The sequence below is a fragment of the Rhinopithecus roxellana genome, chromosome 9, assembly GCF_007565055.1.
Source record: "Rhinopithecus roxellana isolate Shanxi Qingling chromosome 9, ASM756505v1, whole genome shotgun sequence".
Classification (NCBI taxonomy): Eukaryota; Metazoa; Chordata; class Mammalia; order Primates; family Cercopithecidae; genus Rhinopithecus; species Rhinopithecus roxellana.
Window position 1 is genome coordinate 53,369,593 of NC_044557.1, and position 72,089 is coordinate 53,441,681.

General features: G+C 36.8%; 1 protein-coding gene across 1 annotated transcript; it reads right to left on the minus strand.

The window, feature by feature from the left end:
- Nucleotides 1-6,441: 6,441 nt before the first annotated feature.
- LOC115899603 (beta-defensin 108B) lies at nucleotides 6,442-60,166 on the minus strand. Its single transcript, XM_030937496.1, has 2 exons — nucleotides 60,099-60,166; nucleotides 6,442-6,604 (listed from the first exon to the last, which is right to left on the minus strand). Exons 1-2 carry the CDS (start codon nucleotides 60,164-60,166, stop codon nucleotides 6,442-6,444), a joined length of 231 nt encoding a protein of 76 aa, XP_030793356.1.
- Between the last annotated feature and the right edge of the window lie 11,923 nt (nucleotides 60,167-72,089).

Sequence of the window (72,089 nt, forward strand, 5' to 3'; positions counted from 1 at the left end):
CCCAAAGTGCTGGGATTACGGCTTGAGCCACCGCGCCCGGCCAAAGATACAAAATTCTTAACAAAATACTTTAAAATGGAATCTAGCAATATATTAAGAGGATTATACACCACAACCAAGTGCAATTATATTTAAGAATGACTGTTGGGGATGGCTCATGCCTGTAATCCCGCACTTTGGGAGGCTAAGGCAGGCAGTTCCCTGAGGCCAGGAGTTAAGACCAGCCTGGCCAACATGGCAATTCCTCTCCAGAAAATATGCTTTGTTCACATTTTCTTATTCTTTCTCTTTGTCTTTGGGGATGGGTTAATTGAAGACCTTGTCTGCAAGCTCTGAGTTTCTTTCTTCTACTTGTCCAATTCTATCTGCTGAGACTTTCCAGAGCATTTCCCATTTCAAAGTGTGTCCAAAGCTTCCTGAATTTGGATGTTTCTTTAAGCTAGCTATTTGTTGAATATTTTTCCCTTCTCTTCTGTATTATTTTTTAGATTTCCTGGCGTTTGAGTTTGCCTTTCTCTGGTCCCTCCTGATTAGCTTAATAACTAACCTCCTGAATTCTTTTTCAGATAAATCAGGGATTTCTTTTGGGTTGGATCCATTCCTGGTGAACTAGTGTGAGTTTTGGGGGTGCTGATGTGACTTGTTTTGTCATATTACCTGGGTTGGTTTTTGGTTCCTTCTTATTTGGGTAGTCTCTGTCAGAGGGAAGGTCTGGGCTAAAGGTTGTTGTCCAGATTTTTGTCCCAAGGGGTATTCCTTGATGTAGTACTCTCCCCTTTTCCTGTGGGTGTGGGCTTTGTGTGAATGAATGAAGTGATTGTTGTCTCTCTTCTGGGTCTAGTATACCTGGCTCCAGGCTGGTACTGGGGGGGTTCCTCACAGAGCCTGTGATGTGAACCATCTATGGGTCTCTCAGCCGGGATATCAGCACCACCTGTTCCAGTGGAGGTGCAATGGACTCCATGGGAGTCCTTAGCTTGGTGGTTTAATGCTCTATTTTTGTGCTGGTGGGCCTCCTGCTGGGAGTGGCGCTTTCCAGAAAGCATCAGCTGTAGTAGTGTGGAGAGGGACCAGTGGTGGGCAGGGCTCTAGAACTCCCAAGATTATATATTCTTGTCTTCCGCTACCAGGTGGATAGGAAGGCCATCAGGTGGGGGCGGGGCTAGGCGTGTCTGAGCTCAGCTCTCCTTGGGTGGGTCTGCTTTGGCTGCTGTGGGGGATGGAGGTGTGATTCCCAGGTCACTGGAGTTGTGTACCTAGGAGGATATGGCTGCCTGCTGAGTCATGCAGGGTTCAGGGAAGTGGGGGAAAGCCGGCAGTCTCAGGTCTCCCAGCTTCCACACACACTGAAAGGCTTGTCTCATCCCACCGTGACCCCTGCAATGCCCGGAGTCTGTTTCCAGGGAGGCAATCTGGCTTGACAACTTACCTGGGGCTTTCTGCCTCCCAACTGACAAAGAAATGGGCTTTAGTTCTTACACCGCTCTGTGAAGTCTGCAAGCCAGATTCCCGCTCTCCCCTGAGCTCTGGCCAGGAGGTTCTCACCCCGTTCAACTTTTACAAAGTTCAGCTAGAGAAGTCCTTCTCCCTGTGAAGTTTTATCCCCTGCCCTCTGGCCACTCTCCTGTGGAGGACTGTGGTGCCAGGCGGGAATGGGCTGCCTGGGGATCCAGCAACCTCCCAGTGCCTTTCTGCTACTTCCTCTACTCCTGTATGTCACTCAGCTCGGCTCTCTAACTTGACTCAGCTCCAGTAAGGTCAGGAACTTCTCCACAAACAGACCTTCAGCTTCTCCAGTGGGGTGTGGTTCAGGAGATAGGGTCTCCCTTTCCCATTTCCGCGGTTGGGGGACTTAAGATTTGGGGTGTCTCCCGGTCCTGCAAGAGCAATCTGCTTCCTCAGAGGGTCTGTAGGTCCTGCCAGGATTGTGGTCTGTTCTTGCAGTCCATCTGGGGCTAAAATTACAAGCAAGCCTCAATGCTGCTCTGTCCGGAGCTGCAATCAGTTCTGCCTCCTGTTGTCATAATCCCTCATGACCCTTGCTTTTTTTCCATACGATGTTGACAGCATGTATGTCTTCTTTGAGAAGTGTCGTTGTCCTTTGTCTACTTTTTAAAAATTTTTTGTAAATTGGTTTAAGTTCCTTGAGATGCTGTATATTGGATCTTTGTCAATTGCATAGTTTGCAAAAATTGTCTCCCCTTTGCAGGTTGTCTTTTACTTGTTAATAGTTTCTTTGTTGCAGAAGCTCTTTAGTTTAATTACATCCCATTGTCAATTTTGCTTTTGTCACATTGTTTGGTGTCATTGCTATAAATCCTTGCCCTTGCTTATGTCCTGAATGTATGCAGGCTGTCTTCCAGGGTTTTTATAGTTTTAAGTTTCACATTTAAGTCTTTAATCCATTTGAGTTAATTTTTGTATATGAAGACCAATCTTTATGTTTAGAAATTCTTTCATCTTCTTGATCTAGTCTGTTGTTGAGGTCTCAATTTTTATTTATTTTATTTATTGAATTCTTCAATTTCAGCTGTTAAATTCCTTTTCATTCATTTTATGGAATGTTGCTGGAGAATTATTGTTTCCTTTTAGAGATGCTATGCTTCCTGTCTTTAATGTTTCTTATGTCTTACATGATATTTGAATATCTGGTAAAACAGTTGCTTCTTCTATTTATAGATGGCTTTGTAGTGAAAGACTGACTCCTGCAGCTGTATCATTACTGTTGAATCAGTAAGACACTTTGCCTTAGTGGGTTGGTTCAGTAGTTTAGATTTCTATGATTCTTCAGCTATAATCAGCATCACCGATGTCTGTGAGCTCCTCGGTCTTAGCCTTTGTGCTAATGGAGGCTGTGGTGAGATTTGCTGGGAAAAGACATGCCAGGCAGGCTGGTCTTTGGGCACCAGTTGCCTTGGTTTTGAACTTGGGTGATGTATGTGGGCCAGTGGTTGAGTTTCAGGCAGGCCATCCTGGGCTTCAGGTGGCTTTCTTTTTTTTTTTTTTAGAGGAGTTTTGCTCTGTTGCCCAGGCTGGAGTGCAATGGCGTGATCTTGGCTCACTGCAACCTCCCCTCCCGGGTTCAAGCAATTTCCTGCCTCGCCTGAGTAGCTGGGAACAGGCATGCCTCCATGCCTGGCTAATTTTATTTTGTATTTTTTTTTAGTAGAGATGGGGTTCTCATGTTGGTCAGGTTGGTCTCAACTCCTGACTTCAGGTGATCTGCCTGCCTCAGCTTCCCAAAGTGCTAGGATTATAGGCTGAGTCAGGTGGCTTTCTCAGGGCCAGCAGTGAAGTGGTGGGCTAGTGACAGGCATGCCCTCAAGACCCTGGGTGACATGTGTAGCCTCAGCAATTGCAGTAGTCATAGCAGGTCAACTCTTGTGACCCCAGATGGCATGTGCAGACACCAACAGTTGTGGCAACGATGGACAGAGTAGTCCCAGGCTTTCACTGGTGCAACTATTGGGTGCTGGTGGCAACGGTGATGGCAAGCTGGAAGTCCTATCTAGGCTCTCAGGAGACACACAGGTACTTGATGGTGATAGGCATGGTGGATTAACCCAGGGTCTCAGACCATGTGCACAGGCACCACCAGGCTGGGTGGGCTCATACTAGGTCACAAGAAGGCATGCACAGGTGCCAATGACAGAGAGTGTGGGTTGCTCCCCAGGCCCCGGACACGAGCTTGGATAGTGGTAGTGAAGCAATGGGTGGGATGGGCCTGTGCCTGGCCATGGAATAGTGTCCAGGCAAGGGGTCCCCAGGTCCCTGAGGATGCCTGCAGGTAAGCAGTGGCCCTGCTCCTGGGGGTCAGGATTGCTGTCAGTGTCAGTGGCCCTGGGAAGGTGACTCTGCACTTGTGAAGAGTGCCTGCTTCAGCTCCCTTTGTTCTGGTGGCAGCCTCCCTAGTGAATTGCACCGCCAGTTCCCTGGAGTATAGGACATGTGTGGCTAGAGTGATGGGGACCAGGCTACACTGGTGAGGTCAGCTGGTGTTGTGACTCTGCAGGCCTCTGGATGGACATGAGGGAATGTTACTGGGGTCCAGAGATGTGGGAATGCAGGGGCTGTTGGGCCCCAGGGCATGAATAGTTTGTTGGGGGCTGGGCTCTCAAAAAGCCACAGCTGTGTTGGGGGCAGGTGCAAAACGATCCAGTGCAACTCCTTCTCTGGGACAGTGCCATCACGTGCACTCCAGGCAGCTCCCTAAGGTAGTCTCAGGGCTGCGAGGGCCGAGAGACTCTCCCATGGCTAGGATTGCAGGTGTCCATGGTGGGAATATGGACCACTGGGGCTCTCTTTCTTACCTTTTCACCAACCACACTGGAGAGTTGTCCTGGCTTTAAGCTGATTCTGGCTGGGCTGCTGCTTCACTTTCCTTTCCTTCCATACCTCAGAGATTCTTGTCACTGTGCTGCTGAATTCTAGGCCCTCTTTACTGCCCCATTCAAGGTATGTTTATCTACTTGCTGTTTCGGTCTTTCTTTGTGGAGGACATAGTGTTGGTGCCTCTAGTCAGCCATCTTGAAGGCCACTCCTAGCAATGAGAGGATAATATCTCTTGATGGCTTTAATATATGTGTCCAAACGCTTTTTCTAGGAAGCACTTACTCCGAGAAATCAATGTTTTATTGTGCAAAAATATATGAAAGGGTCAGTTGGTGATGTCATTCTAGAGTGCACTGAGGAAAAATGGCAGTTCCACAGGGTTGAGTTGGTTGGAATATATATCGGTCTCTGAGATTTTGAACTCAATGTTTTGAACTTTTGAGATTTCAAGTAGCCATGTGTCATAACTTAACATTCTTTCTTGGTCAAATCAGGCATAGTGAAAAATAAAATCAGCTTATAACTTCTAAATATTTGATTCTATACTCTTTCAGTGACCAAGGGGAGGCCCTGCCCTACTTACACAAAAAAGAAAACTCTATGAATGAGAACTCTCCACACAAAGCAACTAAAATTGTGTCTAGATGGAGCAAAATGGTGACAGGTGGGAAAAGCACTCAGTGGCTGTGGTAGGCGGAATACTGTCCCATCTGTCTCCTGCCAAAGCTATCCACATTCTAACTCCTGGGTCCTGTGAATGTGTCACCTTGTAAGGCAAAGGGGAATTGAGGTTTCATGTGAAATTAAGGCGTGTAATCCATGACTTTAAAATAGGGAGATTATCTTAGATTATCCAGGTGGGCCCAATGTGATCATGGTCCTAAAACATGGAAGAGTGAGGAGAAGATGAATTCAGAATGATGGAATGTGAGGACTCAACGCTCCGTTGCTGGCTTTGAAAATGGATGAAGGAAGCTATGGTGCACAGGAGTAACTGCATTGTTGGGGTAAAGGTGCGGAAGAAAACTGCAGCGCTTCCAGAAGAAAGCTCAGCCTGCTGACACCTTGATATTGGCCCATTGAGATCCAACTGAAACCTGCAACCTATAGAACTGTCAGATAATACATCCGTGTTGCTTTAAGCCACTAAGCTTGTTGTAATTGTGATAGCAGCCATAGGAAGCCAATGCAGTGTTTTAAAGATGGAAGAAAATGTGAATGAATATGCCCAGTGAAAGTTGGGAACTAAAGGAATTCCCTGAATCTCGGCCAGGCATACATGTACAAACCCAGGGAATTGGCCTTTGAAAGGTGCGAAGAAATGTTTAATCTGTCCACTCTTTTTGTAATTTAGATTTCTGATGAAGTCTGGTTGATGTGGGAATACGTGATTGTGCAAGTTTCCCATGTCTGCACCTTATCTGGGAGAGACAAACCCCTGCAAGGTTGCATGAATAGGATAGTCATTTTCCAGAAAAAAGGGAAGTAGTTTCCCATACGCAGGATGAAGGTTGCAGTGCTAGACAAAGACAATGGGTATGGTGAAAATTCGACCTGCTGTAGGTCATTTTCCACAAGAGCTCATCCAGATCGATGAAGATATGGAAACCAAACAGTATCAAGTCATAACGTAATATAACTTATTCTTTCTCTTTTTTTTTTTTTTTTTTTGAGAACGAGTCTTTCTCTGTCGCCCAGGCTGGAGTGCAGTGTTGTGACTTTGGCTCATGCAGCCTGCTCGTGGGTTCAAGCGATTGTCCTGCTTCAGCCTCCTGAGTAGCTGGGATTACAGGAGCCAGCCACGATGCCTGGCTAAATTTTTGTATTTTTAGAAGAGACAGGGTTTCACCATGTTGGCCAGAATGGTCTTGATCTCCTGACCTCATGATCCGCCCACCTTGGCCTCCCAAAGTGCTGGGATTGCAGGTGTGAGTCACCTTGCCCAGTCGGTAATATAAACTTTTAAAAGAGGTTTTGTGCTTGTTGGTTTTGCTTTATTCTTTATTGAGGATTCAATAAAAATCCCTGTTAGAAAAAGGGAGAGAGGGAAAGGGAGACAGGGAGAGGGAGAGAGAAAAAGAACACAAAACATCCAGAAAACAACAGGCTTCAGTCCTTTTTGGGTGTAGTGCTCTCAATTCTTGGTTGATGCCCCAGAGGCAGGCAGCAGGGTCGGCTATTTAAACATCTCCCAACATGGATTTCTGTTTTGAGGCAAAAGTCCCGACAGGAGCCATTTGGACGTTCACAGATCTCCTTGAATTTGCCCCGGCTGCACGCAGAAGAGCGTTATTGTAACCATTCATCAGTCTTTCTTACTTTGATTGAATTACATGGACGTAGGGGCAGTGCTGAGGATAATCTTGTGTGGATTTTGTGTGTGTGTGTGTGTGTGTGTGTTTGTTATTTGTTTCTTAAACACTTAAAAATCTGCTGTCATACAAAAATTTGGATTTTTGGGTGTTCTGAAAATTGAGAATATTGGGTGCACCTACATGACAAAAGACGGAGGTGAATAGCCCGCTCCCCTTTACAAGTTCTAGAGCATGCACGTTTCAGTTTATTATTCCTTATTATCTCCTAACACTGAGGGAGATATCAGCCTTTTAAAAAATATAATGTCTTATACTATGGATTTCCCAGGGAAAGAGAGAAAATCTCTTTGGTTGCTCTCTTTTTTTATTCTACACACACACAACACACCACTATAGATAGGTTACAACAGGTGGATCTTTCAAAAGTAGAAATGAAATATAGACCTAAAAGATCATATACTTTAAGGAAATTGTTAGAGAGGATATTTTTTCTGTGAAAGGGAACAATATTCCTAGTGTTTAACACACAAATATATATGTGCCAGTACTTTTTACACCCTGTGACTTCATCATTCTATCTTGGCACTGGTCTTTGAGGTTGTAATTTTTCTCTAGAAACCATTGCATATATTAGGGGTGAAACATTCAAGGTCTTCTTAAAGCTCAAAAACTAATTTGTTGAAAACATTTAATAGTATTTCTTATGTCCTAAGATATCACTCCCTGGGATGGGCCACCACACTGAGATGTTTAGTTTGAAAAGTGTTTTTAATTCTGAGCAGTCTTGTATGTAACACAGAGCACCTTTTCATGACAACTTCTTGACAATAAGAGAGGTATAAAAACCAGCACTTTTTTTTTCTATTCTGGAACACAAAAGCCAATTCTAGAATAGCTTTCAATCAGTACAGGATTTTAATTACATTCAGTAGATGTCTATTGAGTTGAACTGAAATCCAAATGCATTAGATTCAATTTAACTTTTCAGTGGTCACAAAGCCATTAGTGGATTGATGTGAAGACCAAATACATGCAACATCGTATTTCTATCTATAAGGTGATTGCAAAATAATTAAAGGTTATGCTTTTTTAAAGACAATGATAATTCTAGTTGAGCACTTGGTAGAAACAAGTGAAATCTGAGTTTTTTCATCCCTGAACTTTCTATCTTTTCCTTTTATCTGTAACTAGTCAACTACTATGTATGTAGAGCCCATTGGCCTGGCATAATGGCCCTTTGCAGCTGGAAGAGTCATAAGAGATTAGTATAGTGTAGAGATGAACCAGGACCTGTCTTGTGATATGTGATAAATCACTCTTGAACATCCCCCTGTGCATGTACTTCCAGAATCTGTTCAAGTCTTGGCTTAATATGATTCAGTAAATGATTGTGGAATAATTGGTTAAAATACAGCTATGTTTATCTTGTAACAGTTTGTGTGGAAATTGTTTGCTACTCTAGTTCACAGGTCTTTGAATCATGTGTACTATTTTACTATAATGGACTCTATTGAGCGTTTTATTCAAACATTTTTCAAAAAACTTTACAGAACTACCATTTGACCATAATCTCATTACTGGGTATATACCCAAAGAGATGGGCGGATCCTGGCGAACACGGTGAAACCCCGTCTCTACTAAAAAAATACAAAAAACTAGCTGGGCGAGGTGGTGGCCGCCTGTAGTCCCAGCTACACGGGAGCCTGAGGCAGGAGAATGGCGTAAACCCGCAAGGCGGAGCTTGCAGTGAGCCGAGATCGCGCCACTGCACTCCAGCCTGGGCGACAGAGAGAGACTCCGTCTCAAAAAAAAAAAAAAATTTTTTTTGAAAGTTTACATAAAATACAAAAAAATGGTTAAAGGGAGAGAAAAACATAACAAGGAAGATGTATAACTAAGATAATAAATCACAAAGATAATTGGAAAGAAATAATTAACATTTTATAAAATGACTCTATGAAGAATTATTATCTTTTAAATATTGCTGATGGATATTTTTAAAGAATCTCTTTCTAGACAAAGAGATATATGTTTTTCTTTTTTCTTATTCTTTGTTTAATTTTTGTTCAGGTTTTTAATTCCCACTCTCTCTCTCTCTCTCTCTCTCTCTCATTCTTTTTCTACCAGTCAACAGTTCTCATTGTTAGATTTTTTTTTTTTAGTTTACTTATTTTCACAGGTAAAAGAAGGAACTCTACCAGTATAATATAAATGTTCTCTCACAGTCAGAAGATACTAATGCCTTAAAAGAAGTATGCTTTATTTTAAACTAACAACTGTGGTATCAGTTAATTTAATGTAATAATTACCAATGTGTCTGACTTGTTTTCATTCACATTAGAGGCTTGTTGGAAAAGCAATGAATTGATCACTAATTGGAAATGGTTAGAGTCAACGATTATTTTTTAATAATATTTATTGACTGTATATAATGGGTCTGAATTGGTGCTAAGCAATGAGAATAACACAAAGCAAAGAAGACATCACCCCTCCTTTCAAGAGAATCAACATCTACTGGCAGAGTTTTACTTGTAAGTGTATTATTATCATACCACGTGGAAACGTAAGTAGCAATCAAATTCTTAGGTTTAAAAAAAAATCCCTAGGTTATTCTACCCATAAGCATTTAAACAACTCGCTTCACATCTTTAAAACAAAACAAAATGAAACAAAAACACACCTTGGATCCTACATAACGTTCCAACTACCTTTTATATATATTTCCCGCTTTCCTTATCCAAAGTTCCTGAATATTGTCTAGACTTGCTGCCACCATTATCTCACCTCCCTCTCAGTCCTAAACCCAAATTCTATCCATCCAGCTTCACTCAAGTGACCCATATGTGGTAAATCCCATGGACCTCATTTCAGCACTCATCCTGCTACCCTTCAACAACATTTGACATTCCTGTACATGATTGCAGACTTGAAGCACTATTTCCTCTCTTTCCTCTGGCTTTGCTCTGTAGTGTATTTCATTCACTGTCTCTTTTGCGAATGCCTTCTCCTCTACCAATTGTTAAATGTGAGTGTTGCTCAGAACTGTGCCCTACACTCCACTTTCTTCATGGGTGCTCCATCCCCTATGGCATTAATTGCATCAACACTCTAACCACTTTCAAATTGGTATCAATAGCTGGACGTCAGTTCTTGTAATTGGATCTATTTATACAATTTATTTATAAACACTTTTACTTTTATGCCAAAATTCCTTCAACATAACATATCCATAACTGCAGGCATACAACCTTTCCCCCAAGCAACCATTACTCCTTCCCAATTCTCTTTAGAAAATTGCACAATAATCACCCAGTTGCTATGACAGAAACCTGAGACTCACCCTTCACAGCTCTTCCTAGCTTCAGCACCACTCATATCAAGTCCTTTACTAACTTATCTCTGAAATGAATTAATTTCCCTGTGTCTCCACTGCCATCACCTTAGTTCAAACATCCATAGTCTCTTTCCTGGATTTAATTAATAACTCCCAGCATGTCTCCATACTTCCAACTTTTCAACATATTCCTCTTGCTGCAAGCATAGTAATCATTCTTGAAGCAGTTCCACCTGTACCACTTTTGTGCTTATAGCATTTTGGTGAACCTTCTGTGGCTATAAAGATACTAAGAGAAGCTGGGTTTAGTGGTATTTCTGAAGTATGATAAATAGGATTTTATATATGGAGTGCGAAAAAGAGGGAACTCTAAGACATTTTTCAAGTTAGCTTGAGATATTGAGATAATATCATTTTAAAAGACCACATTTGCGGGGCAAAGACGAAGAGAAGATGGGTTCAATGTCATACCTGCTGAGGTTAGAGCACACAAGAGATACTGCAGATTAGTAACCATGGGAAAGATGGAAACTAGAGGTAGATAGATGTCATAGACATGACTCAAATTCCCAGGAAATATTTGTAGAACAAAGAAATAAGGACCAAGAATGGAATCCTGAGGAATATTAACATTTAAGAAGTAGGGGTGACAGAAGATGAAAAGTAAAGAAGACTGAGAACAACAGATAAAAGGGAAAACCAAAAACGATATTTGAACCCTGGAATTAGGTAAAAATGTGCATTGCTTTTATTATACACTGAGCTCAGTTCTAAATGTCTTTTCAAAAAAAAAAAGAACAATGGCAACAAAATAAAAATAAAATGCCTAGTAGTGTTAAAAATAAAAAAAATTTATTTTTATTAAAAAAAATTTTATTTTATTAAAAATAAAAAAATTTTATTTCTATTAAAAATAAAAAAATTTATTTCTATTAAAAATAAAAAAATTTATTTCTATTAAAAATAAAAAAATTTATTTCTATTAAAAATAAAAAAATTTATTTCTATTAAAAATAAAAAAATTTATTTCTATTAAAAATAAAAAAATTTATTTCTATTAAAAATAAAAAAATTTATTTCTATTAAAAATAAAAAAATTTATTTTTATTAAAAATAAAAAAATTTATTTTTATTAAAAATAAAAAAAAATTATTTTTATTAAAAATAAAAAAATTTATTTTTATTAAAAACAAAAAAAATTTATTTTTATTAAAAACAAAAAAAAATTTATTTTTATTAAAAACAAAAAAAATTTATTTTTATTAAAAATAAAAAAAATTTATTTTTATTAAAAATAAAAATGCCTAGATCCTTGAACACCAAAGGTTTGAACTCTGTGGGTCCACTTACATGCAGATTTTCTTCCGCCTCTGCTACCCCTGAGACAGCCAGATCAAGCCTCCTCTGCTTCCTCCTCAGCCTACTCAACACAAAGATAATGACAATGAAGACCTTTATGATTATTCACTTTCACTAAATGAATATGTTCTGTTCCTTGTAACTTTCTTAATAACATTTTTTTCTACCTTGCTTTATTGTATGAATACAGTATATAATACATATATCATACAAAATTGTGTGTTAACTGTTTATGGTATTGGTAAAGCTTCCAGTCAACAGTAGGAAATTGGTAGTTAAGCTTTGAGTGTCAAAATGTATAAATGGATTTGCAACTGCTCGAGGTGTCAGTGCCCCTATTCTCCATGTTATTCAAAAGTCAACTATAATTTGGTGACCAATTTTTATAAAGTGATCTTTGTGTTTTTATATCTTAAGTAAACAGAGTTAAGTAAATCTTGCTTCTTATTGTATTATACATTACTATTGATCCATGTAAGGCCTTTTCTTATTTTGTTTATTTCCTTCTTAGCCATACCCACCATTTCAATAGGTGACCATTCTGTTGTGTTTAGTGAATCTTTTTTTATGTGTTCTTGTAAAATGCGCTCTGATTAGTGGACATATATATTATTAATTAAATAAGTAATACTGTGTGATGTATTTCATTATGTTCCTTTCTTTTTCACAGGTATCTTTTTAATATCCATTCGTTGTTGTATGTATTTCTAATTCATTGTTTCTAATTGTTACATGGTAAGTTACCATGATGTACAATCATCACACTTTATCCATTGTTTTAGTTAGTCCAGGTCACTATAACAAAGTACCATAGACTAGATGACTTAAACAAAAAACACTGATTTCTCCCAGGTCTGGAAGCTGGAAGTAAAAGATTAGGGGGATGGCATGGTTAGGTTCTGGTGAAGCTCTCTTTTTTGTTGCAGACCTCCAATTTCTCCTTGTGTTTTTATATGGTGGAAGGTTAGCCAGAAAGCTCTCTGAAGTCCGTTTTATGAAGTCATTAGTACCCTCCTGACCTAATTATCTCACAAAAGCCCCACCTTCTAATACCACCGTTTTGTTGGTTAAGATTTTAAGACATAAATTTTGGAGGGACACAAACATTCAGGCCATATCACCTATCTATTCTCTCCATGATAGACACCCAGGTTGCTTCCAACTCTGACCAACAACAATATTGCAATAATGTTTCCATTCACAGATGTCCCTTTATGATCTTATGTAAGAATTTCTTTGGCTTATACATTCAGTGGCAGAACTGATAGGTCAAAGTGTATGCATATGCTTAATTTCAGTGAAGATTGCCACATTGCTCTCTGAATGGCTGGCTCAGTCTACACTCCCTCCACAAGACATATGGGTTCTTGTATCCTCAAATATCAATCAAGAGTTGACACATCTATCTTTTTAAATTATGGCGAGGCTAATCAGTGAAGTGATATTTTAACTTGCATTTCTGATTGATAATTATTTTGAGCATCTCCAGGTATTTGATTTAGTTTCATTTTATATAAATTGCCTATTTTAAATCATTTATCCATTTTTTTGCTAATTTAGTTTTTTCTTATTTGTTGTGTTTGTCAGTTTTGAACTTCAGATATATTCTCCCATTGCATATCTGTCGGATAGATCTGTCCATGATATCTGTATTAGGTTCCTACAGCTGTTATAACAAAGTACCACAAACTGGGTGGACTATGAACAACAGAAATATATTCTTTGTAGCTTTGAAGGTTACAAAATCAAGTTCTGGCAGATAATATTTATTGGTATTAATATTATTTGCATCAGTAACATTATTATTATTAGATTATAGCAAACCCAGGATGCACTCTCAAATCAAAAGGCTAGGCTTCTCAACTGTTCAGGACAAAAACCTACAGGGAGCATACCTTAAGAGTTTCACCAAAGGTCAAGAAACAGCTCTGTTTTTCTGGTTCAGCAACATTTCGGATTTTTTGTTTGTTTGTTTGTTTTCAGTGCATCTGAAGGCTAATTCACAATAATCAAAAGTCATAAAAGACTGATAAACTTGAGTAGAAAGTTATTTCTCAACACTTGTGATAACAATCAAGTGGACCAAATTATCCTTTTCATCTGATCAGAACCTTTCATCTCCTATCAGAAAATGTATGTGGAATGACAATTACTTTAAGTGGGTTATTTGGTAGACCCTGATTCAGAGAAAACAGACTTATCTGGGAATTTTCTACTGTATGGACCTATTAAGCTCGGATAGCCTAATGTACCCATCTCCACCATGGGATAAGATTTACAAGGAAGCCACTGGACTCACCATGCTGTCTGTTTAGGACCCATACCCTTGCATATAACAGGGACAAAGAGAAATATTTGTATACTTCAAGATTCAGATTTTCTTACGCTCCATGTAAGAACAATGCTCTATTTAACACAGCCTTATATAATCATATAGCACAGGTGATTTTGGTACTTCCCTCTTCATTGTGTCCCGGTCCTGAGAATAAATCCTGGATAGCATCAGCTTATTCTAGTCTCCTAAGCAATACACTTAAACATTATTCTTTTGTACAGAGATCATATCTTTATCATTTTTCTATTTTTATCAGACACTGATTTTTCTTTTTTTTTTTTTTTCTTTTTTCTTTTCTTTTCTTTCTTTTTTTTTTTTTTTGAGAGGGAGTCTCGCTCTGTCGCCCAGGCTGGAGTGCAGTAGCGGGATCTCGGCTCACTGCAAGCTCCGCCTCCCGGGTTTACGCCATTCTCCTGCCTCAGCCTCCCGAGTAGCTGGGACTACAGGCGCCCGCCATCTCGCCCGGCTAGTTTTTTGTGTTTTTTTTTAGTAGAGACGGGTTTCACCGTGTTAGCCAGGATGGTCTCGATCTCCTGACCTCGTGATCCACCCGTCTCGGCCTCCCAAAGTGCTGGGATTACAGGCTTGAGCCACTGCGCCCGGCCCAGACACTGATTTTTATCTCCAAATTTACAGGGCCCCTATGATGGCCCTACATGCTATCTGCGATGTTCTTTATTCCAGGTCACTTTTTCTGTTTTAGTAGCCATCATCCTTGTAGATACTGAGGAAAACACCAGCTTTCAAAATCACACACCCACACAATGTCATTGACTATGTGGAAGTCAGCATGCCTTGGGAGTTAGCCAATGTCTCAGGCAGAGCTGAACTCAAGGAGGAAAACTTCCACAATGGTAAGCCGCAGTTCTATAAGACTCTAATTTCTTCTATATCCCCCTTCAAGCTATGCCCACTCCCACCACCATGGCATTCTCATGACAAGAAGGCCCAAGAAAAAGGTTTCTTATATTATCTTATTCTAGAACATTTTCCTCCATTTTCAAATTAAAAGCTCTAATGCATTCAGCATTGACTTATGAAGACCCTGCTAGCTAAATGCTATATATCAGTGAGGAAAGGTCTCTATGAGAAGAGTTTTTAAAATTCGTCTAAAGCACTGATTCTCAATCTCCAGTTCATAGACCATTGCATTAGAGTTTACAGCATACTTGTTAACGCCAAAGTTATTTATTTATTTGGCAAAGAGATAATTCCTGTTTTGTGCAATAAGCCTGGCTAAACAGCAAGGACACAGCTGTGCAGATGGGAGGTTGAGAGGGCTGACTTGGGACACACTTCATTGTTAATGAGTCAGTCATCCAAGAACTCGACATTTTTTTATTTTGGTCTGGAAGATCAAGTAAATCAGGATTTCTATGTTTGGAAACAACTGTTATAAGGCAATTAGTTTGGAAACTATAAGAACAAAAGAAATCAGAGAAGAACAATTACAGAAATTCTAGTCATCCATAGCTATTGTGCCTTGAGAAATAATGAAAGACACTGGCCAGAGAAGAGGGCACTGGACAGGGACAAAACAAAAAAACCCTCCTTTTTCCATCTCAATTCACTCCAATTTTATTTAAATAATAGCTCTCTTTACTCTTATTATTAAGCCTCTGTTGCATGAGGCCTCTGAAACTTTAACTTACTAATATTCCTCAACATAAAGTGTTACATCTAAAATTGGAAATCCCCCAAAATAAGCACACATTTGTTTCTTACCAACTTTGATAAGTGAGGTATATTCTAGTAGAATTCTAAAACAGGTTGATTATTTTCATGACTTAAAAATAAAGACAACTGTTTACTTTGCATGTAGGCATTTTCCCATGCAGGCAGTGTATTTTATCACAGAGGGTAAGCATATGAGAGGTAAAATATTGGAAAAAAAGTTGCTCCGAAATGTTTGGAGGAAAAAAGTAAGCTAGCAACAGAGAAAACATTTTTTTTCTTTATGAGGAAATATCAAGGAGTGAAACAAGCAAGCAAACAAAAGAAGAAAAAGGGAAAATAAAACACAACTGCACACCCAGAGGAGCAAGAGACAGATAATCTATGTAGCCATAAATAAACACCTTGTCAGAGAATCTATACCAATCCAAAGAGGCCAATTTGGGAAGTGGCAGCAATGTAGGGAAGGCTCAATCAAACCAGTTATTGAAAAGAAAAAAGCAACCTATAAAAGAGATAGGAGGTATGCACTGACTCTTCTGTGAGAATGATTACACATTGAATCTACTGGTTTTCATGTTTCCAGGGAGTTTTGATTTTTAGGGCTTGAGATGTAGTGAAACAAGGAAGTACCTTTCCCTCTCCCTTTAGAGCTCTAATTCCCCTTCAGAGCGACCAGAAATCATCTCAGACTACCTCTTCCAGTTCACCCGGCTGTCTTCATTTTCGGGCTAATCCTATATTTTTTCTTTCCTGGCCTATTCTGCTCCATTCTCTCCTAATGGGAGCTGTGCTGGTCAGACTGGAAAGAAAAGGCAGAAGGAAAGAAGTCCTGGGATGAGAAGCAGAGAGGACTCTTATCACCCTCCAGGGAGGCACCCGCTATCTCCCTGTCACAAATGGTCACCGTTTGTTCACTGGTCTCTGTGTTAGTTAATTTTATGTGTCAACTTCACTGGGCTAAGGGATGCTCAGATAACTGGAAAAACATTATTTCTGGGTGTGTCTGTGAGGATGTTTCCAGAAGATATCATCATTTGAATAGACAGACTAAGTAAAGAAGACCCATCCCCACCAATGTAAATTAGCATCTTGCAATCCATTGAGGGCCAGGTGAGAGGGAGAAGTCCAAGTAAGGGCAAATTCTCTCTCTCTCTTCTTGAGCTGGGACAGTCATCTTCTCCTGCCCATAAGCATTTGGTTTCTGACTGAGAGTTACACGTTGGCTCCTTCAGTTCTCAGGCTAACAGACATGAAATGAATCACACCACTGGCTTTCCTTGTTCTCAAGGAATGCTTGCAAACAGTGTATTATGGGATTTCTCAGTCTCCATATTCACATGAGCCAAATTTTTTTTTTTTTTTTTTTTTTTTTTTTTTTTTTTTTGAGATGAAATCTCGCTATGTCCCCAGACTGGCGTGCAGTGGCGTGATCTCGGCTCACTGCAGCCTCTGCCTCCTGGGTTCTAGCAATTCTCCTGCCTCAGCCTCCCAACTAGCTAGGATTACAGGCATGCACCTCCATGCCCACCAAATTTTTGTGTTTTTAGTAGAGACAGGGTTTCACCATGTTGGCCAGGCTGGTCTCGAACTCTTGACCTCAGTTGATCTGCCTGCCTCAGCCTCCCAAAGTGCTAGGATTACAGGCATGAGCCACTGCGCCCAGCCAAGGCAACTCTTGTAATAAATCTTCTTTTATATGTCTATACATTGTCTATTGGTTCTGTGTCTCTGGAGAACCTTGACTAATACAGTCCATATCACTTCTAAAAGCAGGGACCATTCTGTGTAGTTGTGCACTTTATCCTAAGTCTTGAATAGGTAAATTTCAAATATTTTTATATTAAGAATTTTAAGAAAAGGTACTTTTAAAATCCTACCCAATAGCCAAGCACCTCAAAGGTTTTATGTTATTTGACACTGGGAGAGCTTCCCAGATTCAGTGGGAAGAGTACCAAGTAAAGGAAAATCTTTCCCTACAATCTATCCAGTACCTCAGAGTCTAAGAGCTGGGTAAGCACTACATCAACAAGTGCTATATTAAAATCCTGGGTGGCATAAAATACCTGTCACATAGGATCAAGACCCTGAAAACTTTACAAAAAGTAGAACAAGAAGATGTTAACATGAAACAATTAATGAACCAGGCAGGATAATATATTCAATACATAACGGTTCAATTTAAGGGCTAAATTATGTGAAATAAATAATTAGTGAATATATACAAATATGACAAATTAAGAACAATATACATAGAAAGTAAGTTCAAACTAAGTTAAAAAGAAAGGTAGAAGCTATTAGATATTATTTAAATTCAGAAGATAATTATGGTGTTAAGAAAGGTTTAAGATAAAAATTCTGAGTATTGTTATTAATACCAGAAGGTTAAATAGAGCTAAAGACAATTTCTAATCAGGTAAATTTCATTCATATTTCTTACAGAATATTAACCTTCCTAAGGTATTTTTATAAATCTGAATATATAAGAATATTTAAATTAGTAAGAGATAAGGTGTTAATCGTAGTTTAGTCTTCTCTTTAAAATCTAACAAATTTTCCCTGTTTTTAAAATACTCTAATTTTGCTCAAAAATTTATTATCTAAACTAAAATATTTATTCACTCCTGAATAAAAATGTAATTCAAATTAAAATATATTTTTATTTTTGTTATCAGAATAGAAGGCAGATATAAGGGAAAAATTTGTAATTACCCATAATACTCAGACACAGCCACTATTAACAATTTGGAATATATTCTCTAGTTTCTATATGATACTCTTTTTATTTAAAAGGAATCATAACTATATATGTTATTTTTGCCTGTTTTCTTTATCAATTTATCATGAATATCGAAAAATATATACTTAAGATCCATACAATTTTAAGAGCTTTATGTTAAAATTTATTCACATACATTTTTCCTTCAAATGTAATTCCTTACTTATAGGATTTCTTAAGTGGTTCCACTTTTTCCTCTTCATTTTCACTCCATATTGCATAAAATATGTGAAGCTAGATATTTTTTAACAGTTATAAAACCAAGCTCGGTCAGAATTCTCACACACTGGAGTCAAGTCTGGTGCAGAGAAGCAATACCAACCTCAAGTACCAAATCAGAGAATGGCCTGAGATGACAGGTCACTAAATCTGAGTTCAGCTCTGGCTCTGCCACTGTGCACCTATGTCCACTTAGGCAAGACACTGTCCACTTCAAGATCTATGGATGAGACATTGAATGACCTCTGAAGCTCAATCCAGCTAGAGCTCAGATACAAGATAGTCTAGAAGTTAGAATACATGTTGAGTTTAAACATACAGTGCTGGTGGCTGGTCTCCTCAAATTTCATTGGCCTTGGTTTGAAGACTGCTTCCATTCTACAGGTTGCTGGAAGGGTTGAATCCATAATGAAATCTATGCAAAAAACGGCTAAATAAAATTTTGGCCGGTGTTCTAGCATCTGCTCTTTCAGAGGAAAGAAAAAAAAAATGCCTCTGCTGGAGAGTCTATTTTGGCTTTTACAACAATGTCAATCAAAACCTCTATATTCCCCTATTTTCATATGAATGACTTTTCCTTTCTAAATACGTGTTTGTCACATCTTAAATATACTAGAAGTTATTTTTAAATATAAACAAACACTGATGATATCTGCCCATGTTTTCCATTTTTAATATATAAATACAGACTACTCAGAAATGACATATGAATAATAATCAAAAAGTAAACTCCAAAAAACAATTATAAGGTTTTGCTTTCATAGTCTGAGATCTAATTAAACAGATATTTATACTTATAAAACATGTTATAATGTATTAGTAGATGCTAACAAATAAAAATTATCTTATTATACATTTAATTATAAATTTATGGTCTCATATAACTGACCATCAACACTGACAAACAGAACTTAGGTGATGGTGGAAATATTTAATATCTGTGGCATCCAAATATAGCTACTATTGAGCACTTGAAATGTAAGTAATGCAAATGAAGGACTGGTTTTTAAAAGTTACTTAATTTTAATTCATTTATATTTCAATAGCCACATGTGGCTAGTGGCTATCATATTTGACAGCAAGATATAGACCAAGCTTGTCTAACCGTGGCCCTCAGGCTGCATACAGCCCAGAACAGCTTTGAATGCGGTCCAACACAAATTCGTAAACTTTCTTAAAACATTATAAGAGGAATGTGTGTATGTGTGTGTGTGTGTTTTAGCTCATCAGTTAGTATTAGTGTTAGTGTATTTTATATTTGGCCCAACACAATTCTTCTTCCAATTGTGATCCAGGGAAGCCAAAAGATTGGATACCCTGAAATGGATCATATATGGAACAATTTAATTAAGTTCTATCTTTCCATAGGAAAATATTTATAGGATATCTGATGAACGTTATGATATTTTTACTTCCGTAAGAATATAAAATGATTGAGTTAACTTTACATGTATCTGAAAAAAAATCCTAGAAAAAGTTATTAAAGTATTAATTAGGTTTAGCTCCAGACAAAATAGTTCTCCATAAATTACACTTTAAAAATATATGAACTTCTACTTTTGCTTTAAATAACAAAACCATGACCTGCCAAAAAAAATCTTAGCAACTTAAAGTGTACTCATTCTTTTCAGCCTCGGAGCATTTAAATTCAACTTTTCTTTTTTTTCGAAGTATTTGTATCTAAATATCAACATAAATTATGATAAGTGATCAGGCAAGGTACTGAGGGTTTAAATTTCTGTTATTCATAATATGGTTATAATTAAAATAAATAGAATTAAGTATACTACTTGGGTTAAAACAATAATCAAGAAAAAATTAGAATTTAAACTTTTTTAAAAGTTAAAATTCCCATGATTTTAAAGCTATTATAAACAGTAGCTTTCATAGATCCTTTAAAATTTTAGTTAATTAAAACATTTATTGACTTTCACTTGCCAAATTTTAAAATTACATAAAAATATGCCAGAGCTAATACACTTAAGGATGCATGCAATGTACCTCACAACACAGAACAAGCTGGAAAACTGTCAAAATCTTCAAGAAAATAAACCACAAAAATTTACATGCTTTTAACAGTTAATTAATTGGAGGAAAACTGACAGTTTTTGCCCCAGAACCAAAAGCCAGCATTCCAAAGGAAATGAAAGGTGGTCTTAGCGGGTGAGAGATGGGAAATGAGGGTGAAAGCACACTACAGAAGCTGGGAAGAGAGTCGAGTGTTTTTTCTCTGGTTTTAGGGCCAGATGAAGATCTTTCTAGGTTTTAAAAGACTTAAGTGTCCCTACTTACCCATACATGTAATTCAAAATAAAACAACATGGTAAAACACAAACTTTATAGGCCCATTGAAATTGTAATTATTGATTATAAAATCCTGGAGAAGTTAACAAAGTTTCGATTTTTCTCGAAAAATTTTTTGTTTGTTTGTTTATTTGTTTTGTGCTCTTGAAAACAGGCAGATTGGGGTGGATGGTTCCAACAACTAACACCTGATGACTTACCTAGTACCAGATAAAGATAGAGACCAGCTCCTTTACAAGAATGACTGATTACACCCCTGATAAAGTGATCTAAGGAAGCCTGGTACCAATCATAAAATACTGTGGTGATGTTAAAGGGAAGTTTCTAGTTTCAAAATTTGGCACAGAGAACAACCCATTCTCACCAACCTTGTGAGCAAGCTTAGACAGAAGGCCTAATAAATGTGAACTGAATGCCAAGCTCCAACCCCAGATGTTTCCATCTGCTTAAGACCCAAGGAATCTTACTTTTATCTAGAGAGTAGACGAAGAGAGTCTCATCTCCCACTAAGACAAGGAAGAGGAGGGGAACTCAAAAGAGAATACCCTCGACTTAGGAATATAAAGGAAGATGATATTTCTTACATACAGAGTTTGGAGCAACCTGCTTCCTATTTTGACACGAGGCTTGCCCAGTATCCTATAAGAATATCATCACATTAGTCACAGAGCAAGTCTTTCAAGAAAGATGTTGAGTACACTTGGGACAGGACTATAGATAAGTTGTATGGATGTTGTACCTGCTTGGTAATAAATGTCTACATATGCAGCTGAAATTGGTGTTAGATTTTCTTTCATTGCGACTGACCATCTAGAGTAAGGCTTCAGGGTGGAAATACTTATACACTACTGTGGTCTGTAAACACCAAGATGCTGGAATATTCACCAAAAAGTAGCCAGGCATGGTGGCACATGCCTATAGTCCCAGTTGCTGAGGACGCTGAGGTGGGGGGATTGCTTGAGGCCAGAAGTTGGAGGCTAGAGTTGTAGCCTCCAACAGCTGGAGGCTGTAGTTGGCTATAATCACACCTGTGATTAGCCACTGCACTATGGCCTGAGCAACACAGCAGGACCCCATCTCTAAAACAACAAGATTCTGACATTCTCCGAATGAAGAAATTGACTAGAGTGACTCACATTTTTATCTATAATTTTGATCTTTATTAGTATAATAGTTGCACTTACCTATATTTTAAACGGAAATAGAAAAGACCTTTTTTTTTGGTAGAAGGAAGAGCATGGAAGACAATAAAGGAGTACAGATTTGTTACATTGTCTCTCTCTAAATTTTTATTGTGTGAAGGAGAAAGAACACCCTAAATCTATTTAAAAACACATCTATGGCTACTATTACAGAAAACATAAGACAGGGGAACAATTAAAATCCAATGCAGTAGAAGGAGACTACTGTCCCCACTGAGACATTATCAGCTGAGCTTAACTATATTAAGAGAAAGGACAGAAAAAAAAAAAGTGCTTTCATGTTTAGTATTTAAGTATTTATCAAATACAGTACGAGAAAACAAGAAGTGAAGATAATCATGTTAAATAAAAAGTCCCAAAGATATATAGTTGGAAAATAGTAATTCTTCTTTTTGACCCCTCATCTGTCAACTCATTGCCAGGAGAGTTTAGCAAAGTTGATACCCTAAGAGAGAGTCACCTACTGAGAATATATAAATTAATAATGATAGCAAATAGAAAGAAAACACAGGGGAGGAAGAATTTACATCTTGTACAAATTACAAAACATAAGGAGAAGTATGTTCCCAAGAGAAGACAAAGGTTAGATTTGCTTGACTAAACAGAATTTATACTATAGAAGCAGATACTGTTATATTACCAAAAATAAAATAAAATTAGAATGCTAAAAGCGATTTCTCATGATACAAGTCTTGAGTGATATTTAAAGCATTTTAGAGATCTGGTTAAATGAGGGGAAGCCATGTAACTTTGTTGTGTACTTGCAGCCTGGCAAATAGTATGTGCATAGCTAACACATCCACTCTAATGACACAGAAATAAAATCATTCTGGAAACAAAAGACAGATTGGCTATGAGTTTAATCAATTGAATGAGTGCATCACGAGACATAAAACTCCATTAGAGCTACTATGGGCACCACTTACTGAAAGGACTTGGCTAATCAATACGTTAGATAATACAGATATAAGACAATAATCTCTGGACATCCTAAAACTGGTAGAAGAATGTTCATAGAAAACTAGCTTTACATTAGTCATTCTACAACTGGATCCACTTTAGCAATTAGCAGTAAGCTAACTAGAGAAGAGTTGTGGAGAATTACAAGCAAGTGAAAGGTCACAAAAGATAAAACATAATGGTGAGTAAAATGAAGCACTTTTAAGATATTACCGGGAAACCAATCTAAATTTCAACATTAAGCCACAATGGAGAGTAAGACTTGGAAATAGAGCTCCCCAAGCAAAATAAATAAAACTAAAGACGGCATGAAATATTTCAATTTAAGAATGCTGTAGTCTTCTTAACACACAGAGTTGATAGAGTATTCTGAAATGCACATCCCAGATAAAATCTCTTGTGACATACAGGAACTTGAGTAATCATTTAATCAAATAAGTTTAATATCTAAAGCATGTTCTTATCAAATAAATAACTTCAAATTTTTCAAATGGCCAAATTTCAGTTCTAGTCATGACAGAAGAATGGGCATTGGATCACCATCTCACTTTAAACAATTAGAAATATGTGAACCAATCATTTTTAAAAATTGGACACCAGACATCCAAAGTCTGTGATTTTTTTAGAGAAAGGACATAGATGAAATGAGCTCCAAAGTGCAACATAGAAAAGTATCCTGGAAAAAAAGCAATAGTCTTGCTGGGTAAGGAAAACAAATATCAGAGTCAATGGCTGCTGAGGCATCAGAAACTTTTAGGGTATGAAACCACAGAAAAGCAAGCTATACAGAGAAAGATCTCCAGACATCTGCAGAGATATCTCTAAGATTTTGGTACAATATTAATTTGCATCTATACAGGGCAAGACTTCATGAGGCATGGTACAGAAGAGTTACTGGGGACTTGTACTTAATGGAGGCCCCAGAGATTACACAGTGCTGAGAGATATTAATGTTCTGATTATCCTGAATAAGTGGCTTCACTGAACTCCACAAGCATTCAGTTACAAGTCTAGAAAGGCCACACATTAAAAGTAGTATTACTTTGGCCTCAACAGGATAAAACTTATCAGCCCGTAAATTAACCAGCTTCTAGAACAAAACTCAATATTCTTTCATAAAGACCATGAAATATAGGCTCTCAACAATGTAACATCACAATATTCAGCATGTAATCAAAATTAGTAGACATGCAAAGAAGCAGAAAAATGTAGTACATATCAAGAAAAATAAAGTATGTAAAAACACAACCAATGATGACAAAAGTGTTGTAATTAACAAATAAGGTATAATAAATGCATTCGAATACTTAAAAATATAGGCATAAAAAATAAGTAATAGAAAACCCAAGCAGAAAAATAAAAATTTACAAACAAAAAAATTGAAATTCTATATCTAAAAATTCCTGAAGTTAAAATAAAAGACTAGATTTTTCTCAATAGCAGGATGGACACGATGAAAGAAAAGACAGAGTAATAGAGTCTATCTATACAGAAGCATAGAAAAGAAAAAAAGAAAATATTGAGAAGTAAAGCAAAATTCCAGAGGTGCAGAAAAAAATATTTGGTAAATTAAATATTGAAAATTTTCCAAATTTGATATAAGCTATAAATGCACAAATCCAAGAAGCTCAACAAACCCCAAGCAAGATAAACACAAAGAAAACAACACCAAGACCTATTATAATCAAATTGCTGAAACCCAGTGATGAAAAGTAAATCTTAAAAGTAGCAAGGGGTGGGAGGTGGAGATCAGATTATATAGAGGGGAAAAATAAGAATATCTGTTTACATCTTATCTGAAACAATGTGCAACAATATCAGTGGAATGACAAATTTGAAGTGCTAAAAGAAAATAAATGTCAACCTAGATGTCTTTATCCACTAAAAATATTTTTCATAAATGAAGGTAGGATAATGACATTTTTCAGACAAACAAAACAGTGAATTTGTTGCCACTATATTTGTAGTTGAAGAAATGGTAATGGAAGTTCCTCAGGTAGAAGGAAAATAACATCAGATGAAAAATCAGATACACACAATAGAATTAAGAGTACTAGAAATTCTAAGTACGTGGGCATACATAGATGTCTTTTTCATTTTAAAATTTTAAATAAAATTTGGCTAATCAATTACTAATTTAAAAAACTAATAATAAGGTATTTTGAGAGTTATAACAGATGTAGAAAATGTATAGTAACAATAGCACAGTGAATAATCGAAGTGAAATGGAAATTGTGGTAGGCAGAATTACAAAAAGGATCCAAAGATTTCCTGCCCTAATCCCCAAACAAGATTGTAAAAATGATAAGCTATCATATCCATGATTATCTTTGTTACCTGGCAAAAGATATTTTGTAGGTGTAGTTAAGTTTACTAAATTCATTGACCTTCAAATAGCAAGATTATCTGGATATGTTTAATATAATTACATGAGCCCCATAAAAGCAGAATTTTCTCAGTCTTTCTCAGTAGAGGAAACCAAAGACATTTGAAGCATGAAAAACATAGATGCTCCTTGACTCACAACAGGCTAACCTCCCTCTAAACCCATCCTAAGTTGAAAACACTGTAAGTTTAGAATGCATTTTAGATTTACAGTATTTTCAATTTAGGATGGGTTTATGTGGATGTAATCCCATGTAAATCAAGGAATGTACTGAATGAGTATCACTTTCACACCACTCTAGGGTTGAAAAATTTTAAGTCGAGCCATCATATGTCATGAACCGTCTGTATTAGGTGAAGTATTGGGGCTATAAAATGGGGGTCAGGGGTGACGAGTAATGTAGGAGGCCTCTCGACACTGAGTGCAACCACCACCAGGGCTACTGGGACACAGAACTGAATTCTGCCAACAACCTGAATGAACTTGGAAGCAATTCTTTGCCAAACCTTCTAGATAAAAGCTCACCCTCCAACATCTTGATTTCAGCTATATGATAACCTGAGTATAGGACCCAGTTGTCACAGTTTTCATAACTCTAAGCTAGTGAATGGGTGTTCTTTAAAACTATTATGTTCATTGTAATTTCTTAAGCAGAATTAGAAAACTAACATAGAAGTATACTTTGTAAGCTTCTTTCATTATACATTAAATAAGATTATTTAAAGGTAACTTCATACTATTTATGATTAAGTTAAATGTGCACATTGGAAACCCTACAGCAATCACACCAGAAAAAGAGCTATATAGCCAGCAATCCAAGTTGACATAAAATGGAATATTAAATACCCTCGATGAATCCCAAAAATGTTTTGAGTCTTCTCAGAAGGGAGTAGGTGCTTTGCATGAACTGTTTTAGGACCAAAAAAACAGTGCCTGGTATGTAACGGGCTGTCTCTGGACTTTCAGGAAATAAATGAGTGAATGAATGCATAAATGAAAAGTCAACTCCATATGTTAAGCAATATAAATCAATTAGTGGTTCTAGAACTAAAAATACCTAGATAAAGAAACATTTTAGACCATAAGCAGAATAATCAGAAGGGAAAAAATACTTAAACAGAGCAACCAGCAGATTTGGGGTTTTATTATTTATACCCAACCTGGTTGTAATACAGATTTAAGACACTAGAGAACAGCTAAAACTCTGCTTTAATAATCTATGTGTGTAATAACTGTGAAAATAAAGAAGGAAAATGGAGTATATTATAAGCAAATGTAGAAGGACCCATTATAAATAAAAGAAAGCACATACAAACTTCCTGCTTTTTTAAGCAGAATATATGGGTTCTGTGCCTAGCACTATGCAAACTATTTTTGTCACCGTGTTACACACAGTAAGAAGAATGCCCACATATTTGCAAAAGTTGCAAATCTAATTCTAATATGCAAGGTCAAACAGCAGCCCAGAAATAGAAACTGAGATTTGCAGAAAATGCTTATATCTTCAACTAATGCATAGTTCACGAGATGAGGCAACCTGATTTAGCAGAATCAGCTGGAGTTTTACAAACTCCACATTGCTCCTAGTTGACCACATTTAAGACAACCTTTCTGCCTATCATAATCTCTAATAAATGGTAGCATGAAGGATAAGGGCGAAGGAGCAAATGTATCTTAAGTGTCTGTTTTGAATAGGAGAGGACATTACCGCAGACCTTACTGAAGTGCATGCAGCAGGTATATTTTGTTCCCTTCAGGAGAATTTCTCGCACAGCAGTATGTTCACAAGAATGTAGATTAATATGCTTGGAGTTTTGGCAGTGCTGTGGTTTATTCTGGATGTTACTGACTGAGATGTTCAGTGATGCTGTATCCCAAATCTCAAACTTGCACATAATTGTGAAAACTGTTGTGACTGTTCATATATTCACATACTTCAGATAAGAATAAAAAATGTCTCATTGACATTATTAAAATTTGGAGTCTTCCTTTTCTACCATTTCATATAACACTGCCTTCACATAGACCAACGGGAAAATGGAAGGTATATTTTACTCTCTGGATTTACAGAGGCTTGGTCTCCCTCTGACTCAGTAACTCTGGATCACTAATTAACAGCCAGGTGCTGGGTGTTTTACTAAAAAAACAAAGTGGCTTCATTAAGTGCAAGTTTTGAACAAAATACAATAGATGTGCATCCTCTTTTAAATTAGTTCTTCTGAAGCACCTCCTTCTCTGAGGATATCCCACTGGGAAATGAGCACAATCCTTACCCAGATTGTACATAATTCACACTAATTAAACATGTCATTTATGGGCTTGAACCTATTACATCAAGTTATAAATTATGTAGTTTAAAAGCTGCATTAACTTTTTCTAGTAACTAGAAACAAAGGAGATGCTACTTAGCAGTTGTTTAATCCAACAAACACAAGCTGAAATTTGTGGTCACATTAAACATTTAGCTAGTGGCTTGGTTTTTAAGAGGCCACTTACCCAAAATAAAAAAGAAAAATGAATTTATAGATAATATCACCAAGTTTTGCTTGGCTTGAAACATAAGAATCATACAGTAACTAATATATGCAGTAATGTAATCATCAACTATGTGCCCAGTATTGCAATACTGGGGATACAAAGATGAAAAAGATATGATTCCTTCTCCCTATCACTTCCAGCCTAAAAAGGGAAAAAAATAACATTAGATATCAGTAAGCTCAGCAATTATGCTAGGTGCTCTGATGGAGAGCAGTGAGCAATGGTCATAAGGAATATAACACATGAGGTAGGACCTAAAATATAATTATGCCTTTTGCAGGCAAAGGAAACTCAATGAACAAAGGCAGAATTGTGTGCAACAGGGAGACTGGTCTGGAGAAGCATAGAAGGACTGGGTGAGCAAGGAGAGAAAGATGAAAGAGGAACTGATCTTTGATGAGGTGGAATCAGTAGATAGACAAGGGTGAGAATACAGAGGGCCTCAATAAGGATTTGTGACCTTCTCCTGTGGGCAAATGGGAAATATTGAAGAGTTTTAAACAGTTGAGCTTACACGATCCGAATTATGTATTAGAGAGTATTCTTACGACAATGTGGAGGAGGGACAGGGAAATGACAGACTACACGTCAAGAAGATTTAAGTTAAATTAAAAGACCAACTAAGAAACTTATTGTAATCATCAGGTGAGAGGGACAAGGGCCTGAGCAAATGTAATAGCAGTGAGAATAAAAAACAGAGAGAAAAGGTTTTAAATTATGTTCAGTGAATAACTTCTAAGAATTGTTTTAAAACAAATGATTAATTAACACATCTTTGTATTTTATATGTATTAATATTACATACTGTATTCTTAAATAAGGTAAAGAAAAGAAAATCTTATGAAAATCACGAGGAAGACAATATATATTTATCATGTATTCAATGGAAGTGGATTATCATAAATGTCTTCATCCTCATTTTCATATTGAATAGGCTGAGGAGGAGGAGGAAGAGAAGGGGTTGGTCTTGCTGTCTCAGGGGTAGCTGAGGTGGAAGTGGTGTCACACAGTTCAAACCTGTGTTATTCAAGAGTCACCTGTAATTTTCTGTTGCCAAGGCTGTAGTATAGTGGCGCGATCTCAGCTAACTCTAACCTCTGCCTCCTGGGCTCAAGCTATCCTCCCACCTCAGCCTTCCAAGTAGTTGGGACTACAGGCGTGCAACACCATGCCAGGCTAATTTTCGCATTTTTAGTAGAGACAGGGTTTTGCCAAGTTGGCTAGGTTTATCTCGAACTCCTGACCTCAAGTGATCCACCTGCCTTAGCCTCCCAAAATGCTGGGATTACAGGCGTTCAGCCACTGTGCCCTGCCAACCTGTAATTAAAAAGAAAAGAAATCAAGAACAATAAGAAAAAATATTTTAAAATTTAAGCACACTAGAAAAAGGCAGATTTTTAAAGAAAGCCAAAATAATATATTAAAAATTGTATTTAAATCTGAATCGCCGAATGACACAAAGAAAATATGTACAAATGAAGATTTATCTGTTATAGAACAGAGCACAAAACTCAAAAGTTATATGGAAAATATGGTTGCAGTATGGAAGCAAATCTTTTAAAAAGAGAGAGTAGGGAGCTTTTGCTGATTTCATGAAATGGCCCCAAAATCCAAGGTTACAGGATGGAAAGTAGATTAATCAAAATGGATTATTACGGAAAAACAATGGCAAGTGTGTTAAATAATGACTTTTCAAAAGATGCTTCACCTTGGAAACTTACTACCCTTTTGAAATCTCTTTCTGACTCACTGGTTATAGTTTTTCACAAAGTCTAAAAGAAAGGGTAGATGAGTAATGCTATGAGTCAGAGGTTATTAACAGTCATTTTTAAGAAAGGTGACTTTAAAATCTTGGTGACCTGTAACATTTTATAATACCTGCTATTCTGAATCATTCTAAGAAAGTTACTAAGGTTTACAGAAAACTTGGCCATTTTATATCCAGTGTGCACTCTTAAAAAGCAATAGCTGGCAAAAGGTTTAGTTGTCTTAGGAGCAGTGGCAAAGCACTAAAATTTTTAAAGCTACTCAGGTTTTATTTTGCTAAGTTTAGGTCATAAAATTAATTTTCTCAGTAAAACACTTGCTTCTTAAAAGTGCTGCAGATATTTGGCACATGCTAGCAGCCAAAATAAACTGTAATCTCTTTCTCTAAGATTTAGGCCAGGTGCTTTGCTTTACATAAACTCAAAATTTTGCCACACAATAGCTTTTGGCAATTACAATAAACATATGCAGGCAAATGGGGTACCAATCTAGCTTAACAGCAAATCATTTTTTGCTAATAGTAGATACTGTTTATACAACTTGGGAGAGAGTTCAGTTATTAGGATTTTGTATCTTCAACATATTCCTGTCAAAAAATCGTAGTAAACAATGGATGTTTAAAAGTTTGTAATAACAGTCTAACACAATGTGCTAACCCTGGGGCTATCCATATAGGTTTTAGCTGGTTTCGATGATAAGTCTCTGCCTTATAGTGGAATCTGGTCAATAAAAGCCCATTTGTCTAGTACTAAATTGCTCTGTTTGCTACATATTTAATGACAGTTCCTGAAAAAAAATATAATCATTTCCAAACTTCATCCTTTGTTTTATGTAAGGATAGAACCTTACAGGGTGATTTGCAGTTGGCATTCTCATACACATTCACACACAACGGAGCCCACAAATACACCTATATGCAGAATAGAGCTATTTGTAAAAGAGGCTGCTGATTTGATATATGGTAGAGAGAAGTTGCCCAAGATCAAAGAAAAACTGTGTCAGGCATTCCAATATCAATTTAAATCTTAAAATGATAAAGTTAATTCCAAAATAAAGTTTATTAAATTGCAAAAAAAAGCCAATAAGGCCATTTCACCATATTTTTAATTCCATGAAAAGGCTTTTAGAAATAATTATTTGTTTTATTACACATCTGTTAACCCAATGAAAATAGAATTTTAGAAATTTTTGTGAGATTGCTTTAGAATTATTTTTGAAACAAATATGGGAAAATTAATTTTATCACATTTCCACTCTGAATCTAGCTTTCTTATGCCCCTGCACAAATTCTAACTAACATTGTATACATGGGACCTATAAAAATGAACTGATTTCTTGACATGAGCTTTTTCATATGTGTAGGTTTATATAACAGATATAGGTTCTATCTGACTATATATCTATTATCTGTTTAATGCTCATACATCACGATAAGAGGAGAAAAATAATCTTTTCCAGAGTAAAGACCATCTGTACTACCCATCAAAAAGCAGTAAGGCTTTGTAAATTGAGAGGAAAGTCTACTTGTTTGACTTAGTAACTTTGTCAGGGTTACAATTGTGAGTAGATAAATAAGTAGCAATTAACCTGACATACCTAGAGGAGGCACAAGGCTTTTCCCAAAACATAGAAGCCAGTGTCTGACATTCATTCATCTTAATATAATTCCTTAAGATCAGGAAGGCTCTTCATTCAGGTTTTCAAGAGAATCTATCACAATTAAAATGTGTTTTACAGGAAAAGGACTGATAGTTATTGCCAGTTTACTATGAATACTACTGTATGTGCTTTACATTAGTTAATTCAATTTTTATACATGTACATCTTTGCCTTAATTATTAGCTACCTTGTGCATGAGGATCAACAGAAAAGCCTTTAATGAACTGATTCCCAGAGAGTATTCACAATTCGGCAGACAAAACCTAAGAAGAACAAAAAGCTCTCCTGAACCCCAGCACTTAGAACACTTATAATTGCCACCATAGACAGAGGAGAATGATGGTGTCTTTTGGACAGACATGCCATTTATTTATTTATCAGTTTACTACTCTATTTTATGACAAAATACTTTGCTATGTGCTGTGAAGGATACACAAGCGTGTAAAAGATCCAGTCAGTGTAATAGCATATGAATGAAGATATTTGAAAGGTACAAAACACGATAATGCCTTTCCATAAGCAGTAAGCTTTCACTTGGCAAGATTACTTGTGGGAGGAACAGTGTACAAATATTATTCTGAAATAAGCAAATTAATGAAAAAAATGTATTTCTCTAAGCTTTCAAATATATAGTATCTTTAATTAGTCTAAGTGGTTCCTAGTAAGTATTCTCCTCTAATAAGCCTTAGAAATTAATGTTAACATATCAAGGCACCAACTTAGATCATCTGGCAATTATTCACATTGTATATAAAAAATATATTTCGCAAATTCTAAAAATAGTACCTTCTCTTTCATTAGGTAGTTTTTTCTAAAGGCTATTTGCTTTGTTGATTTGTTTGGCGATGCTTTCGTAAAAATGTTCAGATGAACTTTCATCCTGCAAAAATATAAGACCTCTGATCCCAAATCCAAATTAATACAAGCAATAACCAATCCAGATATGAAATTTTGTTCTGCATTCTATATAATTTCTCATTTAGAAGATACTGTCCATTAAATTATTAAGTATACTGGACATAAAGCCCCATATGAAAGTTTTATTTTAGAATTTTCAGTTAGGGAAATCTCCCCTAAAGAACTGATATGTGTCCTCTTTTCCAGTAATGAGAGTAATTTCTCCTTTTTCTCTGATATCCAGGAACCTCAGAGTCAAACCTGAAGTACAACTACAAAAATATGATGCTAAGCTCATGGTTACAGTATCAGTAGCTTTCATTTTTCCACCAGCTTTATTTTCCATATTAATCTCATGTTATTTGTGTGGAGAGAAGGAAGCATAAAAATATTTGGTAAATTAAAATATATGGAATAATACACTATACATCCACCAAAGTCATACATAATGGGCTACTACTTTGAAATAAATTATTAATATATGTTTACTTGTAAAGCCACATCAAGTGGACATAAACACCTTGTTTTCTTTATATATAAGATCATTTAAGCAGAACTTGAAAATTTTAAAGTGAGTTTTACTTGGTCTTAATTTCACTGTTAATTCTTTATCAAATATTTTAGACTTTAGAAAATGTATTCTACTAATAGTTCAGAAAGCCAACATCATTGTTATAAATCACTTGACCAGCTGATCACATATTAGGAAAAAAAAATGTAGAGAAAAGAATAACTCCATGAACAAACAAAAAACTGAATCACTTACGCCAAAATGAGAAAGCTGACCAATGTACCTTTGGGAAGTAACTGGAAAACCTAGTCATAAGCTCCTATTTCTTGAATGAAAAAGTCTAGTGATTATACCTAATAAGGGCTTTTTTAAGGAAAAAGTAATAAATGTGAAAGTAAACTGAATAGTGTCCATATTAATGTAGGAGATTTTTTATTTTGTGCGTTTGTTTCATTCTTATGAATTACAACAATAAAATAATAGCATAAGTAATAATAAATTCAAACAGAATGAGTTAGCTATTTTAGTAATATTATACTTGCTTTTTATGGAAAATGTCATGCAGGTTTGCAATTTTTGCTACTATTAACAAAATAGTGAAGAGTGTATAGATTGGCGGAAACTAAATGGTTGGCTGAAACTAAACATAGCTTACGTGTATAGTTATTTTGTTGTTGTTGTTGTTTTCCTTCTTCACAATATGCCTTCTGGAAAGAAGACATGAGAGAAGGAATGGAGAATGTAATCTGAAGAAACAGAGCCTCCTTGTCTTTCCTGTCATTTCCACTTTGCTGTAATAATCATTTGAGGATTTGGGCTTTTTCCTTGGGGCTCCAAATTTAGGAATGCAGAGCTCTCTTATTGCTTGTCATCTCAGGCAAAGTCACTTCCACAAGCTCTGCCATTTACCTACTATCCCTTTAAGAATGTTGAAGACAAGACCTCTAAGAAAACAAGGGGACAGGCTGGGTGGTGGCTCATGCTTGTAATACCAGCACTTTGGGAGGCTGAGGCAGGCGGATCACAAGGTCAAGAGATTGAGACCATCCTAGCCAACATGGTGAAACCCCGTATCTCCTAAAAATACAAAAATTAACTGGGCATGGTGGTGTGTACCTGTAGTCCCAGCTACTGAGGCAGGAGAATCACTTAAACTCAGCAGGCTAAGGCAGCAGAATCACTTGAACCTGGGAGGCAGAAGTTGCAGTGAGCCAAGATCGCGCCATTGCACTCCGACCTGGCGACAGAGTGAGACTCCATCTCAAAAAAGAAGAAATCAAGAGGCCCCTGAGCAGATGTTCTCCTTATCTTGCTTCATCCTCAAGTCCAGGCTGTCTTCTGAGCTTTCCTGCTTGTCCTTTCGTCTTGCCATCAGATTCTGACCTTCTAGGTGATAATAATGAGTCTACCACTTCTTTGCTTGGGTTTCTACTTCAGGTCTCCAGTCTGCCTCCTGGTGAGTGAGTGAGGGCCACTTGTTACCCTGTATCACTTCTCAATAAGCATCAGTAGCAATAATGGCTAATATTTGTGGAGCATAAGTGCTCTACGTGTATATTCATCCAACAAAGTTTTTTGTTTACTACATACCAAGCTTACTATTATATTCGCTAAGAACAAAAATAACAAATAAAAAAGCTTCAATCCAGACAAAAGTCTTTGTTCCCATTCAGCCTACCAGAAATAAGACATGAATATAAACAAAGAATAAATGAATACAAACACATACAGATGCTGTGAAAAAAAGAAGCCATTTTTTATTAAGAGAGTATATCAAAGGATTTCACCTCACTAAAGGAGTAAGAGAAGGCTTACCCAAGAAAGTGATGTTCAAGCTGAGATATAAAAGATAAAAAGAATTAATTAGGCACAGTGGACAAACATTCCAGACAGAGAAAACAGTCTATGCAGGGAGACTATCACATCAGAGAAGCAGGGAAGTGGTAAGGACAGGGTTGCACAGACCACCTGAAAATGCAGAAGTGAACATGGCAGGAGTGCAGAAAGAGGCAACCACCAGCTGAGACAGGGCCTTGTAGGTCATATTAAAGATTAGGTCTTTTTCCTCAGAGGAGTTGAAGTCATTGAAAGTTTTTTTTTTTTTTTTTTTTTTTAAGGGAATTTTTTAAATACTATTATACTTTAAGTTCTGGGGTACATGTGCAGAACATGCAGGTTTGTTACATGTTACACATGCCATGGTGGTTTCCTGCATCCATCAACCCGTCATCTACATTAGGTATTTCCCTTGATGCTTGAAAGTTTTTAAGAAAGATACAATTATATTTGAACTTTGCAGAGATAACCCTCATAAGGTTAGGACTGCAGGATAGGGCTACAGTGGAATTGGACAGAATGGATACCCAGAGACCAGTCAGAAAAATATTGTGATAGTCCAGGCAAGAAATAAGGGTATCTTAACAGTAGCTCATTTAGAATTCATGCACCAGATATACTATATCCCATGAAATACTTACAATAATCCTATGTATTAGAGATTGTAAATATCTTTACAATGTGGAAAATGAACTTTGGAGCTGCTGAGTGACTTGACAAGGTCACAAAGATAACAAGCAATGGGAAAGAAATCCAAGCCAGGCAGTCTAGCTCATATCGCATGTTCTATAACGCTGCCCAGAAAGCGATGGCAGCAGAGTTGAAAGAAGTATACAGATTCAAAAGATATCTGGAAGTTGAAATCCCAGGGTGTAATGATGAATTGATTATCGAGAATGAGGAGGTAATATCAATTAGAGTGAGGAGATATTAAGGATAATGTCCAAAGGTCTGACATATCCAGGTGGATGGATGATGGTGCCTTTCACCAAAATAGGAAAGTGAAAAGAGACCAGCTTTTTTTTTTTTTTTTTTTTTTTTTGAGAGGGAAAGGGAAGGTGGGTGTGGCCAGGACACTGAGTACAATACCACACATGTTGAATTTGAGTAACCTCTGAGACACCCAAATAGAAATATTAAGTAGGCAGATAGATATATGTGTCTAGAGAGGGTAAGAAAGGTCTTGTTTGGAGATGTAAATCTGAAAGCCTACAGCATATGAAAGATAATTAAAGTTATAGACATAGCTGTACTTACTAGGATGCATTATCTTTTCCAGTTAAACTAACATTTTGGGCCCATTCTTCCCCAAACTTGTGATGAAAACTGAAGCAGATCCCATAGCTTTTCTATCAGTCATGAGTAATCAAAAGTCGCTTATAATCTTAAACAGTCAAATCCAGTGTAATGACCAAAACTCCAAACTCCTCAGCTCTGGCCTGCCAGGGTAAAGAGGGATATGGTTGGTTTCTTTTCTCTTCCCCACCCCACTTCCTTTTCTATCCACTCACTGGCTGTTATAGTTGATTCCTCCTGGTGAGAACCCAGAGGATTAGTAAAGAAAGAGCACACAGTTGAAGTAGCTGATAGAGTTGAAATGTGGGATCAGTACCCTCTTGTGGCGACCCATATGTCTTGCTGATTACTCACGACCTCTACTTGGATGTCTAAAGACATTTCTGACTTAGTGTGGCTTAGATCAAACATGATTTCCTCTCACCTGCTAAAAATGCTCCTCCCACATAAACAAATGGCAACTCCATTCTGTTGTTTGGACCAAATACCTTAAAGCCCTCTTTCTCTCATAACCCATTTTCAAACCATTAACATATCCTGTCACTGTCTTTAAAATATAAGTGATTCTCATTATTAACAGTACTTATGTTCTATAAAGTCACTGTAAATACTGAATTAGCTAATACAGAATCATTGCCCCCAGGGGAAATACAGGGTTATGTTCTGACATGCATTTGCTCACAAAATTTTCATCAACTGATCCATACATACCTTGTTTTATGTGTGTTTCTGTTTAAAGACACAGTGATCTATTTTATAGATTCGTTAGCAAAGAACTCATGGCCAGCAGCACTATACCTCACGTCTGAACAAGGCTGATCTGGCCTTAGTATTTTCTCGGTAAGGCACATCACAGCCTTCTTGTTCTTAGGAACACTATATAATACTTCAGGACTACATTTGGGACCATTTTAAACAGCAATTATCACCAACACAAGGCACGAAAATGAAAAAAAAAAAATGGCACTAAATATTCCATGAAAAGGAAACTTGCTTACAATATGGGACCTGAAATGAGAAGGCAGAGCGTCATCTTACTAGAACTCATCAGGGAACATGCACAGCAGGCAGATTTTTCACTACTTTGTGCATATGCTGGTCTGCGAGTGACTGTAAGAGAACTTGTGTATTGATTTTGGGGTTGCAAACAAACTTTAGCAAGGAGGCTGGTTTGCAAATACACAATCTGCTAATAAGGACAGACAGTATATCCAGAATCTGACCACTTCTCATCACCATCACCACTACTACCCCTGTCCAAACCATGATCATCTCTTCACTTGCACTGGTCTGCTTACCAGCCTCCCAGCATCTGATCTTTCCTCGAAGGGTCTAAAATTCCCCTGCGTTTTTAAACTCAAACCAAGATCACGTCACTACTCTACTCAAAGCCCTCCAGTGACTTTCAATCTCTTCTGAAATGAAAGCCAAAGTCCTGGCCATTGCTACACAAGGTCCCCTGTGATCTTAGTGGCTCCATTTTCTGTCACTCTCTGCCCTCCCTCACTCCATTCTAGACAAACACACTCCTACCTGGCAGCCTTTGAACTTGTGTTTTCTACTTGTAAGGTTGTTCATATGGCTCGCACTATAGTGAATTCCTATAATTTGTCAACAAAAAGAGTCAAACTCTATAAAATATTTGGAGAGATTTATTCTGAGCCAAGTATGAGTCATCATGACCTGAGGCAGAGTCTCAAGAGGTTCTAAGAACATGTGCCCAAGATGGTCAGGCTGCAGCTTGGTTTTATACATTTTAGGGAGACATAGGCATCAATTACTACACGTAAGGCATACATCAGTTTGGTCCAGAAAGGTGGAACAACTCTAAATGGGTTGGGGAAGAGACTTGCCAGGTCATAAGTGGATTCAAAGATTTTCTGACTGGCAATTGGTTTAAAGAGATAAGTTATTATTTAAAGACCCGGAATCAATAGAAGGTAGTGTCTAGGTTAGAGGAAAGCGTTGTGGAGAACAAGCTTCTTACGTAGATGAAGCCTCCAGGTGGCAGGCTTCAGAGAGAACAGGCCTTAAATGTTTCTTATCAGACTTACAAAGGTGTCAGTTTCTCAGTTAATTGTCTCCTGGATCAGGGAAAAGACTGGGAAAGGGATGCTCTACAGAATGTACATTTTCCCCATAATAGACAGTTTTGCCAAGACACTTCAAAATATGTCAAAGAAATATATTTTGAGGTAAAATACTTTCTTTGACTTCTTCAAGGGTCTGTAATCCATTGTGTTTGTATCTTATTGCTAAAAATAATCTGTTTTAATGTTAATGCTGGTGAGTTGTGCCTAAATACTAAAGGGAGCAGGGTATAATGAGGCATGTCCAATACCTTCTTCCCATCATGGCCTGAACTAGTTTTTCAGGTTAACTTTGAAATGCCCTTGACTTAGAATAGGGGTCCATTCAGTTGGGTAGGGACTAGAATTTTATTCTTGGTTTACAAATTTTATGTTGCTTCGATATGCATTTTGAGTGTTTCACTTTCTCATACCAGAAGCAGGACTCATTTGTTCTTGACACAGTTTCCAGTTACACACCCCCTCCCAGTTCCTCTATGTGGACAGTCCAGATATCACCTTTTACCACTGCCTTTTGGTGACCAACTCTCCAACCTCCCTATAGGTCAGCTAGATACTCCTACTTGACTCGCCACTCTTGTTCCCCACACTCTATAGGCACTGTATAGAAGTGCTGCAATAACCACCTCTAAGTCACTGCCTGACCCCTTGGAATTCATGCCTGTCGCCTTTAAACCCACCAAACAGAAGCTCCCTGCAGGAAGCGTGCTTGGGTAACACCCTGGACCCCAGTAAAGACTTTGGTCCCACAGGTCCTCTCTTGCTCCCAACTCACTGGTTGAGCGGGCTTGTATGGACAACTTCCTCACTCCCTCACTTTCCCTTGGCCCTGTGAAGCCTACTGCCTTCTTCTCTTTGGGGGCTGCAAATGATCAAAATGCTTCTGCCATTTCATAGGTTTTGTTGTGCTGCTTCCTCTGTGTTTCACCTGACTGATACACCCAAATCTAACTTCTTTTTTTTTTTTTTTTTTTTTTTTTTTTTTTGAGGCGGAGTCTGGCTCTGTCGCCCGGACTGGAGTGCAGTGGCCAGATCTCAGCTCACTGCAAGCTCCGCCTCCCGGGTTTACGCCATTCTCCTGCCTCAGCCTCCCGAGTAGCTGGGACTACAGGCGCCCGCCACCTCGCCCGGCTAGTTTTAGTATTTTTAGTAGAGACGGGGTTTCACCGTGTTAGCCAGGATGGTCTCGATCTCCTGACCTCGTGATCCGCCCGTCTCGGCCTCCCAAAGTGCTGGGATTACAGGCTTGAGCCACCGCGCCCTGCCCCAAATCTAACTTCTTTTCTGTTCAGGGCTAGAACTTATAGCCACTCTCAAATGAGACCTTGAGACCAAATTGGAAGGAAATGATACCTACAAAACAGCCCCTCAGTTTCTTCAGATCTTCATTTGAGTTTCTCCTTACAGACTGAAGCCTTCTGTGACAACGTTCATATGTAACAGCACCCATTACCCTCTATTCCCTTATCCTGCTTTAGTTTTCTTGAGGGCACTTGTCGCCATTCAACATCATGTATATTTTCATTGTTGTTCTCCCCATTTTTTTCACTGTTCTATTCCCAGCACCTAGCACATCTAACATAATGTAAGTGCTCCATAAATATTTATCAGATGAGTGAAGAGTCCCTGGCTTTCTCACATGGAGCACTTTCATGGGTGATCTGTCCCGGGCCTGGGACTGAAACTCTGTGATGCTGCTCATTCTTCACTCCCAAACCCACTTTTCTCTTCACCCCAGCACAGCCATCCCTCTAGCCCTTGAGGCATTCCTGTTAGAGTCCAAGACTGACTCTCTTACAGATGGGCTTCACATCTAGTCCCCAGAAAACACATTTTAATTCTGCTAATAGAGAAAACGTTAGTACCTGAATATGCCAAGCTCTTCTCTAGGCCACCACATTAGCTGTTTCCTTTGCGTGAGAATCTCCCAGCCTCTACCCATTACCCCAATTTATCACTCATTCCTCAGATTAAATACCACCTCCTTCAGTGGCCTCTGACTCATTGGCCTAGATTAGGGCCCCCTAATGCATTGTTTCTCAACTTTAATCACCTGGAGGCTTTGGTAGGCGTGTTCCCTGCGCTCCATTTCCGGACTCTGATTGAATCCATCTGATGGAGTTAGTAAATGTGTGCTTTAAAAAGCTCACAGGTGACTCTGACTCTGATAATGCTTGTCTAAGGCCCATGCATTGTGAAGCTCTAGATTCTCTGCCTGACACATCCAGCTCACCTTTCACAGCCCACTTTTATTTCATTTCTGTTGAAATCTTCCCTGATCATTCCCAACAATGAATCACCCTCCTCTGCGTATAGTCTGCCTTAAATTATGGTTAACTGTGACTGCAAAGTTTTCATCACACTTTATTATAATTAAATATTTAAACACGTGTATTTCCAGCAAAAGAGTAAATCCTGTAAGTACCTGTAAAGTTCTCAACAACAATAATTTTTTAAAAAAATAAGTACCCACTTTGGAGTTGAGGAATATGGAGTTCAGACATGTAAAGTAATTTCCCCAAGGTCACAAAACCACTAAAGATAGAGGCAGGAAGGAAGAATATGGAAAGGAAAGAAACCAGTTCTAAAAACCCTGAAAGGCAGTGAAAATGCAGCATTTTAGGACCAAAAATATTGTTACTGGGGGGCCTTGGCATTAACCTGTAGGCAAAAACTCCACAAACTAGTGGAACAGAACTGAATGTGACAGAGGTTGAATTCTGTCGCCTCTTCCCTTCATTCCAGATCCTTCATCCCCATCACAAACATGCACCTGCTTCTATGTCAAAAATTACTGAGGTCTTGAATACAACCAAGTTGGAATTGTTGATTGAGTTTTCTCTTAAAGGGTAGCTGGGAGGTTTCAATTGCCTTGCAAGATAATAGGAACATCCTCCATAGAGAAGCTTGTGAGGACACCTGAGACATACCTTTGACAGACCTCAAGGAAAAAAAATTAAATTAAAGGAAGTGAGTTGCTCAATGAACTAATACTCCCATTTCCATTTTCCAGAAGTTCAAATTTGAAGACTGATGCAAAGGCTTAACAATCACATCCTGTTTACCAAGGTCATACCACTGTTCTTCGCATTTCAGTGAATCAAAGCCACAAACGTATTTAAAATTAAGTTATGTAAATCTATGCTATATGACTATGCTTGGGAAATGCTTAACCCTCAACTTTCATGTATCCATAATAGAGTATAGAATTTTCACCTCCAGGAGGGAAAAATCTGGAAGGAGGACTTCTAAGCCTCTTTTTCTCTGGCTCCCTAGCTTACTTTTCTCAGTGACTAATGAGTGTGAGAAAAGAAAGGGAGCGTACGTGGACTTTTTTTCTTTTCTTTCTTTTCTTTTCTTCCTCACCCTGTTTATCCCTGTCGTGAGCTTACCTTAACATGTTCTGAACCTACGAGGGGAAGACCTATAGTTTGGAGGTGGGGAAGTAAGGTCAATACCAGGAAATCAATTCAGCCTTATCTGTAATAAAGCTGAACACGTTGGTGTCTGAGGGATCCCTGCTCTACTTCTCAACTGACTCTGAAATTCAGGAGAGGGGATGGGGGAGTCATTTATTGTACCCCTAAACCCCAACAAGCCCTCATGTTTCAAACTTTTGATCCTCTCAATATTTTTCTCCATTTGCTATTCTCAGCCTGACACATTCAACTCACCTTTCACAGCTCACTTATTAAGTTTTTGTTGAAATCTTCCCTGATCACCCCCAAATAAAATAAGCCATCCTCCTCTGTGTATAGTCTGCCTGAGTGATGGTAAACTGTGACTGCAGTTGTCACCCTTACGAGATTATAAACTCTTTGTAGATAAGGACTATATTTTACTCCTGTTTGTGCGCACTGAACTACATGGTTCCTTCCCAATACAGTATTCAGTGCAATACCTTTTTCCATTCACTTATCAAATTTTTTGCTGACAATTGGCTATGTATCAGGCTGCTTGTTAGATGCTGGGACACAGACTGAGACAAGATACATACAGGCCCTGACACCACTTTGTTGAATAAGTACCTTGACCATAACGAGCCCTCAAGAAAGTTCAATTGATTTGCTACAAGAGATGAAGGACTGCTTCCCCTGCCCCAATGTTCACTCAAATTCTGAGGGCTGAATGGGGAAAAATGAGAGATGAAATGTAAGATCAATATTTTTCTCTACAACATCTTTCAGGATATAACACACTACACCTTACATGATAATTGTTCTAAACTATCCTATCTAGTATTTATTGAGTACTTAACTATGCACCTAGTACTTTATATGAATTATTTACACTTACTCTTCATAACCATACTACCAAGAAACTGACGCACAGGTTGTGAAAAGTAAACAATCACCTAAAAGCAGATTTGAGGTTAATTCTAAAATGAATACTAGATATCACTTAAAATTATATGTCTTCCATGTATATGTCTCATAGGTACAAGAAAAAGAAATTTTTAAGCATTTGTTTACCTGTAAGAATATTGCACAGATTGATTATTCATTTTAATCCTTCTAGCACTGCTCTTCAAAGAAAGTCAGTGTCTATTTTCTAGAGAATCATTCTCTCTATAAGTCAGAGTATAGCCAGGAAAATAAAAGCCACTCCAAGCCAGGCACAGTGGCATGCACCTGTAATCCAGCTCCTTGGGAAGCCAAGGTAGGAGGCTTACTCAAATCCAGTTCAAGTCCAGCCTGGGCAACATAGCGAGACCCATCTCTAAAAAAATAATTATTATTAAAATAAATTAATTATTTAAAGCCACTCCAGCTATTTTGTATAGGAAGAGGTTTAACACACACACACATACAAAAAAAAAAAAAAATTATTACAGAACCATCAGGAAGTAGGAGGAGCAAATGTCAGGAAGAACTCTTTGGGGAAATTCAAAAGAACAGAGGTCAAACGCAGGGAAAAGCTTCCACCAATGGTCTCAACTGCCTGCAATGCCAAAGTGAGAGATTCTCAGGAAGCGCCCATGGCTGCAAGCAAGAACAGAAGCAGTTCTTCTAAAGCAGCTCTTCCACTGCCTTCTAAGCTTTGTCCTTGAGACTTCCATTGACAGAATCTAGCTGGCACTCTGCTGGCAAGGGAAAAAACAGTTTCCAGGCTCAGTGCTGCTGTAGTATAGAGAAAGTTTAAAATGTCAGGGATGGAACTCTAACAATATCTGGTAATTTCTACTCCTTGGAGTAGAAATGTGTCCATTCACAATCCTTGGTCCATCATTAACCTTCCAAACAATAATAATACCAAAAATGAGCTTCCAAGTAACATAATAAAACTATATTTCATACTAACAAAGACACATGCAACTTCTCTCCTGAAAAAGAAAGACAAAAGTTCCCATAAATTACTGTATCAACATCTGAGTAATATTCATTTATTTTGTAGCTCCAGCACGACCCCTCTTTGATAGATAATTTATCATGTAAACAATAAATGATAATGTTAATTCCAACCAATGCATATCATATAAAACAGTAGAGAAAGGGGGAGAAAGAAAAACACTTAATATATAGAAGTGTGTGTGTGTGGATATATATATATATATGTATATATATATATATAGAAGTGTGTTTTGTATATAAAACAAAGTGAGGATTTAAAAAACATACATAGTTGCCCTTGATTCTGAAACTGTTCCCAAAGTCAGAATTGTTAAATTTGCTTCTCCTACATTCCATTTTGCCTTTTCCCTTAACCAGTACTGAAATTTGTCATTGTTGAAAGACAGTTCATGGATCTCTCACTTTGCTATACATCTTTTGAGCACAGACACTGAAAGTAGTTGTTCTGGGATTGTTTTAAAGGATAGTTGCATAGCGAAACACCTTTGAAGACAGAGATAGGATATCCCTGCAGAGCAAAGGTAGATTTACTTATTGTCCAGGATAATAAAGACAAGTATCTCTCACTGGCACATGGCCAAGCAGGCTTACAGCCCTTTATAAAGGACTGAGGTTTCCTACGCTCAGGGTCCTTCTCCTGTAATGCAACTCATTGTGTGTACACATTTTCTACCACCGTGTGGGAATTGGTACTTGAGAACCAGCACAGATGCTGACACTCTGCCTGTTACCATTGGTAAAAAGTAAAGTCTCTTTTGTTTGCCTATCCCAAGAATCTCATGCCACTAGGCAACATTCATTAAACTGTGACAGGTTAACTTGTTAGCTTGCAATAAAGTCTCAGCTTCTCCACAACTCTTGACATTCGAGACTTTGTACCTAGTGACCTAAACTTTTATTTCTGAAGAGACATTTATTCCTGAAGCGATGTCTGGTCTTGCTGTAGCTAGTCTCCCATTAACTTTTATCACAAAATGTGGAACTATTAAAAGACAACGCAATAAAACTTTTGGATTCTCAACATACTCCTCTCTGTCTCCATTAAGAAGCAGCACCCTCATTCCCCTTGATAGACATGATCAGTCACATTAACAACTTTATTAACCCCTTTATTTGTTTCTTGATTCAATGGCATAAGAAGCCCAAAGTGGCCAAGTGATAGTCTCAACCTCCTGTTTGATGGAGTTGCTATTGAGTTCTCTGGTAGAAACATTTTTCCCTTAGTAATTAAGATCACAAACTAGCAGAGCTCAGGATAGAAAGCAAAATTTTACAAGTGATCACTAAGGATTAGAGGAGCCACTTCTATTTCTATTCTTTGGTTCCAGAACCTGGTTCCATAAGGTGCTATGACCTATACAACATTGTAATTGAGTCTTCAATAGATCATTTCATCATCCCAGTCATCAGTAGGTAATTTCATCATTCTATCAGGCCAGTTGCTTCTGGGAATTGAGCATATGAAAACACAAGTGAATTCCATGTGTATAAGCTTACACATCATTTCTTTTGCTGTTCTTTAGTCAGAGGAAATCTTGTGTGCAAAAGCAAGGTGGTGAATAAAACATTAGATGATGGTGATGATGAAAGCAATGGGCACAAGAAAGACAAATCTGTATCCAAAATATATGTCTATTTCAGGAAAGACTAGGTGACTAGCAGATGCCACTGGGGAACAGTGTCATATTGGAAGCCCAGTATTGTTCTTTGCTGTTAATAAGCTGATTAGTCATCAGTGGTGGCAGCAAGATCAGGCTTGATAAGGGAAATTCTACACATTCCGTCTTTGCATAGCTTACATCCCTGACATAATGGTCAGTTTTAACACACAATTATTGAGTAAGCACTGGGGTGACTGGAAAGAGAAGCTAACTTATGCCTATAAACTGGATCTTCTAGTCTATATGATTATGATTACTAACAGACTTTTATGCAGTAGATCCCTATGATCATGAGATACAAAAATAATCCATTGTGTGGCTATTCTGAGTGGTTCATCTTCACATACCTCTTCTTGAGATCTTCTAATCAACAATCTTTCAGTTTTATTCCTTCCAAGTCCCTGATCACTTGACCAAAATTTCAGCTACTATCTACCAATGACATAATATAGACAGATACAATCTCAAAATATCTCTTCTTCTAGGCAAAGTGAAAATCCATATTTATGCTTGCACTTCTACCTTCTAGGAGGATGTTTCTTAACCCACTATCCTTCAGGGCTATCTCTGAGTCAGGATAGAATAATGTATCACTTTTGGTACATTATTTGCTCCCCATGATATCATAGGATTGAAGAAAAAGCAGCAATGCTACAAAAGGAGATGTCACATGGGTTTGAGCCACCTGCTCAAGCAGCTTAGCTTGTATCTTGGGATCTGCCAAAGCTCAGCATCATGGAGGACACAATGCAACTGTTTAGGGCTGAACTTATAGCTTGATAGATTAGGTCATTCTCAGTTCATGATTAAACAGTTCCAGTTGCTTCAAAACTCTGAGTTTTCTCCCAAGTTTCCCAGCTGTCCCAATCTGCATTTCTACCTACCATTATTTCAAGTACCAGTAGATCTGTTGGGTCATAAGGCTAAGTGGTATACCATTGTATTGCCTGAACTGGTTGCAGAACTCTATTTTATTCTGGGTACTAATCAAAGCTGAAAATCTTACTAGTTATTCAGGAAATGGATTAGAGCAGCACACTCCAATGTACCTCAATGTGGTGTATGTTTATCTAGAATCCAAAGATTCTGTCAGTCACATCACAATCAAGATGGAAATGTGAGAACTTAATTCTGAGCATTTTTTGTCTCTGATTTGCCAGCAATACTGCATGCTCTCTACAGAGCAATCCAGATAAACTTTTGGCTGCAAGAAGCATGACTTCTTTACCTCCTTTGAGAGTACCAAAAGAGCTTGAAATCCCATATTTTCAATCTTTTGAGAAATTATAGAATTTGCTAAAGTTTCAAGCAGAATACACATAGAATAAATTGGTATTGCTTACTTCCCGACTCCTATTTTGAGGCACTCTAATATAAGAGGAAGTTTTATTGAAGCACCCTACAGCAAAAACAATTGTTGCCTGACCTGAAATTAGAAATGACAATAGGCCGGGCGCGGTAGTCAAGCCTGTAATCCCAGCACTTTGGGAGGCCGAGATGGGCGGATCACGAGGTCAGGAGATCGAGACCATCCTGGCTAATACGAGGAAACCCCGTCTCTACTAAAAAATACAAAAAACTAGCCGGGCGAGGTGGCGGGTGCCTGTGGTCCCAGCTACTGAGGAGGCTGAGGCAGGAGAATGGCGTAAACCCGGGAGGCGGAGCTTGCAGTGAGCTGAGATCCGGCCACTGTACTCCAGCCTGGGCGACAGAGCGAGACTCCGTCTCAAAAAAAAAAAAAAAGAAAGAAAAGAAATGACAATAATATTAATAGAAGCCTCAGTACAGAAACCATTTTGAAATAATCATGTCTTGATTATAAGTACTGATGTTCTTATAGGCATGCAAGCTTTATCAGAAATTCCAGCAAATATTTCAATGCCTGAAATCTATTGTTCTGGATCTAATATGATTCTGGGATAACCAGTTTAAGATGACAGCATTAACAGCCCAATTAAATCACAGCGTGGCACTACACTTTTCTCCCATTGTGCAAATTCATTGGAATTCTCCAAGGTAATGTCCTTTTCTTAAAAATCTGGAGTTAGTGTTTTTGCTCAAGAAAGCTGTAGACTATCAATACTCCGTGGTTCTAGGTTGTTAAATAAATCTTAGAATTCATTCCTTAGCACTTGTTTTTGACTCAAAGAGTATAGATCATCTTGGTTTATCACTAGGTAAAATCTTCAAAAACAAATCATTCTGTAATTACATGTGTGATGTGAAATGAGGCATTGGTGATGTCTGAGTGGTTTTTAGAAAAATGTCAGCAATTAGAGGAAGCTTTCTGTGATGTGACACTAAAATATGACATATTCCTGTGTATACCAGATAATTGATGTATTTTTTTTTCAGGATACCTGCTGGCAGGGGTTATTTTCATCCCAACCTATTACCTTGGTGATTACATAGTAATGAATATGATCCTCTTAGAAAGGAGAGAAAGAATTTCCTAAATTAAATCACTCTGACTGGCTGAGTCATATTTTGGGTGCAACATTAATCACAATTTGACCTTCTCTAACAGTGCTGTTTGTAGACTATCACCACCTTTCTAATAAGCATATAAAATAATTCATTTTTAAATTGTCTCATATCAGTGAAGTATGGGCAATGTGTTTCTGCAGAGGGTACATTTTTAACGAATTCATGATGGATTATTGAGTTACAGTATATCTTTACAAATGAGAAAGATAACTCACAAATGGCTTAGCCACAAAGATAAATGCCATAATAGTTCATTTCATATAGATTGGTGAACCTAATATTCTATTGCATTCTTCATTCTTCAAAATTCATTTCCATTGAAAATTTTTCCATTTATGCACCAAGACATTAAAACAAACAACAGTCACTGTACGTCAGAGGAAAGCAGCCAAATGAAGTAAATCTAAAAGAAAAACAAAAAGGCTCTGAAGCCACTCCTAATGCTTTTCTTTCCTATGTGTGAAACTGTCCTGTTTGAATTAATAATCATAGAGGTCAGTCATTTTAAAGCTGATGTTCAGGCCCCCTGAAAAACTGAAAGCAATGAAATTAGATTTTTTAAAACCTATTTTTCCCATGAATTTCCATAAGTTGACTTAAAATAGATTGAGTATTTTAAAACAGAAAGCTTCTTTTCTCAACAACTGTATTAGTAAAGACACAAGAAGGAAGAAATCCCTGGGTAGGTTCCTCAAACAACATTGTGCAATATAGTTAAAGATTTTGACCATAGGTAATCATTATTTGCAATATGTTTTCAAATAGTGATTACTAAATAAACGCGAACTCAAAAGAAATGGTTTTCCAAACAGTGCACCTCAGTTCAAATTTCAATAAAGGTCTTATCACTCATCAGTATGCACTATTTTGTGTGAATTCAATGTCTAAGCAAGATAATTTTCCTCATTTTTAATGTCTAAGTTCTTAAGGTAAAACCATATATTTTGGAACAACATCTTAACACCACACTCAATTATTTATAATATGAGACCACCATATCTTAAGAAAATCTCATCAAAAGGTCCTTAAGAGTATTTAGTAACTCAGTCCTCCTGGAGAGTACTCAAGATAGAACATCTTGATATGGAAACATATCTTGTATTCTACAGCAAATAACATTCTAGCAAGGTCCCACATGTGGTAGCAGAAGGTAAATTTTTAAAGAATTTGAGATAGGCTCCAAATTTATGTTTACTCAGAAATCATGTTATAGCAAAAAACAAAACAAAACAAAACAAAACAACAAACAAACAAATTAAGCATTATCTAAATGTAATGCCAAGGGATGTATGCTCCCCACAAGGTCCACTTTCAAAAGCAAGAAATAGTCAAACATGGTTGAATATAAACGTTCTTGATTAAACTGCTCCACTTTTAACTCTTATGCTCTTTAAAATCTTTCTTAAAGGTACTGGTAAACTTACCTCAATAAGTAACCTCCACACCTCAATAGATTAATTTTCATAGCATTATGGATAATTAAGGCCATTATAATGCCTAAAGAAGATGATTACATACATCAGTTCTTGTTGAAAAATAATTGTAGATGAAGACAAAGACAGAGCCAAAGACTGAATCAAATTTATACTCCAAGACAAATGCTGAATGTCTTTTAAAAATAGTTTCCCTGATCTGAACTTATTTTTTCTTCCACTTGCCTAACTCTAAAAATAAAATAGCTCTGTCCAAAAATACATTAAGCTGAGGGGTTTATGAAGGGATCCTAACTCCCTAGATTAAACTCTATGATAGCCTCTGTACCTGTGTGTTATGTTATTTCATTCAATCCTCACAAGAAAACTTAGTGATAGGAATAATCATTCCAACTTTATGAAAATGGAAATAGAGGTTCAGAAAGTGTAGTTAACTTGCCAAGGTCCACAGCCAATAACTGAAAGAAGCAGTTATGTCTGTGTCCAAAATGTCTTATTCTCAGTACATCACATTGCTTCATAATCTAGTTATCTGGATTCTAGATATTGGAAGATGCTCAGAATTACGAAAATGTTATTTGCAACTGATCTTTTATAACTTATTCCAATAATTTTATTTACGTATTATTTATTGAGTGGCTACTAACTTCATATCAGATACCATGGTAGAGACAGTAAATACAACAGTGGGCAAGGTGTAGTGTCCACTCTCAGGAAACTTATAGTTTAGATTGGCAGAAAAAAAGAAAAGTAGAAAGACAAAATAATCACAAGCCATAATAAATGCTAGAAGCAAACAAACAAAAAGGTAAGCTAGAGAATAACAATGGGAGACCTGAATGTTTCAGGTGATTTTAGGGTGATCAGGAATTAGCTATATGGTCAGGGTCCTGCTGCCAATGCTGGGACATTAGCAACACAGGCAAGTGAGAAAAGAAAAAAAAAAAAAAAGAGAGAGAGACAGAGCTGAGACTCAACAGAGCAAACCCACATGAAAGACAAACCTGTTAGAAGAGAAATCTAGAAGGCCAACTATACTTACAGAAGAACCCAGAAAAATCTGTCTGGATGGAACAGGAAAGAGATAAAGATCTAAAACCCCTGAAAGAGATGTGACAGAGACCAAGCAAGGCTATAGGCATATTGTCAAGGAAACACCTCAGCCCTAAACAGGAATTGAGGTTCAGTGAGGCAACTGTGCAAAATCTACGAAGGCTGGACCCAAAACAGGGGGCCAAAGGAAGATGGGGTACATACTGCTAAAGGCATAAGATTCTATGACTGGTTGTCAATGAAGTAGCCCTCTGACATTGTTTCAATGTTCCCTCCAAAACTCACATTGAAATTTGATTGCCAATGTAACAGAATTGAGAGGTGGGGCCTTTAAGAGATGATGAGGTCATGAGGGCGCTGCACTCATGAATGGATTAATGCCATTATTGCAGGAGTGGGCTCCTGATTAAAGGATAAGTTTAGTCCCCATTTGCTTTCTGTTTCAGGCACTAGTTTCCCTTCTGCCATGGGATAACATGGTTCACAAGATGCCAGCACTTGGCTCGTAGACATCCCAGCTTCTATAACTGTGAGTGAAATAAAATGTTCTTTATAAATTACATAGTCTGTGGTATTTTGTTAGCAGTAAAAAATGAACTCAGGCACCTTGGAAGAGGGAGGGCACATCAGAATTATGTAACTAAGGCCAGGTTAGTGGATTTCTCATTGAGAATATAAACTTCTCTAGGATGAAGTTAAGGTCCTTGATATGACCAGGCTCCACCTTCTGAGATTTTGATCTGATTAGTCTAGAATGGACCTCCAGTAGTTTTTATTTTTAAATGAATTTTTTTTAGTTTGAGATAATAGAAGATTTATATGCAGTTGTAAGAGATAAGATTCTACGTATATTTTGCCCAGTTTCCCCCAATGATAATATCTGGCAAAACTGTAGCACAATATCACAACCAGGATATTGGCAATGATAGTCAATATAGAGAGCATTTTCCTTACTTAAAAAAACACAAGTTTCCCATTACATTGCCTTTTATAGTCACATCTGTTTCTCTTTTACCCTCATTACTTCCCTAATCTCTGGCAACAACTAATCTTTTGCAATTCCTATTTTTTTTAATTTCAAAGTGTTATACAAAAAGAATAATACAGTATGTCACTGTTTGGAGTTTGGTTTTATCCAGTCAGCATAATTCTGAAGTGATTTTTTTGAGTTATTGTGTGGACCAATAATTTGTTCATTTTTGTTACTGAGTACAGTATTCCATGATACAGATATATCATAGTTTAGCTATTCATCCATTAAAGAAATCTGGCCGGGCGTGGTGGCTCACACCTGTAATCCCAGCAATTTGGGAGGCCAAGGTCAGGAAATTGAGACCATCCTGGCTGACACGGTGAAACCCCGTATCTACTAAAAACACAAAAAATTAGCCGGGCGTGATGGTGGGTGCCTGTAGTCCCAGCTACTAGGGAGTCTGAGGCAGGAGAATGGTGTGAACCCGGGAGGCAGAGCTTGCAGTGAGCAGAGATCGTGCCACTGCACTCCAGCCTGGGCGACGGAGTGAGACTCCATCTCAAAAAACAAAAACAAAACAAAACAAAACAAAATCTGGGTTGTTTTTATATTTTGAGTATTATGAATAAAGCTATTATAAACATTTATGTACATGTTTTAATGTAAAATTAAGTTTTCATTTCTCTTGGATAAATGCTCAGGAGTGTAATTGCTGGGTCATATGGTTGCTGCATGTTTAGATTTTTAGAAAACTGCCATGTTATTTTCCACAAGGGCTGTATCTCTTTACAGTTTCACCAGCAATGCATAAGTGATCCAGTTTCTCCACATCCTCTTGAGCAACTGGTTTTGTCAATATTTTTTATTATAGCCCCTTGGTTAGGCATATAATGATGTCACTGTGGTTTACATTTGCATTTCCCTAATGGCTAATAATGTTGAACATTTTTCCATGAGTTTATTTGCCATCTGTATATCCTCTTCAGTAGAATTTGTCTTTGTGCCTTTTGATCATTTTTAACAAAATCATTTCGTTGTGGGTTTGTGTATGTATGTATATATTGGGTTGGTACAAAAGTAATTGTGGTTTTTGCAATTAAAAGTAATGGCAGAAATTGCAACTACTTTTGCACCAACCATATACACACACATTTATTTTATGTATTTATTTTTACTATTGAATCTTGAGAGTTCCTTATTACATTATGTGCCTTACACATAGTTTCTTGCACTATGTAGTTTTTCATTTTATCCTCTTAATAGAAATTTTCACAGAGAAAAGGTTTTTAACTTTGATGAGGTACAATTTATTCATTTTTTTATTTATGAACAATGCTTTTTGTGTCAAGTCTCAGAAACTTTTGTCTACTTCTAGATCCCCCAAATTTTCTCCTGTCCTTTTTTCTAAAAGTCTTACAGTGTTTTACATTTTTTAATTTAAGCCCATTATATATTTTGACATTTCTTTGTATAATGGATGAGATGTGTTAAGGTACATGTTTATGTCCATGAATGTTCGATTGCCCTAGCAACATTTGTTAAAAGGCTATCTTCTTTCCATTGAACTGCTATTGTGCCTTTGTCAAAATTCAGTGAGCATACTTGTATGGGTCTATTCCTGGGGTCTCTGTTCTATTCCATTAATCTGAGTGTCTATCCTCTGCCACTATGACCCATACTTGACTACTGTGGTTATCCTATTTCAGAACTTCAAATTGGATAGATGGATTTCTCCCATGTGACTCTTTTTTTTTTTAATACTATTTTATTCTTTGGCCTTTCTGTATAAATTTTAGAATAATTGGGTCTATATCTACAAAAAGGTCTTGTTAAAATTTTGATAAAAATTATATTAAACCTCTATATCAATTTGGAAAGAATTGTTTTCTAAACCATGAGCATGGTATGTCTCTCAATTTAAGTAGATCTCATATGATTTTTTTCATCATCACACTTGTAATGTTTATCATACAAGTCCTGTACATATTATGGTATATTTTTAACTAAAATCTTTTATTTTTAACAATGGCAAATAATATTATATTTTTAATTTTTTTGTTCAGGTGTCCATTGTAATTACACAAAAATATAATTAATTTTTGATTGTTGATTTTGTATCCCATGGCCTTTCTGAACTCATGTATTAGTTCCAAATTTTTTGTAGATCCCTTGAGATTTTCCACATAATCATATAAAAATATAGACAATTTTATTTCATTCTTTTATTGCCTTTATTGTATTTCCTTTTATTTCTTTTTCTTGCTTTATTACACTGGCTGCTAGACTTTCCAGTAATATGCTACAAAGAGCAGTGAAAGCCAGTAGCCTTGTCTTGTCCCAGTCTTAGGGGTAAAGCATTCAATTTTTCACCATTAAAAATAATGTTAGCTACAGGTGTTTCATATATGCAGTTTATGAAGTGGAGGGAACTCTGTTGCTATTTTTCTGAGACTTTTTAACATGAACAAGTGTTAAATTTTGTCAAATACTCTTTCTGTATCAATTGATATGGTAATTTTTTTTTTTTTAGCCTGTTAATACAGTTGATTGGTCTTTGAATACTGAAGCAGTGTTACATGTTTAAAATAAACGTCACCTGTTCATGATATACAATTCTTCTGATATATTGCTGCATTTTATTTGCAAATATTTTGATGAAGAAATGTGTGCCTATGTTCATAAGAGATACTGATTTGTAGTTAAATTTTTGTACTGCATTCATCTAGTTTTAGTAACCAGATAATTCTACATTCATAAATTGAATTTATTAAGTGTTCTCCTCTATTTTCTGAAAGACACTATATAAAATTGATGTTAACTCTTCTTTATACAATGGTGGAATTCTCCAGTGTAACCATCTTGTCTAGGACATTTCTTTTTTGGGTGTTTCTAAGTTACAAATTTAATTTTCTTTATAGTTAGAGGGCTACTCAAATTACCTAGTTCATATTGGGTGAGTTACAGCTGTTTGTGTTTTTCAAGGAAGTGGTTCATTTTGTCTAAGCTGTCAATTTTATGTGTGTAAAACTGTTCGCAGCATTCCCTTATTCTTTTGGTGTCTGCAAGGTAGGCTGTGATACGTTCTGTTTCATTTCTGATATTGGTAATTTGTGTCTTCTCTCTTTTTTTCCCTTGTCCATCTTGTTTGTCAATTTTATTGTTCTTTTCAAAGAAACAAGAATTTGATTTATTGATTTTCTTCTACTGTTTTTCTGTTTTAAATTTAATTATTTTCTAATTTCTGTTCTTATTTTCTTGTTTCTGCTTGCTCTGAGTTTCTGGTAGGAGATTAGATTATTATATTGAAACTTTTACTCTTTTCGAATAGACAAAAAGTTAAGTAAACAGATAAAGTAAAAAGTAATGTGTAAAGTATAAATTTCCCTCTCTTCATTGCTTTAACCATGTCTTATGAAATGTTTTATGTTGTATTTTTATTTTCATTCCTCTATCTGTGTTTAGAATCATTTCAGATAGTGTTATAATTTCTGCTTCAATGGTAAAACTTAGAAAATTTAAGTGTATTTTTATTTTTATCTTGAAACTTCCTTTTTGATCCATGGATTATTTAGAAGTGAGTTTCCAAGTGTTTGGAGATTTTCCTATTATCTTCCTGTTATCCTTTCTGGATTAATTATTTTATGGATGGAGAACACACTCTATATGATACCAATTCTAAATTTGCTGATGTTTGTTTTATGGCGTATCTAGGTGTACGTTCTGTGGGCATGTAAAAAGAATTTGTATCCTGCTATATTGGGGTGGACCATTGTATAAATATCAATTACATGCTGTTGGTGGATGTGATTTTCAGTTCCTTTACATCCTTGATGGTATTTAGTCTAGTTGCCCTATAAATTGTTGAGAGAGGGGTACTGAAGACTCCAACTAAAATTGTTGACTTGTCTATTTCTCCTTTCAGTTTTATCAGTTTTTGCTTTACATATTTTGCAATTCTGTTGATCAGTGAATACACAGGTTGGTTCAAATATAAACCTGTATTAGTAAATAAAGGTTTACTAAGTGTTAGTAAACCTAATATTTAGGATTACTATACCTTCTTGGTGGATAGAACCTTTTATCATTATATAATATCCCTCTCTGTTTCTAGTCATTTTCTTTGCTCTAAAACTTATTTCATATAATACAGTAGCTTCTGCTTTCTCTTAAGGAATGTTTTATAATATATATTTTTCCATTCTTTTATTTTCAATCTGTCTATATTGTACAATGAAGTGAGTTTCTTGTAGATAGCATACAGGTGGATGATTTTTTAATCTACCCTACCAGGTTTTCTTTTTTAATTGTGCATGAAGACCATTTAAATTTAAGGTAATTATTGATTTGTTAAGACTTAAGTCTGACATTTTATTTTCTGTTAGTTCTCTCTGTTTTAAATTTTTCTGTTTTCTTTTTTCTGCCATCTTTTATGATACATTGTTGATTTTTTATATTTTGGAACATTAAATTCATTTTTGATTTATCTACAGTGTTTCTAAGTGCACATCTTTGTATAGCTGTTTGACTGATTGCTTTGTTATATTACATAGATGTAACTTAACATCAGTCTTCTCGTGTCCCCATTTTCTTAGTTTGAGTATGTCTCCCTTTGCCCTAACCCATTTAAAATATAATTGCCTTAATAACTTCCTCTATCTGTGTTTAGAATCATTTCAGATAGTGTTATAATTTTTGCTTCAATGGTAAAACTTAGAAAATTTAAAAGAGAAAGAGATTCCATTCTATTTACTCATATTTCTACTTAATGTGTTCTTTAAGTATTAAGAACTACAAACAGGTGCTTCCAGATCAGGCTCTATTCTTTTAGTTCCACTGTCATTGAAACTAATGAAGCAAATATTTTGTGATGGTTTCAATGCCAAAAAAAATCTGCCATATGCCTTTTTAACTTAATCCTACAATTTTATAATGGTATGTAGAAAACTGAAGTTTACCAATGTTCTTTTACGGCTAATTTTATTATAAGTCTTCTGGCAGTTTGAAAAGTGGGAAGTAGAGGCTGGCTGCAAACAACAAAGCTGATATAATTAGTTTCTCACAGATCCAACATGAACAAAAGCATCAAGGTTGGTTTGCTTCTATTATATATGACACTTACTAATAAGCCATGCTATATATAATCTGAATACTTGTGTCCCCCAAAATTTATACATTGAAATCCAAACCCCCTAGGTGATGGTGTTAATGGAGGTGGAGCTTTTGGGAGGTGACTTGGTCACGAGAGTAGAGCTTTCATGAGTGAGATTAGTGCCCTTGTAAAAGAGGCCCTAGGGAGCTCATTAGCTCCTTCTGCCTTGTGAGGATGCAGTGAGAAGGCAGCTGTTTATGAACCAAGAGGGCTTTCACCAGAAGTCACTTTTGCCAGCTCCTTGATCTTGGACTTCCCAGCCTCCAATATTGTGAGAAATAAATTTCTGTTGTATATAAGCCATCTAGTTTATGTTTTATTACAGCAACCCAAAGGGGCTAAAATAGGACAGACACATGGGTACACTTCAGGTAAGGGGTCCTTAACACAAAAATCTATTTTCATTTATTTATTATCAATGAAATATAGATAGGTAGTCAGGTTAATTAAACTGTATTAGAATAATATAATAAGACTAGAATAACAAATAAGCCAAATGTGGTTTTTAATTTACTATCAGCAATCTGTCATTCTTTAATTATCCTATCATTTTATAGAAATGAATAGTTGAAAAAAATGTGAAGCCTGTAATTTATTCCACCTTAAGAATTCTTAGGAAGCAAAGCAATAGACAAATCTCTTAAGTATTTATGCTGTATATCAGTGTCATGTCTGACATTTGGCACAACGATTTCGAGGTCATGAAGGGTAGAAACTTAAAAAAAAAGACTAACATTTAAAAGTCACATGCAGTTTCTATCTCAGAAAGTAGAATCCTTTTTTTTGCTTTGAGAAACTGTTTTCATCCTAAGGAAACCACGTAATAGGGTCCTAAGTTACACAAAGATAAACCAAAGTATCTGCCCATTTTTTCTGTGAAAAAAGAAATAATAAAACTACCCATAATCTGAAAGCAGATATTTTAGAGAAGGAAGCTAAATGTTTGTTTGGTATAGTAATATCACTTTTATTGGATCAAAGTTCTAAGCCTTAAGCCTGCAGATTTTATTGCTTTTATGAGAAGAGTGAGAATGTTTCTGCAGGGATTTAGGTGACAGGAATAAATTCCTTTCTTTCTGGATCTTGGAATTGTTGAGTATTCCTAGAGGCAGGGGAAGGGGGTGAGGGTGGGGTTGGTGGGGATTTCTGTATTGCTAATGGAGGACTGAGAATTTGTTTAGAAAGTGCCTTACCTTTAAGGAAATCCAACCCTATAGGAAAAGTTTCAAAAGTTAGCTGATGGTTTCTACTTCTTCTTCTTTTTTTTTTTTTTTTTTTTTTAAAGGGTCTTCTTCTGTCACTCAGGCTGGAGTGCAATGGCATGTGGAGTGCAGTGGCATGATCATAGCTCAAGTGGTCCTCCTGCCCCAGCCTCCCAAGTAGCTGAGATTTCAGACAACAGGTGTGCACCACCACGCCCAGCTAACTTTTTAAATGTTTGGTAGAGACAGGGTCTCACTATGTTGCCCAGGTTGGTCTCAAACACCTGGCCTCTAGTGATCCCCCTGCTTTAGCCTCAGATAGGAGACCAAAGTGCTGGGATTACAGGCATGAGCCACCACACCCAGCCAGTTTCCATTTCTTAATGGAGAATTAGAGTCAGGCTCTATTTTAAGATTGTCAAAGTGGTAAGAATGAGAAACAGCCCCTGCCTACATTGCAGCAACCATAAGCAGAGCCAGCAATGATGAGGCATAGTAGCTTGATGAGGAAGCAAAGCAGATCATGAGGAAATTTGCCTCTCAGCACATGGATGCAGAGTATGAGGAACCACTCATACTTAGAAATGACTAAGGGGAACGATAAAGCCAACCAAACTCTTGGGATCCAAGATTTCTCGGTGTCCATTCTGGAGTGGAATTAGTCTATCTGCACTTTCAACAAGCTCCTGGATGCTTCCAGTGCAGTCAACACTGGGGCCTCATTCTACTGGAGGTCATAAGGCAGTGGTTCTCATGATTCAGGATGCTTAAGGATCTCCCGAGTGCATGCTAAAAAGACAGAGAGATCCCAGGCCTCCAGTCCAGAGAGACTGATTTATGTCTCTCATTTTAGTAAGCACTCAGATAATGCTGATGCAGACAGTCAAGACAACACTTTAAGAAAAATAGCCTAAAAACTTACAGCATTTTTATCAGGTATTAATGTGAGACCTATAGCAAAGAGTCAAGTCATTTCTCATATAAAATAAGACAATACGTTTTAGCTCTTTACATCTCTGGCTAAAACCTATTCTCTAATCAGTGATGACTCTGGAGCTTCATTTTGGAATAATTAGCTTAAATGTGAGCACTAGAAGCTATTATCTTAATGAATTCTTCTTAAATATCAATACAATATGTTCCTGTTTATATTTTTAAAATCAATAATAATTTTATTTTTTTCCTCCATCCACAATTTTTTTTTTTTTTTTTTTTTTTTTTTTTTTTTTTTTTTTTTTTTTTTTAGACAGAGTCTTGTTCTGTTGCCCAGACTGGAGTGCACTGGCATTATCCTGGCTCACTGCAACCTCTGCCGGCCAAGTTCAAGTGCTTCTCCTGCCTCAGCCTCCCAAGTAGCGGATTATAGGTGTGCACCACCATGCCCAGCTAATTTTTGTATTTTTAGTAGAGACAGGGTTTTGCCATGTTGGCCAGGCTGGTCTTCAACCCTTCACCTCAGGTGATCTGCCTGCCTCAGCCTCCCAAAGTGCTGGGATTACAGCCATGAGCCACGGTCACAATATGTTTTGAATGCCTACTATATGCAAGAAATAACGCATAATAGAGAACACAATGTTAATTTAAACAAACTTGTTTCAGGTACTTTAAAACCAGTGAGTTTTTAGAATTAGTGAACTAACACTTATTGGCCTTCTGGCTAAGATAAAGTGTAGATTAGAATTAGTGATCTAAAGATACCTGCTAGGTATTCTGTTCCATGGAAAATGTGTAATTATATAGGATTTAAAAATAAATATTTTCTTAAATAATGATTATGCACATAATTCCCTCCCTTGTGTACTGCAATTGGATTTTAAGTCCTTCATTTATACATTACTGTAAATCTTTTCTATTTGCTATTTTAATGATTTCCCTAATTCATTTTAGATAATTTGTAAATGTGTTTACTGAATTTTTTATATAATAACACTGTATCATGCTCAAAATTACAGTTTTTTTTTTTTTTTTTTTTTTTTTTAACTTAGCTAAGTCAAATTCTTTTTAAGGAAGAAAAACAGGTAGGTACCATTGTTAGATGGGGATATTGCTATTGGAATACATGAACGTTCAGAGCGACAAAAGCTAGTTTTTTCTTTGTTTGTTTGTTTGTTTGAGACAGAGTCTCGCTCTGTCGCCAGGCTGGAGTGCAGTGGCGCGATCGCTATCTCAGCTCACTGCAAGCTCCGCCTCCCGGGTTCACGCCATTCTCCCGCCTCAGCCTCCTGAGTAGCTGAGACTACAGGCGCCTGCCACCACGCCCTGCTAATTTTTTGTATTTTCAGTGGAGACGGGGTTTCTCCGTGTTAGCCAGGATGGTCTCGATCTCCTGACCTCGTGATCTGCTCGCCTCGGCCTCCCAAAGTGCTGCGATTACAGGCATGAGCCACCGCGCCCGGCGGACAAAAGCTACTTTTAAAAAATTCACTTCCAGAATGTTAACACAAGAGGTGTTATTTCAGATAGCTTGGAGTCCATTTCTTATTACAGCAGTGTAAGTATTTCCAGGAACAAGGGCTTCTCGTCTTAGAGTTCACATTTACAAACAACATTATAAAAGCATCTTTGAAATATGCTTCTCTGTTTTGACTTCAAATAAGATACTCATTCATGAGCTTTTAGAGGATTTGGTGAATTCTCAAATGTCAATACTGGACCAATATTTAAAAGGAACATTTAACTAAACTTTTTAAGTAAGTGGTTCACAAAATTGCTTGATATGTGCTGTGATAATTTTTACTCATTTTAATTAACTGCACTATAAATTGCCAAATTTAATCACTAACAGGATAATGCATGCTGATCAGATCAAAGGAGTCACATAAAACTGTGAGGGAAATGGAGTCAGATTAAAGCTATAATTAAGTATCTCTTCAGCGACAGAGGACAAATGGAAAGATAAGGTAAATCATTCAGTCAAATGTGGCCCCCAAAAAATGGTGGCAATCAGACTTTAGAGCATGAGAACCCATTAGCCAAATGATGAGCCATGTTCATACCAAGCTCCAAAAGGCTTTTCTAAGAACCATTTATCTATCCAAATATCTTCATCTTCAAAGTATTCCATTACTAAAAGTATTATCAGAAACTCTTAGCCTTCTCTTTTGGAGTTATCTGAATTTCGTGTTTGACTTGTTTCAGTAGACTAAATGGAAGACATGGGAATGTAAGAGAATGTAAGATAAAGGGTACATGTTATTTGTAAACAACATTTTGTCTTACAGTAAAAGGCTGACAGAGATACTCTATATTCAATGCCTGAGGAATCATGATTTCTAAATGTCTAGCAGAAACCTCGTTTATGTAATTCTAATTTTCATTAACTGTGTTAGAGTGTTGTATTTACTGGTTCATGGCACTTGGCTTGAATGTTTTTGCTGAAGTTTAGTTGGACTCAGGCAGTAGAAACTATGATAAGTCAAAACATAGAAACAAAATCACGTTATATTATTGATAAAGCCCACACCACACATGAAAATATGAACTGTTCTAGTGAGGAAAATTTCATGTTCAAAAAATTTAGAAATTCTATTCCAAAGTGTTCAAGGTCATTCATGATTCAAGTCAGTATGCCAAGAACTATTATATCTCTATACTATTTCTTAAAAATACTACATACACATTCTCAAAGGAGAAATTATTGAATGAATAAATAAAACACAAATTATTGTGTTTAATATGTCTTTTGATCAGTCACACATCTCCCATCTTTACTTCCACCTAAGAATAATGGCCTTATCAGCTGATACTTCACGCTTTTAACCCATCTCTTTTTTAAGCCTTTCATAACACTTCCTCTCCACCTTTTCCTATTCCCGTCCTAACTCTTCTGGTCCCTCTACCATATTTCATTCCCTTCACCAAGTGGCAGACAGTGCTAGGGATTACTCACCATCCATTCTCACCTTCTTCTTTTTTAGCATTGATTTTATATGAGATATACATGTGCTAGGTTAAAAATATTCATCTGTCGGTCTCCCAAGTCACTAGAGGTGAGCATCTGACTCAATTCTAGCCAATGAACTAAACGCTGAAGTTAATTAAATGGGTCTTACCAAAATAATTGCTTTAATCAAAGTGTTGGAAGCAACTTTTAACTTTCATTCTCTCCTTTTACTTCTTACCTGGAATTTGAATGCAGTGCCATCCTTTGCACATAAGGACTCAGGCCACATGCCAAAGACAGCAGAGTAATAAGGAAATGGATCCTAGAAAGTTGATGATTTTCTTAAATGGCTTCTTGCTGTGTCAGAAAAATGAAACTGCTGTTTGCTTAACTCACTGTAAACAGGTTTCTTTTTCTTTTTTCTTTTCTTTTCTTTTTTTTTTTTTTTTTTTCTGAGATGGAGTCTCACTCTGTCGCCCAGGCTGGAGTGCAGTGGCACAATCTCAGCTCACTGCAACCTCCACCTCCCAGGTCCAAACAATTCTCCTGCCTCAGCCTCCTGAGTAACTGCGATTACAGGCGCCCACCACCTGGCTAATTTTGTATTTTTAGTAAAGATGGGGCTTCATCATGCTGACCAGGCTCGTCTAGAATTCCTGACCTCAAATGATCCACCTGCCTCAGCCTCCCCAAGTGCTGGGATTACAGGCATGAGCCACCGTGCCTCGCCCCCTTTAATGTGTAATCAAATGTAGTATTAAACCAAAACAAATAGGAAACGAATGATCTTTCTCCTTACATTAACATGTATATAAATGTTTAAACTAAAATCTTTATTTTTCTCATACATCAATATTTTTAAAATAAATATAAATAAAAATTTGTTTTATAAAATAAAACAAATATTAAGCCAAAAAAAGTAACTATACACAAATTGTTAAATATGCATTTTGCTAATTTTGGTTTTTGTCAGTTTTGTTGTTGTTATTGGTTTTTTAGCCCTTGATTAAACAGTTTTTTAACATTCTATGCCATAAAAACAAAAATTTAGTTGTAGTGGTTTTTAAAAAATATATAGTGGCTAATTTTTTGATATCCCTCCTCAAAGGGGAAGTCTATGTCCTTTCCCCTTTGAACCTGAGCAGACTTGTGTCTTCCCTGTTACCAACAAAATTCAGCAAAAGGGACTGTGTGGTTTCCAAACATGGGTCAGCAAGAGCAATGCAGCCTCAACCTTGTTTGCCTGAACACTTGTACTCTGAGCCTTGGGTTACCCAGTAAGAAATCCAACTACTCTATAGCCACCATTCTACAAGGATGCCACATGGAGAGGTGCTTCTATAGGGAGTCCTAATCCAAATTCTTCCAGCCTCAGAACCAAACAAAGGAGTGAACAGTACTTCAACCCTTAGCAATTGAGTCCCTCTCCTGGCCTTTGAGTCTTTTTAGAAGTGACCAGACATCATGGAGCAGAGACACGCTGTCCCCGTTGTGACCTATCCAAATTCCTGACCTACAGAATTTGTTAACAAAATATAAAATTGATTTAAGATTAGATTTTACGATGATTTGTTTTGTAAAAATGGCAGCCACAACACCAGGGAAAACTACTTCACCACATTTAAGAATATGGAAAAAAAGAGATAAGTTTCTCAAAATGAAACAATGACACACATTAATGACAGAAATGGTGTCTGAGAGGAATGAAGCAATAGTAAATACAAACGACATTTTATATTTACATTGTGTCTTTTGAGTCCACGGTACTCAGGACGTATTACAAACTTAACTAACTCCCTAACAACAAAATACATAGAAATCTCATTTTATGTGTAGGGGTACTGAAATTCACAAGAAAGATAGTTGAAATAATCAGAAATAAAAATCTAAAATCAAAAGATGACATTAAACTTTCTTTTATTTTAGGTTTCAGGGTACATGTGGTTTGTTACATAGGTAAACAGGTGTCACGGGGGTTTGTTGTACTTATTATTTCATCACCCAGGTATTAAGCCCAGTACCAAATAGCTTTTCTGTTCCCATCTCTCCTCCCACCCTCCCACTCAAGTAGACTCCAGTGTCTGTTGTTTCCTTCTTTGTGTTTATAAGTTCTTATCCTTTAGCTCCCATCTATAAGTGAGAACATGCGGTATTTGGTTTTCCGTTCCTGTGTTAGTTTGCTAACTTTCTTTTTTGTTTTTTTGTTTTGTTAGCTCCATCCATGTTCCGTCCACAGACATCTTGTTTTTTATGGCTGCATAGTATTTCATGGTGTATATGTGCCACTTTTTCTTTATCCAATCTGTCATCGATAGGCATTCAGGTTAATTCCATCTCTTTGCTATTGTGAATAGTGCTGCAATGAACATTCACATGCATATGTCTTTATGGTAGAAACACCATATAGTCAATTTACATTCCTCTGGGTATATACCCAGTAATAGAATTGTTGAGTCAACTGGTAGTTCTGCTTTTAGCTCTTTGAGGAATCACCATAGTGCTTTTCACAATAGTCAGACAAATGTCTACTTCCACCAACAGTGTATAAGTGTTCCCTTTTCTCTACAACCTCACCAGCATCTGTTGTTTTTTGGCTTTTTAGTAATGGCCATTCAGACTGGTATAAGATGGTATCTCATTGTGGTTTTGATTTGCATTTCTCTTATGATCAGTGATACTGAGCTCTTTTTCAAATGCTTGTTGACCACACGTATGTCTTCTTGTGAGAAGTGTCTGTTCATGTCCTTTGCCCACTTTTTAATAGGGTTGTTTGCTTTTCTCTTGTAAATTTAAGTTCCTTATAGATGCTAGATATCAGACCTTTGTCAGATGCATAGTTTGCAAATACTTTCTCCCATTCTGTAGCTTGTCTGTTTACTCTGTTGATAGTGTCTTTTGCTGTGCAGTTCTTAAGTTTAATTAGATTCCACTTGTCAATTTTTGCTTTCGTTGTGATTGCTTTTGGTGTCTTTGTCATTAAATATTTTTCTATTCCTACATCCAGGATGGTATTGCCTAGGTTGTTTGGCAGGTTTTTTATAGTTTTGGGATGTATATTTAAGTCTTTAATCTGTCTTGAGTTGATTTTTGTGTATGGTGTAAGGAAAGTGTCCAACTTCAATCTTCTGCATATGGCTAGCCAGTTATCCAAGCACCATTTATTGAATAAGGAGTCATTTCCCCCATTGCTTGTTTTCGTCAGCTTTGTCAAAGACTAGATGGTTGGAGACATGCGGCATTATTTCTGGGCTCTTTATTCTGTTCCGTTGGTCTATGGACCTGTTTTTGTACCAGAAACATGCTTTTTTTGTACCAGAAACTTGCTGTTTTTGCTACTGTAGCCTTGTAGCATAGTTTAAAGTCAGGTAACATGATGCCTCCAGCTTTTTCTTTTTGTTTAGGATTGCCTTGGCTATTAAGACTCCTTTTTAGTCACATATGAATTTTAAAATATTTTTTTCTAGTTCTGTGAAGAATGTTGTTGGTAGTTTGATAGGAATAACACTGAATCTGTAAGTTACTTTGGCCAGTATAGCCATTTTCATAATATTGTTTCTTCCTATCCATGAGCACAAGATGTTTTTTTCATTTGTTTGTGTCTGCTCTGATTTCTTTCAGCAGTGTTTTGTAATTCTCATTCTAGAGATCTCAACAAATCCAGAAATTGGTTTTTAAAAAAATTAATAAAATAGATATGCCACTAGCTAGGCTAACAAAAAAGAAAAAAGAGAAGATCCAAATAAACACAATTAAAAATGATGAAGGGAATTTTACTATGATACAACAGATATAAAAACAACCATCAGAAACTGCTATAAACACCTCCAGGCACACAAACTAGAAAATCTAGAAGAGATTGACAAACTCCTGGACACAAACACCCTCCCAAGACTGAGTCAGGAAGAAACTGATTCCCTGAACAGACCAATGATGGGCTCCAAAATTGAATCAGTAATAAATAACCTACCTACCAAAAAAAAAGAGCCCAGCACCTGATGAAGTCACAGATGAATTCTACCAGATGTACAAAGAAGAGCTAGTTCCATTCCTACAGAAACTATTCCAATAAAGTGAGGAGGAAGGACTCCTCTTCAACTCATTCTATGAGGTCAGCATCATCTTCATACCAAAACCTGGTGGAGATACAAGGAAACTTCGGGCCAATATCCTTGATGAACATCGATGCAAAAATCTTCAGCAAATTAGTTGGAAACTGAATCCATCAGTGCACTGAAAAGCTAATCCACCAAGATCAAGTAGGCTTCATCCCTGGGATGCAAGGTTGGTTCAACATACACAAGTCAATAAATGTGATACATCACATAAACAGAACTAAAGACAAAAACCACGTGATTATCTCAATAGACACAGAGAAGGCTTTTGACAAAATTTAACATCTCTTCATGTTAAAATCTCTCAATGAACTATGTATTGAAGGAACATACCTCAAAATAATAAGAGACATTTATGACAAGCCCATAGCCAACATTATGGTAAATGGGCAAAAGCTGGAAGTGTTCCACTTGAAAACCAGCACAAGAAAAGTATGCTCTCTCTCATCACTTTTATTAAACTTAGTATTGGAAGTCCAGTCCTAGCCAGAGCAATTGGGCAAAAGAAAGAAATAAAGGCATCCAAATAGGAAGAGAGGAAGTCAAACCATCTCTGTTTGTAGGCAACATGATTCTATATCTAGAAAACCCAATAATCTCAGCCCAAAAGCTCCTCCAGCTGATATACAACTTCAGCAAAATTGCAAAATATGAAATCCATGAAATATCACTAGCATTTCTATATACCAACAACAGTCAAACCAAAGAGCCAAATCAGAAAGGTAATTCCATTCAAAATTGCCACCAAAAGAATAAAATACCTAGGAATACAACATTGAACTTTCAAAACACAATCAAACTTTTAACTCAGTAAATAGCATTCCTTTCAAGAACAACTGATACTTATCCTCCTCTTACCTCCTCCCCAGCATGCTGTTTAAAAACAGCAGCAGCATCATGATCATGATCATCTTTATTTCAACTTTTAACCCAAATGCTGAAGGTACAGTTAATGAAATGCCATAGATTTCTATATCATGTTATGCATTTCTTTTATTTTCTATATTTAAGGTTTGATTTCATCTATTCCCATAGGGGATCACAAACTTTGTAAAGGCAGAACCAATGTCATGAAAACTTGATCTATCACTTAGATTGTTACACTTAGCTAGACTATAATAAACCACATTGAAAATAAAATTTCATTACTTGAACCATTGTCATTCTTTCTATTAAAAAGTTGAAGCATACTGTCTAAATACCTTATTCTCTAAAAGATTTCCCTATGCTTTTTGTATTTATAACACAGAAGCATTTCTACAAGATGGTTTCAAATGACTCTGTATATTTCATTCCATAATTATCTTCCTCTTCTGCTTGGTGTGTCCAAAGATGCATGCAGATATAGATGGGATATTGAAAACAAAGTGTCATGGAAACCAGATTCACTGACAGTCAGCCAAGTGCTTCCCTTTAAATCATTCCTTTGAAACAAAGTTGAAAATTATGAACTTTTTCAAGTCTTGACATTGTCCTCCTCAAAACAACCCACTCATATCATTCCAAGGGTTTTATTTACTGTCATGTACAGACAGCCTACATCCTCTCTGTGGCCTGAATTGCTCAGATTGTTGTCAAAATTCACTCAATTCAGTATTTTTTAATATACCTGTCCTAAAATTGTGAAGCTTCTCTCCACAAGTTTAGTGTTGAAAAATTGAAATTGGGTTACCTGTTTTGTGCTGACCATAAAAGGTACAAATTTTAAAAATATGAGCATAGATTTTAATGGATTAGATAACAGAAAAAAACTTAAAGACAATCTGGTAAATTTATTTATGTTAGTGACAACAGAAATATTACAAAGATTTTTTTTTCAGTCTTCAGTGTAGCATTTTATTGGCTTGTGAAGGCATGTAGATTTTGCCAAGCTCAATGTGTTAGGTAATTGTTTGAAGGTTTAAGATTCCATATCAATGGTTGAATTTTAGATTATATAGGCTTATTTCTTAATATATTTTAATCATTAGTCACTTCCTATTTTCGTTTCTCTTACACTCTTTGAATATTTCAAATATCTTTAAAAGAGTTTGCCTTCTCTGTATATCAGAAATAACTTTTAAAATATTTCATTAAAGAAATTAATTTTTCACAAATATGATTTAGATGACATTACTTCTCGGCCGGGCGCGGTGGCTCAAGCCTGTAATCCCAGCACTTTGGGAGGCCAAGACGGGCGGATCACGAGGTCAGGAGATCGAGACCATCCTGGCTAACACGGTGAAACCCCGTCTCTACTAAAAAAAAAAAATACAAAAAACTAGCCGGGCGAGGTGGCGGGCACCTGTAGTCCCAGCTACTCGGGAGGCTGAAGCGGGAGAATGGCGTAAACCCGGGAGGCGGAGCTTGCAGTGAGCTGAGTTCGGACCACTGCACTCCAGCCTGGGCGACAGAGCGAGACTCCGTCTCAAAAAAAAAAAAAAAAAATTAAAAAAAAAAAAAAAAAGAAATTACTTCTCTTTGAGTAAAATGGGACTTTATCCCATGGTTTGTATCTAAGTTGATTTCCAAAACAGTCAATGCCTTATGCTTTGTAATGTTATTGTTGGCTATTTATTAAGTTCATCTATTTGCATGACACTTGAATTTAGAAAACATAACAAAGTATATTGCTATATTTCAGGAGTTAATACTTTCAGAAAGCAAAACACTAAGTAATTAAGGGTGGACAAGCATTTGGAAGATTATTCAATTTTGTAACAGATTTGTTATAATGGTTATGGTAGTTAGCACTCTTGAGATCAAGTGCTGTATAATGGAAACATGTGTTTATTAAGTTTCTGTTGAGTGTCTTCCAGTGCTTTAAAAGGAAGAGTGTGCTGCTTTAATTGAGACAATGCCTAAAACAATACAATAACATTTTCTTATAATAAATAGCCTGACTGCCAAATATAATAGAGAATCTCCAGGTTTCTGCCAAAAAAAAAAAAAAATCAATTTGGAAACATAACACCAGCAAGTCCAGGTATAATAAGAACATTAACATGGTGGTCACTGTTACTGAAGCCTAGTTTTGTGAACTTTCTCAGACATCCTTCTCAAGTCCTTAATTCACCTACCTCTACTTACCAGGCTCCTACATTTTTATTTACGCAACCTGTTCCTATATATATATTGTTAGACAGGTCACACTGAACTATAGTCCATGGTATATACAGTCTGTCTGTCTAAGATTTGAAGTTATCAAGGACAGGGACACATTTTTTTCATCCTTATAGCAACTAACACTGTATCTAAAATAGAGAAGATACTAATATATGGAAATGGAATGGAATGTGGTGAAGTAAAGCAAAATTCTGACACAAAGAGGCATGATAAGATAGTCTGTATGGAAGTATATTATTGTCAACACTGCTGTATCCATAACACATGCCACAAAGTTTCTTAATGCTTTGGCTTCACCAAAACTTACAAAATTTAGTAGATTGAAAGGTAATAGAAAGTACGTTTATTTCGAGTGCCACTTTTTATTGTTTGCACATTTAAATTTCATAAATGTAATCAGCAATATAAAAAGACAACATTGATTACCTTTTAGAGTAGCACAACTTGCTTCCACACTGCTACACAGGGATTTCTTTAAAAGATATATTGTGGGTCATCTTGATAAGCATTAATCACATTAATATATATGTGGAGTTAATCAGCCTAATCAATCTGTCTTTCTTAGTAAACTAAATTAAATATGTACAATTGTCACAGTAAAGGTCTAGTCAGGGAGATTATATCACTACACATCACGGTATGAAAGCATGACTTCAAATATAAATAACAGCCATGATATGAAGTCAGTGAGATCTTGCCAGAGAGTCAGGAGAATTTAGAAAACATTTGTTTCAGGTGAACTCAGACCTACCCATCCTTCTCAGAAAGGAACACAGGCATTCTGCCTACATACTCAAGGATGTGGCTGAAATTTTACCCGTTACTATGTTACTCAGGTCATTCCGTTAAAATGAAATTTAAGAAATGTCACAATAGTATAAATTTTGTATAAGAATAAAATTAATGTATGAGTATATACAGATTTTCTTTTTATTCAGCTAACTAAAAAGATTTCTGGAATGACCCATTTGATGGACGTATTTTGCTCCCCACCCCTTTTCTCCAGGGATCAACTCTTTCAGGCTTTGCAATATGAAACTGAGCAAAAATGAGGAGAGGCAGAGGGAAACTAGGCTTATAAAGTTAGGGAGGGGCGGAATTTCTCAGAGAATTTGGGATATGAGGCATAGGACTTCTCATGTGTAAGGGAAACAGATAAAAGAGAGAATGGTTTTTCTTTTTAAGTGTTATTCTCATCTACTTATTCTTCCCTACCCAGTCCCTTCACAGTTTTTAGAAAATCAAATAAAGAACTCCAAGACTGAAGGACTGTGAAGCCCACCTTTTAAGGATTACATTGCATAACAACAAAGAACAGAGGGTTTACATAATCAAAATTCCTAAGGATAAGTACATTCTGCAAGGCTTCTGAAGAGGCAGCATTGTATTACAGAAAGAAAATCCATGATAGGAAGTCAAATAAACTTCAGTTTCAAACCTGTTTCTCCTACCTACTCATTATATAACATTGAGCATGTTACTCTCCTCGTTCAGAGATAATACTGAGATTATGCAATCAAAATACGTGTAATCCAAATATATGCAATTGAAATATTATATAGAAAGAGCATGATTCATACTCAAGTTGTTGTTAAATGCCTATTAATTCTAATTGTGAAACATCAATTGTCAGTAAAGATACCCTTACACTATTAACTTGGAGCAAAATTAATTGCTGTTTTTGCCATATTTTCTCACTGAGCTTTTTGTCAGTTGCTGAAAATAATGTGTACTTCAGGAAAATAATTAACAGTAGCATTCTATAGCATTTGCAGCATAAAAAGCACTTTTTGGCCAGGCGTGGTGGCTCACGCTTGTAATCCCAGCACTTTGGGAGGCCGAGGCGGGAGGGTCACGGGGTCAGGAGATCAAGACCATCCTATCCTGGCCAACACGGTAAAACCCGTTCTCTACTAAAAAAAAAAAAATACAAAAACTTAGCCAGACGTGGTGGCGGGCACCTGTCGTCCCAGCTACTTGGGAGGCTGAGGCGGGAGAATGGTGTGAACCCAGGAGGCAGAGCTTGCAGTGAGCCGAGATCATGCCACTGCACTCCAGCCTGGGTGACAGAGCAAGACTCTGTCTCAAAAAAAAAAAAAAAAAAAAAAAAAAAAAAAAAAAAAAAAAAAAAAAAAAGCACTTTTTTACAACTTTTTTATTTGAGTCTTACCACAACTCTGTTAGGTATGACTCAGTATAAACAGCCCCAATATATAGATAACCTGAGGCTCAAAGAAGTAAAGGGGTTTGTACAAAGCCAGCCAGCCAGCCAGTAAGTAAAAGAGTTGAGATTGCATCCAAATCATCTGAACCTAACTTCTGTGATATTTCCACCAAATCTCCACAGTTGCAATGAGGCTATATCACATGAAATGCAATAAAGATATAAAGATAGAACATAAGTTCCTTGAAAAGAAGCTGATCTACAGCATGGAATATCAAAGGAAAAGTTCCACTACCAGAAATTGTCGACACAATCTCTGTGGGATTCTCTAAGCAGAAAAGCAGTGTCATTCCATCTGTACACATGGAATATACAGCTTCACAGGGCAGGTGCTTTTGCATAAGGAAATAAATATCGATGACCTTGCTGTTTCTGTGCCTAACCCCAGCCCCTCTACCTCTTTGCCTGGCTACATATTAAGTGTGTTTTAAAATTCAGTTTGAGCATCTTTTCATCTCAGAAGCTTTCCTTTATCCTTAACCCCACCCCAGGCTAGGTTAGAGGTCCATCTGTCTTCCCACAACATTGTGTGCATAAGTCCATACAGCCCTTGCATGCACCAGAACAGGAGTTCAATGGGGGACTTTTGTCTTGTTCACTCTGTGTTCTTAGCATGTAGAACAGTGCCAGGCATTTTAAAACGGGTGCTTAATAAATATGTGTAGAATGAATTAACAGAACCTATCACTGCTTTTGAATTGTTGAATGTCTGGGTCATCAGTATACATATCCCATGAAAATACATGCTTTCCCGTATCTGTGGAATCAGACCCTGGTGTAGATTCTGGCATATACAAACATTCCATAAGTATTTGTTAAATAATTTGTATTCAGCACCAGGCACTAAGTCCATTATGGACATTAACTCACACATTCCTCATGAGACTCTAGGAGGTAGTTACTATTGTCCTGCCCATTTTTCAGATGAGAAAACTCAGACACAGACACATGAAAGAGCTTGCACAAAGTCACATAGCTGGAAAGTGGTAGAGCCAACATTATCAAAAAGACCAAGAGATAACAAGTGTTGGCAAGGGTGTGGAGAAAAGGGATTTCTTGAACACTGTTAGTGAATGTAGACTGTTGCAGTCATTCTGGGAAACAGTAGGGAGGTTCTTAAAGAAATTAAAAATAGAACTACCTTCTGACCCAGCAATCCCTCTTTTGAGTGTATATTCAAAGAAAATGAAATCGTCCTTCATAAAGATAGCTACACTCCCATGTTTATTGCAGTGTTTTTCACAATAGCCACAAATAAAAACAGCCTAAGTGTATTTCAGTGGATGAATAGATAAAAAACTGTGATTGACAAATATACATATATGTGTGTATGTGTGTGTGTGTGTGTGTGTGTGTGTAATGGAATATAATTCGCCCTTTAAAAAGAAGGAGATCCTGCCACTTGCCACAACATGGATGAAACTAGAGGACATTATGTTAAGTGAAATAAGCCAGGAATAACAAATAAAAATTGTATGATCTCACTTACATGTGGAGTTTAAAAAAAAAATTTAAGTCAAGTATGCAGAAACAGTTAATAAAGCAGTATTACCAGCTTGCCAATATTGGAAGGAAGCAGAAATTGAAAGATGTAGGACAAAGGATACAAAGTAGCAGACACGTAGAATGAATAATACCGAGATCTAATGTATAATAGGATGAT

Coding starts and splice junctions, on each gene's coding strand:
- LOC115899603 (XM_030937496.1), bottom strand. CDS start 60,166: ATGGAATACTTTGAAGATGAAGATATTTGGATAGATAAATGGTTCTTA. Junction 6,605..60,098: donor GAAAAGCCTTTTGGAGCTTG/GTATGAACATGG, acceptor TTCTGCGTGCAG/CCGGGGCAAATTCAAGGAGA.